Here is a 72,089-nt window from a genome sequence, read left to right on the forward strand (position 1 = left end):
TAGTACCTAGGCTGGTGTTGGAGGAAATTTTAAATTTTGAAATTTCAATCAGCAGGGATCATTAAAATCCAAACAAAATAATTGATAAATCAAGGGGGATCATTAATATATATATATATATATATATAAATTGAAATTAAAATTGAAAATCGAGTAATCAATTTATACTCTTAATATAAAAAATATTATTTTGAATTTCAAATAAAATAAAATATAATACATAAGTGACCTCTCATTTACTCTCTCTATATATATATTATAATTTTTTTTCAAACTGGACTTGTCAAAATATAAACAAAATATAATTTTATTATTGTATGAATATAGAAAATAATTTGATTACTCCTTTTCATATGATTTGACTTGAATTTTGAATAGATAAATATAGTTAAAGAAAAATAAAATATATACCACCAGTAATCACTCATTTATTTTACATATATATTATTTCATATTTAAAATATCTATTTTTTCCTTAACTAAATATCGTTTTGAATTTTGAATATATAGATATATTATTTTATAATATGATCAAAATTTTCGAACATCACACGGATAGATCAATAACGTCTTATTTGAATTTATGATATGATTGACATATAAACTGTAAACTTTGCATAATTAACTATATAATTTTGGAATTTAAATAAATATAAAAAATAATAATCCTTTTTAAATATAGTCTTTTTTTTCTAACCAATCCATTTATGATGCTTAATTTTCGAAACATCTTTTCAATAGGTTGAAATTTTCAGAAATAATGAGAATTCTTTACTATATATATAAAAAGAACCTAGATTCAAAAAGTTTTGGGAGATTTATATGTGTGTATACACTCAAACATATGAATCCAGATTTTTGCATATCCTTATGGTGGATGAAAACTTTAAATAGATATATATTAATTTAAATTCAAATATGATCAGATTTGATCAATTTCAAATAGTAAAAAAATAATTTTTATATACATTTAAAAATTAATAATTCAACCCGCATCTAACTCCGAATTTAAATAATATATTTTATATACATTAAAAAATAATAAATAATTTTGAACCTAATCTCAAACTTAACTCTGAAGCATAGAATTATAGGGAATACATTCCAAAGCACATAATTACAGCAAACCTAAAAATGAATACGTGTCATTCTCTCGTAGCCTTTAACCTTACTTTTATATATATAATGATAGCAGCAAACAAGCACGCAAACTCAATTTTAAAGACAAAGTTGAGAAGCAGTGAAGTGAATGAAGTGTTGATGGTGAAGAATTAGAGCCGATAGTTTAGACTAAGCTGATAGACAACCTAAACCCGCCTAAAAAATTTAAAGTCGAGCCTAAAAAAATAATTTTTTAATATACGGGCCTATTCAAGCCAACTCAAATAGGCAGAATATTTGAATAAAAATATTATTTAAAAATACATATAATATATAATAAATATTAATTAATTTTTTAAGTTTTATGTCATTTTATACTAAAATACTATATATTTGAGTACACTACTATAGTTATTTTAAAAAAATAAAAAATATTTATATTTTTATTATTTTTAATCAATAAAATGTCTCAAAATCATATTTAACATATATTTTAATATCAATTTTTTTATTTTAAGACCCAATTTTTTAAACAAAGTTTTGAGTCCAATATATCATTTTAGTATCCAAAAAAATATATTTTATAATTTTTTTAAAATAAGATAATTAATTTTAAAGTAATATTAAAATTAAAAATGATTTTAAAAATAAAATTTTGGCATGTATGAATTTTGGGCTCTACTATTAGATAAATATAAGAAATAAAACAATATTCTTGAATAATTATTTGGTTATCATTTACGTCAGACTTAGTTAAAAATTAAGAATAAATTAGAGTAAATACCTCTTGTATGTAGGGGTCAAAAATATAAAAAGTTAAAGAAAAAATAATTTCAAAAAAATATTATTTTACTCATAATTAAATAATTTTCTTTATATAATATAATGATAGTTATTTTTATTATATTTTTAAAACAAAAAGTACAGTTTAATCAAAAGTTATCAAAAATTTTGAACTAATCAGAGTAATGATTTTAAGTTAGTGGTTTAACTGTAATTGAATTGAGATTAATTTTATCATAATTAAAATAATATAATTTAACAAAAATATATAAAATATTTGTATATGATTATGATAGAGTAATATTTAAATAATTAAGATATTAATTTACAAGTAAAGGAAACATTCATGAATAAATCACACATAATATGATAAAATAGTAATAGAGCTACCTACTTAAGTACAAAATTGATAATTTATTATTTTTATTTTATTCTTTTAAATTTAAAATAATATTTCATACTTAAAAAAATTATTTAAAAATTAAAATTGATTTAAAGAATAAAGAATTTTTTTAAAAAAAGTTTCGAGTATTCGGGTTGGCTCAAATAAGCTTGAAGCCCAAAGGTATTAGGGTCAGGCTTGGCTATATGAGATTTTTAAAAAGGGTAGGATATTTAAGTCTAACTCGAATAAGTTCAACCCTCTTGAATTACTGGCTCTATGAAGAATGAATAGCCACACAAACTTAGTTTTGAAGGTGAAGACAAGAAGGGGTGAAGTAAAGGAGGCACTGAGTCGCCAACATGCTATACTCTACTCTTTTAACTATCGTTTTCAAACCTAGATCGATTTAAATGGTTAGACTAGTTGAACCATCACCTGAAAAAGAGAACTGTCTAATTCAACCATTTGACCCGTTGTGATAGTTGACTTGAGTTGGCCAACTTTAACACAAGGGTTCTTGAGAGCCTGAAGCAAAAGCCTGAGATCCAGAGCGATTGAACCATTTGACTCGTTTCTTGATATATATGTATATAATTTTATTTTTATTTAATTATTATATTACCGATTCAACCACCATTCTAACTGGTCAAATAATGAGACCTATGAGGCCATGACCCACTAATATTTCTGGTTCACTATCCGATCCAATTTTTAAAATATTGCTATTGACCTCTCAATTTTAAAGAGACAAAGATGGGAAGAGTTGAAGCATGAAGGAAGAAGTCAAGGAGGTGTTTGATTAGGGTAAAGAATGTGAATAAAAAGATTGAAAGAAATTAATTAAGGATAGTATAGTAAATGCACAATTTAATTAATAATATACATAGTATAATACAAAATAAATATAATATAGTGTATAGACACACACACAAGAGGCCAAGTTTATAGGTTTATAGGCCAGGCTATAAAAAAACTCTCAACGAAGCCTTAAACTTGTCATGCCACCTCCCAATTAAGCTCGGCTGATCCTTTGAAAAGGATATGAACTATTCTCACTTTTAAATAAACGCACTCCTCAGGTGTTATTTATAAAACACATTTTAAAATATTTATTTGATCATATTAATAAATAATGGTATAATTTTTTAGGTAATATTTAAAAAATATTTTAGATTTGCTATTATTAATTACGCTTCATGAAAGAAAAAAAGTAATACAACATTACTTTTTAGATTTATTATATAAAAACATATTTAAAATTTTATATATTTTTATTCTATATACTGTTTTTATATTGATATTAATAAGATTGATAAAAATAAGAGAAAACATAACTTTTAGTTCCTGCACTTTACTTGTATTTTGTTATAAGTCCCTGCACCTTTTTTCAGTGTTTTGGATTATTATACTTTTATTTTTTGATATTCTAAATCTCTAAATAACCAAAATGAATAAAGTATAGAGACTTAGAATGAACGTAAAATATTAAAATAAAAGTATAGGGATTCAAAATATATAAAAAAGGTATAAAAATTTATAACAAAATATAAATAAAATATAGAGATTAAAAATTATATTTTTTAAAAAAATAATTTATAAAGAGCAACGATGAGTAATGTCTAAAAATATAAAAGGAGATGAGATGAATGTGGATATTTGGTCGACCAACATATGACCGGGTACAATAATTGAATGTCATGTCATCTGTGGAGCTGATGGAGAAATGTTTGGCGTCATGTTATGGAAGGGAATATGAGAAAGCTATTAAGTGTCATATCATATCAACAACTCATTCATAACCCCACAAAAATTGCATAATAGTCCCCACGCAAATATTATATTTATTCGACAACCACTAAGTTCACTTTTTTCCAGCTCAGAGCTACTGGCTTCACAGCTGTTTCACAGTTGGCATCAGATCCATTTTCCACATTATTATTTTCTAATACAACAATGCATGCATATGGTTGATTTATTGTTGACTTTTACACTTCGAGGGCTTTGTTAATTTAACTTGACGATTGCTAAATTATCTCATCAACTTGCTAATTAACATTTTCTTGTTACACTGAAAATTTAATTTTATACATGGTCAGTCCTCATAACTTACTTAACTTGGACAAATTACATGATTGTTGTATATATTATTTATTAGTAAGATCCTTACTATTGGTGAGTTTTTTTTTTTTTTTTTGGGGACAAATACGATTGGTGAGTTTATTTTTCCCTTTTCACAATTATAAGGATGTATATACAAAGGTGGATTATGTAGATTTTAATTTGTTGAATTTTTTTGCTAAATTATATAGATATATACTTTGTGTTTAAATATGCAATTTCTTTTTGGAAATAAAGGATAAATTATATAAGTCTTCTCTAACTTTTTTTTATCAAAATTAAACCGCAAATTTTGTTTCTTTTTATAAATGCCATAATTGTTTTGGTGATTTTATTGAAATTATAAAAATATTTTTTACCTTCAAAAGTTCATTATATTCCAGTAATATATGAAAAAAATCCTGGCTATAAATAGTAATATTAAAATTTCAGTTATTATCCGAATAGCTGAGGAATATCTATTGTAAGTTTTAAAACTAAAAAATTGTTACGTAACTTAAATAAATTTTGGAGAATATTTTTAATAGTTTAAAAACAATTGAAGCACCCATTTAAAACATCTTTATAATGTCAATAAAATTAAGGAGGAGCTTGTATTACTATTCGTTTCAATAATAGAAGGAAATTTGAACATAATTTTTTTTATTAAATTACATGAATTATATTTACTTAAATTTAAAATATAATTGAAATGCATAGGCTTAAGTTATTAGTATTTATTAAAATGTAAGATTAATTTTAAGACGTGCTTGTTTGGCCCGTAAAATTAAAGGAAAACTTATCCATCAAACTAAACATTTGTAATAATTTCAACCGACCATTTCGACCTTAAAAAGTTAAATTCACCAAAATTTCAATAAACTTCTTGTCTGGCTGCTTTTGACTATGCAAACAACCTATGACAAAAGCGATTTACCGACTCCATTAATCTTGCTGTATCTACACCGACAATTCAAGAGGAATTAATGCACATTTAAATTTAATTTATACATGAATCCAAAAACTATTTGGCGGTGTTAGCCTAGTATTCATGCCCATGAACATATCTAATAGAAATTAATTATAGTAATAGAGGTGCTTAGCTTTTATTAATGGTGATTGAAATGATAGGAATGGTGGCTTGATTTTCTTTAAATAAAATTTAAGATCTCAACCTCGTAGATTGATTAAATTGTGATAAAAAATATTTCTCCCATTTAAAAATATAAAATAAATAAAGTAGTTGTTTGTATTCTTATTTAATAGTGTGATTTATTATAAAATAAATATAAAGTAATTTATTTATTAGGGACACTTGAAAAAAGATAATAATTATATATTAAAATATTAAAAATACCTTATATTTTTTAGTATCTTAACTTCTCAAAAAATATTTTATATTTTTAAAAAAAGAAATAGTTATTATCAATTCTGCCAACAATTCTTAAATATAACTCCACAATAATGAATCTCAAATAAGTTTTTGTGTGTGTACATATATAAGAGATATTCCCTCTATTTAAAAATATAAGACATTTTTAATCGAATCTTACCCTAATAAAATAATTATTTACTTTTCAATTAATCTTATTTTTTCATATTTATCCCTATTAAACACCCTACAATAAATATAAACACATTATCAATAGGGGTACTTTAAAAAAAAGGCAATAATTACACTTCAAAAGACTAAAAATGCCTTACATTTTTTAACATCCAACTCCTTAAAAAATGTCTTATATTCTTGAATGGAGAGAGTATTTAACTTCTACTTTCAAGCCATAATATATTTAGGGTAAGAGCCAAAATGAAAATAACAATCTTAAAATAGATGTCATCTTGAATGTATACTCTAAAGTCTAAATAATGTTGAGGAAAAGAAACTCAAAATAGTTTAGAGGAAGATTTTTTTTATATAATAAAACGATATTTACAAAAAAAAAGAAAAAACATCAAATAAAAGTTTAAAAAAATTGGAAATTTTAAATATCTCTCACTTTAAATTTTCAATAAAATATTAGTGTTCTATACTTTATTAATATCTTAATATAATCCGATAACATGCTTAAGAGGGTATTTATGTCAAGGATAATGTAGTGAAATTTATTAAATTTTATTACAATTTAAGTTATCTAATTTGTTTATACGAGTGAAAAATATTAAAGTGACAATTATTTTAATATAAAATAATAATTTATAATTAATATATAAGAGTTTTAATTAACATCATCTTTGGAACATCTAATCTGCCCGATTTAAGGACAATGAAGGTTGGAAAGGCAAATAATTGCTAATGAATAATAATAGAAAATTTTTTTAAGTATATCAGGTGTATTACATTATTTATAATTTATTTAATAAAAATATAACATTTAAATTATATTAAATATAAATTGAGTTTGATATTAATGATAATAAAGAGAAAATATAAGAAATCAAATTATATTCTGTTATAAGAATAAAATTAGTTTAAAAAATATTACACAAAAATTTATTTAAATTATTTAAAAATTTTAATTGAATTATAACTGATGTCTCGTACTTGATTTATTTAAGTACTTCTTTATTAATAGTAGATTATTAAGTTATGAGAATTTATATGAATAAAATTAAATCTAGATATTATCCATAGACCACGGGTAATAAAGATCGCAACATATGTAACCATCACTCCACCTGACACTGTCCACTTTTTTATGAAGACATGTGACAAGCCTCATAACCAATAAGAAAGGGCATGATATTGGCGGCAAAAAAAAAAAAAAAAAGTAAAAGAAAAAAAAAGGTGGAAGAAGAAGGGCTTCCATGAGCTTTTTGACTTTTTCCAAGGAACCCTCTCTGGAAAACTTGTGGAACCCAGATTGAGAGCTAACTGTGAACCACCAGCATGAGTTGAGATATTTTATATTAGGATAATGATACACAAGTATCAAGAGAATTAATTAATTTAAATTAAATTTATTAAATTTTAAAAATTTATAAGTTTAATTTTTAATTTTATAATTTTTTACGATAAATTTATAATTTATTTTTTAATTTTTAAAATTAGAGAATAGATAAATTTATTTTTTTATTAAAATTTGTAACACAAGTTACAAATTCATCATAACAAAGTTACAAAATTAAGAATCAGACTTGTAAATTTTTGAATTTTGATACTTGAGATTTCATTTGAATTAATTGGTCTTCTTGATCTATATGTCATTCTCCCATTTTATATTTATACAATTATATAATGTAATTAAAATAAAGTATTAAAAGTATCATAAATAAAATTTATTTTATGCATTAATTTTTTATAAAAATTATGCATTAAAATTTTAATTGGGAGAATGACAAAGAAGTTTTAAAAGAATTAATTAATTCAAGTTAGGTTCTAAAATGTCAAATTTCATAAATTTATAACTAAATCTCTCAATTTTGTAATTGTATTGTAATGAATTTATAACTTATTTTTTAAATTTTAACATAATTGATGAATGAAATATTTGTTTTTTCTATTAAAATTTAAAATACAAGTTATAAATTTATCACAATGCAGTTATAAAATTGAGAGTTTGAATTATAAATTCTTAAAATTTAACATTTAAAACTTAACTTAAATTAATTAATTTTTTTTGGACTTTTAGTCATTCTCCCATTTTAATTTGATTGATTCCCCTTCAAATTTAATCTGAATTGTCATACAGAGAATGAGAGAGAACAAGCATTTGTCACTTTTTTTTTTTGGTTGCATTTGTCACTCTAATTTTAAAAAGGAAGATTACCAGTTACCGCCATGTTTACAAGAAGAAAGCTTGTAATAATTAGGAGCTTTTTCACCTTCCTCATCAAAGACTAAAATAAACAGTGTTAGTTTGATCTCTCTTTCTCTCTCTAATCACAGCAAAATCACTGATATTCAGAAGCCAGAGGAGTTAGATGCACCAATGATATAATGTACACTTTAATTACTATATTGCATGTGGAATCCTGTGATGTCCATATTTACACTCCAAGGTGAGCAAGGCTGCATCTAAGCATCTTCCTGCTAGCTCTCTCTCTCTCTCTCTCTCTCACCCACCATCCCATGTCCAGCTTAGACCCTATGATGGCCACGTTCCTCAACATCACAGCTTGTACTACCCAACACTCAAACTAAAGCTTTTCTTAATGTTCAAGGACAATAAGTGAGCATTCCTTCTTGCGCAGTGAAGATTATGCTCTGACACTCTGCTCGCCCTCATGGATTCCAAGGTCATTCTGGATTATGCTTTGTTTCAGCTCACCCCAACCAGAACTAGGTGAACCTTCACTCTGTTTTCCTTCTTGGACTCCTGAATTTGTGCTTCCTGTGTCGCCTTGTTCTGCAATTCATTCAATTGTGTGTTTGTTTGTAGATGTGAGCTCGTGGTGTTTTCTGGGGGTGCTCATGAGAAAATAGCTTCTGGGCTGTTCGATCCTTTCGTCTCTCACCTGAAATTCGCAAAAGATGAGATCTCCAAGGGTGGATACTCGATTAAGCTTCTTCCATCCTCACTCCCTGCGCCTTGGTTCTCCAAAGCCACATTTGAGAGGTGATTGTCGCTTGATGTGGAACTTTACTTGGCCAGTTTGACTTTTATTAATGATGGGTTTTGAACATAATTCTTTATTTGTTCTTCAATTTTAGCAAGTTTCCACCATGATACCCCCTAGTGCTGGCAGACATAATAGGTTTTTCGCTCAAATAGTGTGAACTTGCAGTTTCTCCCTGTGTATTGAGATTGAATCTACACATGGGAGGCCTGCAAGCCGCTTGATTAAATGTGTCAATGAGTGTTGTAGCTAATATTTGAGAATTAGTTCCCACGTTAAAAAAATTTTGGTGCTGAAGATTCCATTTCTCTATACTTTCGATACAGCACTCTTGAATCAGTGGGTTTGTTGACTGGAATACAGATCTCCAATAATAATTATTTATGATGTGGATCATGGAATGAGTATATTTGGTTTCGTGGACTTATAGAACATAAGTTCATTGGATCAACTGTTTTTGTAGGCTGGAGGCCTAGAAAATGGTTAAGACTTTAGAGAACTAAGACAAAGTAAGATACACGAAAAGGTGAGGACAAGAATTTAGGATCTCCTGCATTTTCCCCTGCACAAAGCCCTCTGCTCCTCTAAGTAGCATTTGTATAGATCCGACGTACAGTTTTGTTGTTATGATTTTACTTCTTTCATTTTTATTTTTCTTGTTTTTGGCTTCTCTCTTCTCATTTTCTCCCGTGTCTTGGGTTGGGGGCATTTGATTTTCACAGATTCGTGCGCTTTGTCAGCACACCAGCTATTTTGGAGAGGTTTGTCAGCATTGAAAAGGAAATCCTGCAGACTGAAAACTCATATGAGGCTAACAAGTTATCAATGTCTAATGCAACTTTGGACGAAGGTATGGTCAAATATTGTGACTTAGACCTGTTCGTGGGTTTTTCTTTAGTCATTAGGTTATAGGTACTTTGTTGTAATCAATATCAATATCATCGATATAATATAAAATGTGAAATTTATGGCAAGCGACGCTATTCACAAATCATGAACAGTAAGACTTAATTATTCCTCATATTTTGTACAATATATGTGGGCTCACCTGATTAAACTGCACAAACATGTATGTTAAATAGTTAGTGGTAGCATTTATGGTGCTAACAAAAGGGAAAGCAATTCGAAGATTAGATGATCAGTTTATTATTGAGGGTAGACTTCATAAAAGACCTTATACATAGCTGATGAAATTACAAGAAACCCTTCAAGCTCTGTATATTGGATTCCTTTAAAGTAAAATAATTATCAACTTTAAATCTTCTTGTCAATGAAATATTTTCTTTTCTATTTTTTAATAAGAAAATTATGAAAAAAGTGGCGATTAAATACTAATGTTAATTTTGTTATGAAGTGGTTGGTGTACATTGTAAAAACATCCCTCAGTTTTCAATTGTAATTTCCCTTCAAGCCTCTGTTTTGTGCAAACCCCTGCATTTTCTGGAGAATTGAAAACATGAAAAATATTCTGTACAACTTCTTTCACTTAACTAATCACTGCCTGAGTATAGTTTTTTTCCTACTTTTTTCTGTGGTGTGCCAGGAATCGTGTCACAATCCAATGGCAACGTCAGGAGGTTAAGTGATTCTTCAACGGTATTTTATCTATTAAAAATAAATAAATTCACTCAAATTACTTTAAACATCTCCCAACGAATTAATTTATGCTTGTGATTGTATCAGCTAAATGGTGAACTTGAAGGTGTTGAACACAAAGAAGAGGAAAACTCAAAGTACCTTCCTATCTTTATATCTAATTGCTGCCAATTAAATTATCTCAGTTTGTTTGCATGTTCAAAAAAGGTTAGGACTAACATTCAGTTGCCATAATGATAAGGATCTCTCTACAACGTCTGTTAGAGTCTCGATTGGCACTGCTCCGGAAAGAGCAAGCAATGGCTTATGCACGTGGCCTTGTTGCTGGATTTGACATTGATAATATCGATGATCTTATATGCTTTGCAAATGCATTTGGAGCCACTCGTTTAAGGTAAGAACCGGAAATGTTTAAGCTATATTTTACTTGTAATCTATAAAGTGCAATACTGTGGTGGATCTGCATTCTCTCAAGTGAGGAGAGAGATGGATGGGACCTACTCATTCTGTAAATCCAGCATTGATGAAGGACTCATCACTTAAATGAATCTTTATCTGTATCTTCACACGACATTAATGTGCGAGCTCCTCAAAACAGAGGATCCAAATCTTACTATGCTATGCTTAACCTAGATTTTATCCAAACAAGTGATTATGTGAATGATTGAACGATTGTCAAACTCTTTTGTCTTCTTCTTCTTCTTCTTGTTTTTTTTTAGAAAAAATCAAATTCTTATTTTCTTATATACCAAACTATCTGACTTTTTAATTCTTGCCATCATTGGTGTTCAATGCTAGACCTTGAAAATCTGCATTCTTTTTAGCTTTGGAGAATACACTTTTCCTTCTTTTTATTAATTTGCATTCCAGTTTTCAGAAAGGAAAACCAATCCTATATTCACTGATTTCAAATGTCAATTGACCCAACTTTTCAGATCACAAAAATCACATTTCTTTTTCAGATGAGTAGGAATCCCAAACTCTGGCGGTTCAATGCAGGTCCTCTCATTCCTTCAAAGTCTATAAATTATTGGTCTGAGGACCGCTTAATCCAACTTTTTATCCAAAGATTCCTTTGAACTCCCTTCTAATGGCTCACTTTCTTCGTATTAGCTGAATGCCTTCCTGCATATCGAGTTTGATAGAATACATGCATATCAGATGGATTATGCTACATCACCTAAAACTCATACCTAACAATAATGGTGAATCTTTCCCCTAATTGGCATAAACCCTAAGTTCAGTTTCAAAGGTTGGATCTAAGTCTCAGTATATATTATGTATAGGGAAGCATGCAATGGTTTTAAGGAATTATGGAAGAAAAAGCATGGAGATGATCTTTGGATAGAGGAAGTTGCTGCAATGCAGTCATGCCTACCACCTGCACTCTCGTTTTCTGGATCATCAGGAATTATTCTAGCAAATGAAATTTCTACCCCTGATCAGAACAAGATTGATAATTCCAAGGACAGTCTTTCTTCTGGTGATGACATATCAAATTCTTCCGCTTCAAACAGAAAAGAAGGTATTGTTTTATTCTTTTTGAATTTTCCAACATTAGTTATATCAAATATATTGGAAAGTATACAAACTTAAGTAATCTGAGTTGAATCTCACTATTTGCCATCTGATAATTCCCGTTTCCTAATCCTGCCCTTTCTATGATTATTTGTATTCTTTTCTTGTGCATAACCACGTATCTTTATGATTTTTAATTGTATTTGCCTTATTGTCACTCAGCTGTGTACCGGAGGCTGATTGAGTTCCTAAAAACTTGGATCAACTCAAACTGTTAAATGGGCAATTGATTTCTAAAAAGGCACAAATAAGTGTTTGACACCAAAAATAAGTTTGGCAAGAAAAGAGAGTGAATAGAAGTTTGGGCACTTTTTCATTATGTCTTCATGATGCATTCCTTGTTGTCTACTTGCCCTCTTATTCAATCTTTCACGGTGCAGAAAAAGATTGAATGCCCATGATGCTGCTTGGCATTGGATATGCAGCCTAAATCAAAACATCAAAACATTTTTAGAAAGTCAGACATTTGTACAAACCTTAATTTTGTGTAATGGAATGCAACCAACTTGTAGTGAATTATGGAGATCAGTGTTTATTTCCAGCAGCCACACAGTGGTTATTTGTTCTCACAATTTTGAAGAAACCTTAATTTGTCTGATGGATGCAATATGCAGATGACAAGTTGCCTCCTTCAGATCAGATACCATCACATCCTGCAAATGTTCAGATGCCAATGTCGTGGCCACACAATGTGCCTCCATTCATGTACAATTTTCAAAGTCCTATTCAGCAAGTGCCTCCATATCCAGGATACCCTTTGACTAACATGCAGTCTGTTCCTCCATACCTTCTAAGAAATATGCATTGGCCTTCCAACCTGGAAAATTCTAGTGGTAATCTACCTAGGCAGTCTAATTCTCAGAAGAAGAAATCTTCTGCAAGTAGAAAGGAGAAATCTCTTTACAAGCAAGAATCGGAAGATTTAGAAGACCAGCAGACGGAATCCAGTGACCCGGATTCCAGAAGTGAATCAAACTCAGACGAGGAGCTAGACTCAAAGCATTCCGTGAAGGATGATTCAAAGAAGAAAAAGCACAGAAGAAGATCTGGAACTGTTGTAATTCGCAATATCAATTACATCACTCCAAATAAGAAAAATGGAAATGATGGTAAAGCCTCTGATGAATCACCTATAGATGATGATGTCATTGATGGAGAAAATATTAAACAGAAGATCAATTTTGCCCTTGAATCATTGCAAAAGGTTCATAAGGCTGACAAACATGGTAATAAGAAAAAAGGAGTGGCCCAATCAAATGGTGTCTCTGAGCTAGAGCTAGGTGAAAATATCAACGATGCATCTGAGGGAGGGAAGACAAATGAGAACTGGGCTGCTTTCCAGAATCTTTTGAAGATAGATGAGGATACTGGCAATGATGCAGCAGAAAGGCTGCAGCCAATTGATGTTCAGGGCGACCAATTTGTGGTAAGAAATTCTGTAGAGAGAATATCATTTGTTGCTGATCCGTCTCACGACTCGGAATTCAAAAAGGTTCCAATGCAGAAGAATGTCTCAAATGACTCCTTTATTGTAACTCAGAGAGATGGAGGAAATGAAGGTGGAGCTAAGTGTGATGATTATGTAGACTACGGTACTCTGCTTAGAAGAAGTCGGAATAGCATGGGTGAGGAGATGATGCTTTCACATAGGTCTGAAGATTCTGGAAACGACCTTGGTTATTCATTATCTACTTGTGTTTCTAATTCTTCAGTAAACAAGTTCAAAAATGCTGAAGATTGGTTTATTGTTGATCATTCAGAAAACACAAGGAGCCCCAAAACTGCAACTTTTCCTGCAGTGTTTGATGGTGATTGCATTTTATCTTCAGTGGATTCCTATGCTGAAAAAAGAAGTGTAAGCACTCCAGTTGATGATTCATTCATGATACAGGGTCAATTGGTTGATGATGATCTACCTGATTCCCAGTGGAAGACTGACATTAACATACTTGCAGATCTAAATTCAGCTAGCAAGCTGGAAAATGACACACCTGTTTCACAAAATAAACATGAGTTATCGAAGAACCAGGAACCCAGTGACCTTTGTGTAGTTCTCCAACGGGATTCTGGATTAGACCCTGTTGAGGCCTCATGGGCATTGGACTATGAAATCGACTTTTCATACACAGAAACTGATAGAAGATCCTCTGTTGATAATTTACACAGTGAAGCGAGCAAAAATCTTCCCGTCAGTCCTAAGAAAATTGAGAAAAGCAAAGTTCCAGGAACAAGAAATTCAGTAAAAGAAGAAAAAACAAAACCTTTGCGTGGATCCTTTGGAAAGGGCAAGCCTGAAATTATTTCTAGGAACAACAAGCCATCAACCATCAGCAGGCCCATTGTTCACAAGAGCAAACTGGAAAAGGTAGAGTTTAATCTGCAGTTGCATTTTTCTTCTTGATATTTTACTAGCTGACACCATTTTTTGGTTCATATTGATTGGTCTTTATTCTATGGTGGTGATCAGGAAGAAGAAATTCGGAAGAGGATGGAAGAACTGTTGGTTGAACGCCAGAGGAGAATCGCAGAGAGAACTGCAGCCAGTGGTCTTGCTCGAGCAACATCAAAGAAAGACCAAGTTGAAAATAAAATGGCAAGAGTATCCTCCAGAAGTGACAAGAATAAGACTCAGCCCATGAAGGAGATGACCAAGATAAGTTCTGTCAAAGTCAGAGCAGTTTAGCTAAATTATTAGTACTTGATACCATTAAATCTACTGTGTCATCATGTCATCTGTGTCAATATGAACTAGGAGCCTAATTTTGGGGTGCATTTTAGAGAGTAAGATGCCCTTTGTTGGTTGACTATTGATGACAGGCAAAAAATTAGCACAGGCTTCGTTTGTTTTAAAGAGCCAGGACCATCTGGAGGTTTTTATTATAAAACTTTTGCATAGTTTAGAGAGACGAGAGAGAGGAAAGTTTAAAAAGTAAATCTCATATACTTTCACTTCCTCTCTCTCCAAAGTCTACAAAAGTTTTACAGTAAAATAATTGCTGTGATCCTCATACTGTAGAATTTGCCTTTATCATTGATAGTTATTTATATCAGAGGATGTTCTATACTGAAAAGTGCACCTTACACCCGAGAGGCTTAATTTGCTTAGGGTACAAGGACAATTTAAATTATTATAGTTTTATTTATTCTTGTGCATTATCATAGAACAATAAAGGTTATGCTGTGAAATAGATCATGTATACCAACATTGTTAAACCTCAAGCTTCTGCAATTTCATTGTTCTCTGTATCAAACCTTGTATATTTTTATTTTTTCTGTGCAAATACCTGCAAAATGAATGCCCCATGGTATTTTTTTTTTATGCAAATGACAAATAAACCGGGCATATCTATGTATGTATGTATGTATGTAGGTATGTTAAACTAGAGTATAGGTCTTGTACATTTGTCTGGAGTCAGCTTATTATTTACAGCTTATGAGTAGTATTATAGCTCCCGTGTTGTGAACAATATAATGTCAAATACTATAATCCATTGATGGCTTTTGTTCAAGGTACGTAACCAATAACGTGGTCGAATAAGTAAATCAGTAAAATAGAAAATTATACTCTCTCAATTCAAATGTATGAGACATTTTGTGAAGGGTTTGATGTTTAAAAATGTAAAGCTTTTTTGATCTTTTAAATTATGATTATTGCTCTTTCTCTAAAAGTGTTCTCGTTAAATAAATTACTTTATATTTATTTTAAGGTGAGACACCTTATTAAATAAAAGTAAATATAAAAAAATAAGATTAGTTTAAAAATAAATAATTATTTTATTCTTACAAAAAAATAACTATTAATTTGAAGACAAATATCTATTGGGAGGTAAGTTCGATTAAAAACGCTTTATATTTTTGAAGGGATAGAATATTTTTATTATAGTTTGAAGTTGTGAATGGGAAAATAACTAATAGGAGAGAGAAAATGGCGAACATTTTGGATGGTTTGTGAAGCACTTGGATGCGAGCAGCATCCTGTCACCAACATTTGAATCTGTGTTCGATTGCCACGTGGGAATGCTCATTCCTTGCACTTTTGTAGATTGAGAATTGCCAATCGATTTAGTTTTACATTAGGTGTTGAGATGTAATAAAACTCATTCTTTATCTAGACTTATGATCGACTATAACACAGCAGAGTTAAGATTAAGCATTGGCAAAGAGACATTAATCTTGCAACCAAACAGATTTTGCAATCGGCCGATCCCATTCCATTCCCATGGATTTTAGTAGAACTCTTGCAACCAAACAACTTAGGTTTCTTTTAAATATAAGAATAGATTTGACCACTAGTTAATTATAATGATACAAATATTTTGTAGTATCCAATTAAATTTAAGTATTGCTAGGTCTAACAAACGATAACTCTATTTAACATGGTTTTTTCTCAATGCATGATAAAATTTAGATTCTCACTTTAGTTTAAAAGGAATTAGGTTTCTTTTACACTTGATTTAATCACTATTAGTGTTTTTCTAATATTTATATAATTATATATTATATAAAATCTCTAAAAACTAGTATGTTTTTAATGAGCCATGAATAATCTGACTCATCATTTGTGATAAACACTGATTGCATAATTATACTTTTTGACATATGAGCCCACGTTTGTTCCTTTGAAAATGAAGTTCAATACAAATTCTAGTGTCCAACAACTGATTTCCAATAAGAAGTTATGGACATCCAATTATTAGATTTACTTCTTCGGCCGCTTTTAATTAATAGCAGAAGAAGTTGCATCAATTATTATTATTATTATTATTATTATTATTATTATTATTATTGTTATTGTCACACAATTTTATGTGCTGTGATAACAAACAAGTAGTGCTTTCCCAAGTCGCATATTGACTTCGCTATATCAAAAAGAAAATGAAACAAAAAACTAATAAAAAAAAGCGTAGCCGTTGTTAATTAGTCAATTCATTAGCAATTCTGAGAACAATTAATAATTAAGGCATGAAAATTAGGAAACAAAAGTAAAATAGTTAGGTTAGGTAAGAGATCAATCACATACCAAACTGAGAACAATAATTTGTTGAAACTGAAAACACAATTTTTCTTAAATTTAGAACATTCATCACCATATCATAAAAAAAAAAAATCTGTTTAATTAATTAGCACATTAACCTCTTGATGAACACTAAACAGAATTAACGAAACTATAACTAATCTCTCTTAACCCACTAGTTAACCTTATAATCCTCTCCTCTTCCTTTCTTTCTCCTTGGCTTTCTCTCCTTCTGAAAGTTCCCTTCCCAAATATATATATTCTCCACTTTCCAATTCAACCTCACCACCATTAATACGTGGTGTAGCGTCTTGATATATAATATATATATATATATATATACATATTTCAATTCACCAATGTTTCTTGAACTTCCTTGTTCCACACAAGAATCTTTGAAGATGTCTATTGTCAATAATTAATTATTTTACCCATTCATTTTTTTTGTTTTGAAGGGGGTTTCGATCTCTTCAAATTCAACATTCCAGAATGATCACACGCGTTTTGTGAACATAGTGGTCTGCAACTCCAACTTGTTCTTCTTCATAATCTTCTTTATTTTTTATTTTTTATTTTTGGTTTAGTCAAATAAATATAAATCTTTAGGATTCATGGCTACCATGGGTTTTTGTGGCTTGAAGCCATTGTTCCATCGGCGCAGCAAGACATTTGCTTTTGAGGTAAGATTCTGACTTTTCCTCGATCGTTACTTTTCTCTATCCTTATCTCTATGACCCAGTAACAATTCTTTCTCATCAATTTAGACCTGATCAGCCTTTCAAAACGTAACATAACATGACAAATTAATAGAGATATTCATCTTTATTCTTTGAACCCTAATTCAGATCAAATTTTCAGAATTTGGAAAAACTGGAATTATTTCTGATACTTCATTATTGCTCTCACACATGTGTGTCGTTATTGTTATTTTCCATAACATGGTGTCCATCAATTTCAAGCTTTCAGTTTCCTGCAAAACTGGAACTGTTAGTATGTCTTGTCAGAAATTTGTTTCTTACTTTGAGTAATAAAATTAGCTTTATAAAAACCTCTGATAGTAATTTCAATGAAGAAATGAACACAGCACGATATATATATTTACATCAGATTGTGTGTGTGTGTGTGCGTGTGTGTGTAATTTCATGTGCAGGCAATGAAAGGCCAAAGCATGCCCAAGAATATGAAGCCATCGAAAGTTAAGAAAAAGAGAAGAGAAGAGTCAATGAAGAGTTCAGTTGCGAGTACAGACCAATTGGTTTTAATGATGGACCTCCATAAGAAGATCTTGGCCTTCAGGGACATCCTGGACCTCCCTACTTGTGATACCTCTGCTTCATTACGTGTGGTGTGTATATTTTATATATATATATATATATATATATATAGTCTTTTTATGTTTTCCCCCTTGTTCTTGTCTTGTTCACAGAGTTCATTTTACATTTATATGCCACATGATGCAGCTGGTAATTAAAACACTGGAGAATCTGCAAAGGCTTTACCCAGAGGTGATACCAGCTAATGAAGTGTCAGAGATCAAAGACAAGTTTATAGATGAGGTTTCATTTATGTCGTCTAGAATATTTTTCTTCTTTGAATTAAAATCATATCAGAATTATTTATTAGTACCGAAATGGCGACATGATTGTTTTTCCACAGGCTCTAGCCTACTTCTGCAAGGCTTTGAAGTCTCTTGGAGAGTCATGGACGGTGAACAATGAGTCTATAAACAAGTTCAATTTTGAGTTGCCTTCATGTAATGAAGACGGCACCAACATGCAGCAGCTAGGTGTGTGTGTGTGTGTGTAAACTTTTCCAGCCTAACTCTATTCTTTATAAAACTTTTTCTACGTTAACACACGCTTAAATTAATTGCAGGTGAAGCTTTAATGGCCATACTGAATCATTTGATGAAAATGGCGAGTGAGAATTTTGAGATGATGGAGGACGATGAGCAAAAGAAAGAGTTGAGATACAGTTCATCGTTTACTGATAGCATCTATTCTTGCAGCTCTCCTCCGATCACGCCGACTTCGGTTCTTCCACAAGAGATCAAGTATTCTTATTCTAAGTACAGCCGTAATAATAGTCAGAAGATCAATGATGGAGAAAGCCCGCCGAGAACTTCATCGGCTTCATCATCTTCCTCGCCACTTCTCTGGTCTCTCAGACTTCAAGCTGTGGGAAAGTTGAATCCTCTTGACATCAAGCGCTTGTCCTTCCACATGCCACAACGTGAACTCAATGACGAGAATCATAAGAATATGGAGGTGGATGGTAAATCTGAAAAGGACAATTTAGAGGATCTCGTTTTTCCTATGGACTCAGTGGACGAATCATCAGTGTCAGATACTCACAATGACCATACGAAGTCAGATGAACCTCCAGCAGAAACACCATTACTTCCAATTCGCCACTCCCCTTCCTCTCTGCCGCCGCCGCCGACTCCTCCGCCTCCTCCACCATCACCGCCACAGTTGCTGCAGAATGCAGTGGTCGTAGGTCCCCCACCCATGCCGCAGCTGCCGCCTCCTCCTCTTCCTCCATCATCGGCACCTAACTTGCAGCCAAATGCAGCAACAACCAATAATCTTCGGCCACCTCCTCCGCCTCCACTTCCTCGACGGCCAGGTTTAGCTCCGCCGGCGCCACCACCCATGCTTCCACCAGGGGGTGGAGTTCCAGCACCTCCACCGATGGTGACGCCGAGAAATGGAGGTGCTCCTCCGCCGCCACCTCCAGGCGGTGCAGGTAGGTGCCTTCGTCCCAAAACGACTACTAAGTTGAAAAGGTCGTCTCACATTGGCAATCTGTATCGAACTCTCAAGGGAAAAGTGGAAGGCTCGAGCTTGAATGTCAAATCATGTGGTGACAGACGGAGTGGAATTGGACAAAGCGCCGCCGCTGGAGGAAAACAAGGCATGGCCCAAGCTATTGCAGAGATGACCAGAAGGTATACATAATAATATATATATATATATAGTTGATCATCTCTGCTTTTAGACTTTCAGGAGTTAAAATAGCTTTTGACAGACCTTGTCAAGGAAATATCTAACCTGTTTACTCTTCTTATCTTTAGATCATCTTACTTCCAACAAATAGAAGAAGATGTTCAGAAGTACGCAAAACAAATCACAGAGCTGACATCTTCAATATCTAATTTCAAGACAAATGATATGACAAAGTTGGTCAGTTTCCACAAAGTTATTGAATCTGTTCTTGAGAATCTCATCGATGAATCACAGGTCAATATGTAAAAAACTTGATACAATCCAATTTCAATTAATGACTAATTATGAGAATTATATTAAATGAAATTTCAATTGCCGTATACGTGCAGGTATTGTCACGATTTGAAGGTTTCCCAACGAAGAAGTTGGAAACTATAAGAACGGCTGCCGCGCTATACAGTAAGTTAAATTCAATAGTTTCAGAGCTTCAAAGTTGGAACGTAGTGCTTCCCTCGGGTCAGTTTCTGGACAAGGTCGAACGTTATTTCAACAAGGTGATTCATTCAACATAAATATCTACAAATTTACAGCTAAATAATTAACTAAATATAACAATACATAACATTAGTGATGCTATAACATGCAGATAAAGACAGAAGTGGACGCTTTGGAGCGAACCAAAGAAGAAGAGTGCAAGAAATTTAAGAGTCATAACATCGAATTCGACTTCACCATTCTCATAAAAATCAAGGAAGCAATGGTGGATGTTTCCTCCAGCTGCATGGAGCTAGTGCTAAAGGTGTGTGTATTTATAAATATTCACCAAATTTTTATCATAATCTTGCCCTTTAATTAAAACTTGCAATTTGATTGTGTGTGTTTATATATATATATATATATATATGGGATTGATGATGCAGGAGAGGCGCGAGGAATCTGCAGGATCGAAGTGTAAAAATAATGGGAATGCAAAATTGCTATGGAGGGCTTTTCAATTCGTATTTAGGGTTTACACGTTTGCGGGTGGGCAAGATGATCGAGCAGACAAGCTAACCAGAGAACTAGCTCGTGAAATAGAAAGCAGCCCCATCAACGCATGATCGATGTTATTTATATTGCGAGCCTTAATTAATCACTCTAGTATACGGATTACAGACTCGTTGAAAATAAACACTATATCTTTAATATAAAATATATATATATATATATATAATATAACATAAACACTATATATTATATGTAGTAATTAAACTCGAAGTTGGTGAGGTCGTTGCAGCAATATATGCGCACCCATCACGGATAAAATTTCCTTTTTCTCAAGCCATTTTTCATGACGATGGTTGGAGTTGTAGTTTTTGAAAGGAGATTAATTAATTCATAATTATGATTTAGATTAATAAATTGCAATGACTTTCCTGTATCTTAACTTTGTTAATTTAATTTGTTGTTTCTGTCATATAAATAGGTGTAGGATTTATTTATAATTATGATTATGATTTATCCCTTTGCTTGATATCGATTATATTTCCTCGTCTAGTAGGATTATATATATATTTAGAGTTCTTACAAATAAATACTAAAGAGAGGATTATCACATCCGTTATGGATCCAGATCCTCGATCCCTTGCCGTCGGGGGACTGACATGCAAGGGCGACATAATTAATTAATTATGGTTAATAAAATATTAGTAATTAATTAATGACTGTTAAAAAGGATTTAGCGTAATATTGAAATATTTTAATATTAAAAATATCTTTAATTATTTAAAATTTGATTATACAATTCTTCGACCTTACAGAAATTGACATCAGAAAAAGGACATTATAGCTAGGTACGTTTATTTGAGTACAAAAAATGGGTAGTACGTACTCTAGTTTACTCTGTACTGCATATAGTACCCTGGTGTACTACAAATTAAAGTGGTCAAAAAAAATACAGCTTCATTGAACATAAAATTTGGTTGAAAAGTTATCTATAAATGTTGACCAGCCTTGCTCATTTACCATCAATTACTTAGCAAAATTTCTCCGCATGACTCTGATCAGAACATGGAATCTTTCTCCGTCTGTATCAGTTGAAAGCCACAAAGGTTCTCTAATGTTTCCACACGGGGAAGGATGAGAAGATGAGCTACTTCATATTCTGAATTTATCTTCAAGGCCAGGCTGATGCTGATCAAAGAAGATCCACAGAGCAGATTGAAGCTTATTATTAGTGGTATTTCTCTCCCCCCCCTCTCTCTCATGCACTTTCACATGTCCTCTTTCTCTCTCACTGTGGTGTGCCTTACATGACCTCTTTCTCTCTCTCACTGTGGTGGTGCCTCTTAATTGAAGCTTATTATTGATGGTATTGTTACCCTCCCTAGCCTCTCAAACTCTCTCTCACATGCCCACTTCTCTATCAAGCTTATCAAATTATTACGCCGATCCACTTCCTCTATCATCAACTTGTATTGATTTTTTTTTTCTTTACAAGGAAAGGTTAGGTCAATGATATATATAATATAAGTGGCCTAGTGGTTTAGATGCAACTATGCTCTTTTTAAAACTGCACACGTTGATCTTCTCCCCAATTAAATATTTACCAGCTAGCACCTACGTTTTTTATGGAAAATATTGCAAGCAAAAAACTATATTTTATAATCCAAGTACCATGTATATACGTGGCAGTCATATGGAAGGAGAAATAAGAAGAGGAGTAGGTGTTGGTGATTGAAGGGATTGAGTTTGGGAGAGCAAAACAACGCTGAAGCTTTGATGTTAATAGCAATTACGACTAATTAATATAAATAATCATAATTACGAAATACTACTAAATATCCATGAGGAAAGGGTTCAAAAATTAAACTAAAAGTATTTCCTTTAATAACACCCCATATGATTGCCACGTCAATAATGATAGTCACATTTAAGAAATTAATAATGCTAAAATAATGAAAGCAGAAAAATCGACATAAAATATCCCCCACGCTAGTGGTGCTCAATCCTGATACCTCCAATGGTGACATGGCCCTTTCCAAACTGAGGCACGAGAGTGACAACCACGTTCTCGTCTTCATCAGCACCCAAATCCTCTAGCAACTCTGTGATCCCAATCCTTAGATTCGTCTTCATCTTCTTCGTCCCCTTCTTACTGTGCTTGTGCTTATGTGGCACACTCACAAAGCTCCCAGCAAACTCAGTCTTCCTGGGCCCACAGTGCCCGCCACCATCTTCGTCTTCATCGTTCACATACACGTCAAACTTCACTGCCACGTCCCTCTCGAACTCAATCCCTTCAATCACTAACACCTCCTCCTCCTCTTCCTTCTCCTTCCTGCTCCTTCCCTTCTTCTCTCTCTTCACAACTTTGCTCACGCTCGTTTCTAGAACCAGAGGGAACTTCACATCGCCCCCACCATTAGCCGCATGAGCCGCACCCACACCCAATGTTTTCTTCAGTGATCTCAAAACCCTACTTCTGCTAGGTGTAGGCCTGGCTTGTAACCAGGGGATGTTCACGTCCTGGTACACGTAGCCTAGCTTTCTGGTGTCTAAACAGTCCTTGATTTTGACGCGTACGAGGTTCTTGTTCTCGTCGTAGAATAAGAAGCCGGATTCCAACCAATCTGGATCTGTGAGGTCCTGTCTTCTTCCTCCCAGAGTCTTCCAGATCTCCCACATTCGATCCATGTTGGAATGGTGCGAATAGAAGATGGGGTCTCTTCCAGCGGAATAGAAGCTTCCCATGTCCTCGAAGTTCGGTTGGGTGTTATCGCCGGTCCAGACGTGAACCGGGCCGTGAGGGACGCTCTCTACTGAGCCGCCTCCGGGATCGCTCTCATCTCCGGCGCGGTAAGATTGTCCGAAGAACAGGGAAGGAGTCCTCGAACCGGACACCATTTGTCTGTACATTATGTTGAGATTTGCGGCCACTTGTTCGTCCGAACTTGTCTGTGTAAAAATAAAAATATATTGACGTATTTTCTGTACGCAAGAGAATAAAAAGTTCATAGCTTTGTATTTGTTTACACACACACACACACACACACACACACACACACACAAAATCGATGCTTGTTTCAGCACCAAGACAAGAAGGACCTGGGACGATACATATTGTTACCATGTTATATTTGCTGCTTGAGTTAAGCTGGCTTGCTAACGATGCAATACTTTAAATATAAATTTAGTTATCAACGACAATGTAAAAGTGATAAATTATAGTCTAGAATTTAAAATCAAACAGAAGTACAGAACAAAGACTTATAATTAAATTATATATTTTAATAAAAATTAAATAACTATTTAAATATCAACAGATAACAATTAATACCAGTATATATATTGGGCCGTTTGTTTAATTAAATAAGTAATTTTTATTTTATAAAGATTTTTATAAAAAGTAGATATTATTTTATATTTGGTTACAATAATAAAAAAGTAATTATTAGTTAGTTATTTTTAAATTTTATAATATCTATGTTAATTTCTGTTTTAGAAAAATAATTTATCATTATATTATTAATTTCTGTTAATTAATAATATTTCTAAAAGCTTGATAAATAATAGAGTACAATGACGTCTTGCAATACATATAGCCGACCCCACTTAGTGGGATAAAGGCTTGTTGTTATTGTTGTATTATTCTAATATTTTATTAGGTTTTCTGTCATAAATGCAGAGGGGCTTCACAATATACAGAGCAGTAATGAACTACCATTCGACGAAAGCGCTGTGGAATCTATCTTTGCCATTGGAGCTATATATTAAAATTGACTACACTCTTAATTAAGGTCAACTCGTTAATCTTTAAATTAGTAATAATAATAGAAATTCCAGGTTAATAAAATGACATCTCATTTTTTAGATCCATTGGCTAAAAAATCTTATTCCAAATATCAATAATATTAATAATAATCAATGGGTGCAGAGCAAGATGAGAACTGTACACAAGTCGAGCAAGAATAATTTGACTTCATGTAGCTTTTAATAATTCATGTCATTTTATTATCTTTTAAAACTAGAAATAAAAGAACTATTTTACATCTTTAAAAAGTATATTAATAACAGGTCTCAGTATTTCAAGAATAAAATTATTTAAATTTTCTAAAGTTGAGATTTATAAATTTCTGTGAAATGTATCTTTTAAAGAAAAATGGAAGAATTTATATTTGATAAAAAATTATAAAATAAAGAAAAATATTAAAAAAAAAGAACACTTCACAGAAATTTACATATTTCAACTTTAGGAATTTAAACTCAATTTTTTGTTTCTCACAAATTAGCTATAAGACACTCCCAACATGTAATTGATATATGGTACAATTTTCATATTTTTGTCATATTTTAAATAATAAATTGACAAACATATAGTTTTAATAGTAATATATGCATATTTTTTTACAACTCAGTACCTGTCTTTTAAAAATGATAAAACACACACATTCACGTTAAAGTTTATTTAAAATAGATAACTGGATTTCGTGTCTGTCCAAGTTGGACCAAGTAACAATTACTATATTTTAAAATCACCGTAAGACAAACACTCATACCTGGTCTTCGACGCCGTTGAAATTAAGATCCACAGGTTTAGGCGTCTGATGATTAGCGTTTCTGAGAGCGTCATAAAGTGGCGACTTAGAATCCGAATATATGTTCGGAATCGGCATGCCCTCCGGTACGTCCCAGTTCCAAAAGGGCATAGCAAAATTTGGGTCACGATCTTTGATCAAGCTGGCCAATATTCTCTCGTAGAAATAAAGGTACCAGCGATGGAAGGGAAAGAAGAGCCAAGAATTATGGACTTGCAGGTCCAGATCAGGAAACCCTACTTGGTGATAAGAACCGTCACAGTAAGCGCAATGAATGTTGGCTTGCTGAGTGAAGCTCCGAGGATCGTCCGGTGGAAGAGCTTTCATGCGACGGACAGCTTCTTTGTAGTTTTCTACGTACGTAGAATCTACTAAATGAGCAGCTGGTCGGGTTCTCAAGGTAGTGTTTGGTGGAGGAGTGAAGTCTATGATGTTTGAGGAGAGTGGAGGGCAGCAATTGGTCGGTTTAGCACCGGACGGGAGGTCCGGCGGGCCGCATGCTGTAAGGTCTGGTGGCGAGATCGGGGCGGCAAGGGAAAATGGGTCCTTATGGTGAAGTGTAGCACCATAAAGACCTCCTACCCCTATGAGGAGGTTTCTTCTTGCAAGGTTAGGATTCAGGGTTTTAGGGTCAAATTTGTTCTCATCCTTCATGGCTTTGCATGTCACTCTAGATGCATAGTTTGGAAATCTTGTTGATTTGATGGCTTTGGGATCGTTGTATCTGAAGAAGGGACGATTAGAGAGGAGCAAAGGGGATAGAGAAGCCATGATCTTGAGCTTTTCTTGCTTGCAATTGTATTCTTGAAGGTTAAAGACTTTTTATATTAGCAATTTTAATTTATCCTACGGATATCGTAGTGAAGACCACCACTAATACTGATCGATCTCTTGGGAAATTAAATAATTGTTTCGGTATCAACTCGTTAATTTTTTGGAGGCAAAGATTGACATTGGCATTAATAATCACGTGGTCGAAGATTAATTTTGTATAATTAATACTAATTAAATATTCAAATACAGATCATCAGGCCATTTCGAAGGTGATCTCATGCCCTATGCCACTCTGGTTTTCGACACAATTTGACATTACTTTTTCTTGATTACATGTGTATAAGAGTTAAATTACAATAAAATAATGATTAGCTCTACCAAATTTTATTGACCGACATTGTATTGTGGGAGTTCCTCTGAATATGTTAAATTAAAATAACTAATTAATAATTATTAGTAAGATTATATTTGAGAGCAGATTTGTTAACAAGTGTCTGCAAAATGATCAATGTGTTAGCAGAAGGTTTTAAAAATAGATTGAACCAGCCAGTTGAACTAGATGAACTGGGAACCAACTAGTGGTCCAGTCTAGTTGACACCACTGAACCGCGAGTTGTGTGAACGGATCAAAAACAAGTCAACTAGTTAAAAACCAGGAAAACCAACTGGTTGGACAAGTTAAGAGGGTCAAAAAAACTAGCGAAAGGGGGACAATTGAAAGATACGAGAGAGAAGATGGGAAGAATGGAAGAGATTTGAGAAAAAGAAGAAAAGAATATATTTAATTTGCAGCAATCGACCATGATCTTAAACATGCTTTTTGGATCACAAAACTACTTGATTCAACTTGAAGCTTTCAGATGAGATGAAAATCCATATATGCTACGCCAGCTACACTAACAGCGATGGTAGAAGAGGAGGAAAGAGGAGAACAAGACGAAGGACGGAAGAAATGTAGGGTTTACGCTTAAAATAAAGCATTTCTCACTCATTAGTTTTAACAGGGAGAATCACCACTCAAGCAACTTAATCACAAATAAGGATTAATAATAAATTTTATTTTAGAAAAAATAAGTTCACATGCTTATTTTAATAACGATCCATATTGATCCTTAATTGTTTGTGATTAATTTGTTTGAGGGGTTGTTGGATATGATTCTCCCATTTTAATATTATTATACTATTATAATATACACGTGGCAAGAGTCTGAACTGGAAAGAGATTAAAATATATTTATTTCTTCAGAAATGCAAAAGATTTTAATATTAAATTCATATCAATATTATATATTAAATGCCATTTAATTGCAAAGAAAATCTTATAAAATGTTAATTATGTATATGTAAAATGAAGTAGTTCCAAATAAATCTCAAATATTATTCTTATAATTATAAGATAATTAAAAAATAAATTTATAGATAATTTACATATAGATTTTATTTTCCTTTAGATAAATATTTTTATTTAGATATTATATTTTTATGCAATCATGATTCGACCCAATCAAACCCTTAAGGCGTGTTTGGTTTGAGGGGAGGGAAGGAGAAGAGAGGGGAGGGAAGGGAGGGGGAGGAGAGGGGAGGGAGGTCCCCCAATTTAAAGGGGAGGCTTTGGAGGGAAGTGGAGAGAAATTTTAAAATTTTTTCCTCCCCTCCTCCTAACCAAGGGACGGGAGAGGAGGGGAGGGGAGAGGCTCTCCTCCTCCTAACCAAATGAGGGGAGGGAAGAGGAGCTCCTCCCCTCCTCCCAAACAAACAGGGCCTTAATTTATGAATTGATAACTCAGTCCAATTTAATGATCAGTCAAAACATATAATTAAATACAGATTAAGTTCAAAATTTTATACTTTAGAACGTGATTGCCTCAACATATATATTAAAATCCCTCACACCACTAGCTAGCGAGCATGTGCGCACACACGTCGATTGCTCACAAACTACGGAGAGGATAAATTCAACGTATATCCAATAAATGTTCTTGCTTCTTATTTTTAAAACATATACTAGTTTGAAGCTTACGCATACTTACGTTTTAATTTATTCTTCCAAGCGATTAAACTATCTGAATATTTTATTTGATCCGTAAAAGAATGACGTGCCAAAATGGTTCTATATAACTAGTCAGTCAAAGTTTCAAAATTACACGGTTTCATAGGAGTTTGATTTGATTTCCGCTGTCTCATCATTTTAATACCTTATAAGTCCTATTCATACTATACATTACTCACAACCAAGGCTGTCAAACTCATGAGATCAGATTAATCAAATTCATAATAAAAATGTATATTTGAATTGTAAATTTAAATCATAAATTTATAAGAGTTTTGCTCTGTTCATAAATAACCATTAAAATTGATTATAATTTAATTTAAATATATTTTAAATATAAATTATTATACTCAATGTGAAAATTTTAAAATAGGATAACTTATTTTTAGTTTTTGCTTTTAGACTTTTATTTTTCTTTTAAGCAGGTCCTATCATTTTTATGACCAAATTCTTTATACTATATTCTTAACACACTTGACAAAAAATCAATAAGTTTAGCAAGGTTAATCAATTTTGCATATATTTTGAGTTTACAAGTGAACTAACATAATTTTATAAGTTAGAAATATCAAAATGATAAACTTGTAAGTTAATTGAGTTTATATTTAATTCGAGTTTATGAGTAAATTAACATAATTTTATAGGTTAAAAATATAAAATTGATAAATTTGGAGAGTCAATTCAAGAGTTTAACAACAATATACACAACACCTCATTTTCAATTTTTTCCCCTTTCCATCAAACTAAGTCCCACGCATGATAATGAGGAGTAATAGACATTACGTCCATAATGTATATATAACGATTTTTAACTTTTTTCAAGACAAATTCTGTAATATAATTTTAAGTTAATTACAGTTGAGTTGAATCTTATGTTATATTTTAGGCACATATGGATAATCCATCTCTCTAAATACGAATTTTATTATCATATTTAATTTTTTACACTACAATAACCAAACATTTTCAAAAAATTTCAGTATATAAATATTATTTATTGTGGGTTTAATATGCCTTGTTTTCGTGGTATATGAATTTCTTATTAGTTCAAGTGTGGACAGATCGGCCAAAAAAAAGTCTGGCCAAACGTTATTTTATTCTTCATCAATAAATAAATAAATAAATATATATATATATATATAGCGTCAACTTAACTATTTTTATTCTATCGCCAACTATAAATATATATATATATATATATATATCATATAAAGTAGTGGTAGATACAACCACAACGCAACCTTCCTTTCTTTGAAGCTTAATTACATAATACTTGGTTGACCAGTTTTATTAAATTGAAAATCACATGTTTTAAGTCAAACCGTTGTATTAAATTGCATTTGTGATTTTTCATCTAACAACTAACTTAAAATGTTAATTGTTAGAAAAGGGCAATAATATAATATACCGGTTTAATTTGAAAGTTTATATGTTTTATTTCTGCTCCACAATTTTCTTTAAGGTGCTTATAATTCCCCCGGAAATACTTCTAAGAAAGAACCAACCGTAAACAATTTATATGCATAGCATTATAAGGAGATAAACAGAACTAAAATGTGCATAAGTAAATGAAATGACCTTCATATGCTTCTATTTATTTGTATCAGTCTCTTATATAAAAACAGCGTTGAGTTGTAAAGAAAGAAAGAGTTAAAGAAATATGAAGCAAGAAAGAGTCGTCTCTTTATTCGATATACAGTATATATATAATACGACGAATATGAATTACGATTGTTGGAACTTGCTTCTTTTTGATATCCGATCCCTTCACGCTATGTACGTATGTACCCAATATTGTCTCATTATAATAATCTGATTTCGGACATGTGAGCCTCTGCTTCACTGACAAGCAATCATATCATACATTATCATTAGCTAGCGTGGCATGATCCTTCGTCCTAGCCGTTGTTGAACCTCTCCTTTATTATTTAATACTATATATATAGAGTTTAATTATTTAAAAAGATAAAGGGCGAATGATAGTTAAGTTTTAAAAAATTAAATTAATAATAATTAGGGTCATAAAAAATAATTTATAAGTATTAATTTAAATAGTTATAAAATAGAAATTCTTCTTAAAATTTAATACCTATATTTAATATAAAAATATTTATTTATAATTTAAACTCTCATATTTGTAACTACTTGAATTAATATTTTTTAATTTATTTTGAAATTTTTTTTATCAAAAATCAATTGTAAGTTAATGGTCTGAAATTCAACTGTGATTGATTCTCTCAAGAATAAAACTTGCATAGTTTCAACGTAGGATATGTTTTTTGAAATATGAAGCAACATTAAGACTTAGAGCCAATAATTCAGGAGGATTGGGCTTATTTGAGTCGGGCTCAATTCAGGCTGATTTATTCAAATCAAATTTAACGTATTCTATCATTTTTAAAAAGCCTATATAGTTAAGCCTAACCCCTACAGCTTCAAGCTTCGGTTTTGCCTGAATACCCAAAACTTTTTAAAAATATTTTTCTTTATTTTAGGAATCAATTTTTATTTTAAAATAATTATGTTAAGCATAACTATTATTTTAAATTTAAAATAATAAAATAAAAAATAATAACTTATCAACTTTGCACTTAAATAACTCTATTACCATTTTGCTGTATTATGTGTAATTTATTTATGAATATTTTATTTACTTATAAATAATGTCTTACTCCCTCTATTAAAAAATGTAAGGTATTTTTTAAGGAGTTAAATATTTAAAAATATAAGATATTTTTAATCTTTCGAGGTATAATCATTGCCTTTTTTTTAAAAGTGCCCCTATTGATAATGATTTCATATTTATTGTATGTTATTTAATAGGGATAAATATAAAAAGATAAGATTAGTTTAAAAGTAAGTAATTACTTTGTTGGGGGATGCGATTTGATTAAAAATGCCTTACATTTTTAAACGGAGAGAGTAGTTGTTTAAATAATGTTTTTATTATGGTCATATATAAATATTTTATATATTTAAATTATGATCAAATTGATCTTAATTTAATTATGGTTAGATTACTAACTTAAAATCATTAGCCTGAATTGTTCAAAATTTTTAAAAACTTTTGGGTAAACCTGTACTTTTTATTTTTAAGAATATGAGAAAAATAATCATCATTATGTTACATAAAACACAATTATTTAATTATGAGTAAAATATTATTTTTTTAAAATTATTTTTTTAACTTTTTATATTGTTTTACCCCTACGTACAAGTGATATTTACTCTAGTTTACTTTTAATTTTTAATTAAATTTGACATGGATGATAACTAAATAATTATTTAAGAATATTATTCTATTTATTATGTTTATCTAATAATAGAGTCAGGAATTTATACATACCTAAATTTTATTTTTAAAATTATTTTTAATTAAATATTTATTTTAAAATTAATTATTTTATTTTTTAAAAAATAAAATATATTTTTTGAATACTCAAATGATATATAGGACTCAAAAATTAAAAAAAAATAATTGGGTCCTAAAATATAAAATTTAATATTAAAATATATTTTAAATATTACTTTGAGATATTTTATTGATTCAAAATAATAAAAATATGAAAGGCCTGAACATTAAAAAATATTATTTTTTAAGGCTCGACACTATATATGTTGACCAACAATATATTATTTCATTGACCAAGCTAATTATGAAATATTTCTTTGAAATATATATATAGGTATGTATGTATGTATGTTAATTATTACACGTATAATTAAATTGAATTTAGATTCGTACAATACTCTTTCTTTTCCAAAAGGGTAAACAAACAGTCTAAACTTTAAACTATTACATAAATAGTATTTTAAATTTTAAACTTTTAAAATGTGCAAGAATTCTCGTTAAGTTAGAAAAAATAACTGTTACTTTTGTAGTTGCAGGACCTAGTTGTGTGCTGATTAGCATTCATCTTAACCTTTAAAAATAATAATAGTTTTTTTCTCAATTTAATGACAAGATTTTAGGCACTCAAAATTAGAAGTTAAGGAAATTTTTTACACATTTTAGAAGTTCAGAGTCCATAATATTATTAAGGTAATAGTTTAGTATCTTGGATGCTCATTAACTTTTTTAAAAATGTAAAATATTTTTTAAAAGATTGGATGTTAAAAAATATAAAATGTTTTTAGTGCTTCAATGTGTACTTAATATGCTTTTTTCAAAAATCCTCATAACAAATAAATCATTTTATATTAATTTTAAAATGAAATATCTTATTAAATAGAGGTAAATATGAAAATATAATGTTAGTTTGAAAACAGTTAACTATTTTATTAGAGAGCGAGGTTCAGTTAAAATGTCTTATATTTTTAACTGGAAGATGTAACATATTGATTCTAGATAACAAATAAATTATGAATTTTGGGTCTTATTAAGTGTTTAAAATTAGGAATCTATTTCTTCTTTTAGTCTTTGTTTTATTTCTTTATCCTTTTTCTTTGAATAGTTTATTCCATTTTCTCTATCAAATATCTGTAATTTTAATTTTTCTATTTTTGCATGTATAAACCATAGATTATTATTCATTATCTCTTGTCCTTTTTTTATTTTTTCTGTTTCTATTCTTGTTTGTCTTATATTTTCATGCATATCTTGTTTTCTTATTTTTTTTTTCATTTATAATTTCCTCATCTTCAACTATTCTCATCATATTTATTTGTGACCATTCATCTTCTAATTTATTATGAGGGTTTATTCCTAAATATTTCATTATTCTACAATGTAAAATAATCCTAGGAATAGATTTCTTAGAACAAGTAAAACCATGGAGAATACAAAATAAAATAATTATGATAAGTATTAATCATCAAATAATAGTAATCCAAAAGATAAAATTGATATGAAAAAATTATATTACATATTGATAAAATTTAATTATCAAAAATATAGATCTAAAAAATATCATGCTTTAGTTGATACAGGAGTAAATATTTCAGTAGCAAAAGAAAATGTATTACCAAATGAATTATGGAAAAAGAAAAATAAAGTATTAAGAATGCAAGGGGTAGGATAAGAAATTAATTGTATTGAATTAGAAGCAAGAGAAATTATGGTACAAATAGGAGAATATGAATTAAAAATAAGAAAATTAAATCAATATAATGATAATTCATGTGATGTGATATTAGGAATAGATTTTATTGAATAATATTATCCTTTACATATGTTTGAAAAAGCAATAATATTAACAACACCTTGTAAACACCAAGCATGGAGGGTAAGAGTAACTAAATCTATAGTAGAAGAGATAAAAAATTTCAAAAGAAAACAGAAGAATATGAAGTGCAATTTCTACAAAATAAAAAACTTTTATATAGTAATGAAGTTATAAATTCAATAAAAATGTTAAATACTACAAAAGAAATTAAAACAATTGAACAAAGATTATTAAAAAATTATAGTGATAATCCTTTCGTTCATTGAAAAAAATCTAAACTTTTAGCAAAAATAGAATTAAAAGATTATAGTAAAGAAATAAACTGTAAACCTTACCCATGAATAGAAAATAATAAAAAATAATTCATAATGCATATTAATAAAATGAAATAATATGATTTAATAAGAGAAAGTAAATTTGAATATTCATCACCTGTTACGATTGTAGTAAAACATAGTGAAAAAAAAGAGAAAAATCAAGATTAGTGATAAATTATAAAAAATTGAATGAATTAGCAATAAGAAATAGATATCTAATACCAAAAATAAATTTGTTATTTAATCTAATAAGAGGAAAAAATATATTCAGTAAGTTTGATTGTAAATCTAGATTTTTTCAAATAAAATTAGAAGAAGAAAGTAAAAAATATATTACTTTTAGTACATCTGAAGGATTGTATGAATGGAATGTATTACCTATGGGATTTTATAATAGCCCTAGTATATTTCAAGAATATTTAACAAAATTATTATTACCAATAAAAGATTTTGCTGTGATATATATAGATGATATTTTGATATTCTCAAAGGATAAAGAAGAACATGAAAAACATTTAGAATAATTTATAGATCTTATAGAAGAAAAAAGATTAAATATATCACCTAAGAAAGCTGAATTAAGAAAAGAAAGAATAAAATTTTTAGGACAATACATCACCAATAATGAAATAGAATTACAAGAACATATTAGTAAGAAAATGTTAGAATTTGAGGAGATTAAAAATAAAAAAAACTTCAATCATTTTTAGGATTAGTAAATCAGGCTAGAAACTATATTCCAAACTTATCAAAATTAACAGCAAAAGTAAGTAAATTAGCTGGAGAAAAGACAATATGAATATGGGATAAAGAAAAAGAAAAAATAGTGAACCAGATAAAAAATTTATGTCAAAATCTACCAAAATTAACTATTCTAATAAATAATAATGTAATATGGATAATATATACAGATGCTAATAAAAATTATTGGGGAGCAGCTTTATATCACATTAATGAAAAGGAAGAAGAAGTAATAACTAGATATGCAAGTGAAAAATTTAATAATTCTCAAACTAGATATCATTCTAATTGGAAAGAGTTTTTAGTAATAGTAAAAGCTGTACAAAAGTTTGAATTATTTATTGTTAATACTAGATTCATTATAAGAACTGATAATACTCAAGTAAAACATTAGTTAAATAAAGGAATAAAGACAACTCAGTTATGTAATAAGATGTTAATTAAATGGCAATCTGATATATCTTATTATGATTATGAAATTGAATATATTAAAGGAAAAAAATAATCTTGTCGTTGATTATTTACCTAGATGGAGTCAAATAGAAGAGAGACCAATATGATGACAAGTAGTGGTGGTGGTTTACTTAGAAGACCAATAATGACCCCACTAGATCAAGTAATCATGAAGGCAAATATTCTGGAGATGAATATGACCCTTCTTGTTAGACAACTAAACAACAGTATGCAATCATTATCTGAATCAGTAGCTCATCTCAGAAATGAGGTGAATATTTTGACAAGTAAAGTGAAGGACTTAGAGAAATCTATCCCAATCCCCTGAAAGACAAGTAAAACAAGTAATTGAGTCATCTACTCAAACTCCTGAATCATTATTCCAGCCTCATGTCCAGAAAAAATCGGTCCAATAATTCCTTTCACTAAAATAGTAAAGGAAGCCCAAAAGTCTAAAGCCCAAATAGTGACAAGAACACCTTAAAATAGTGTATCCAATTCTACCTCATCTAGGACAAGAAGTCCAAGCCCAATAATTTCACCATCCTTTAAGACCTTAGACCAATAAAATTATTTAAAACTTCTCATTAATAAGACAAACCATTTTGCCCTTCCTAATACTAGTAACATTAAATATGTTTTCATTATTCCTTCAGCAAAGTCATTGTTTATCCAAACACTAACCCTGATCTTGTAAAAAACTTATATAGTTATGGCCTTATTCACTCTATATATCCATCTAATGATATGTTTGAAATATCTAAACTTCTTGAATCCATCAAGGAAGTCGCTAAACATTATTTTGGAATAGTAACCCAATACCGAGTCTTTATTCGGTGTTACTCAATTATAACAAAAATAACTCCTGACAAATTCTATCCTTCAATTAGTCTAATTAAGTTCAGGACAACAAGAAGACCATTTAAGTATGAGCAAGAAGAAAAAGAAGATATTATTAATAATGAAAATCTCAGATACAAGATCTCCATTATCAGAGCCCAAGAAGTACATATAATTTTCCAGGAGCTCAATAGGACCACTATAGCAGAAGAAGAATAGTGGACATACTTCACTGGCCCACCGACATGTATCTTCTTAGTAAGAAGAAATAGTAGAAATTCAAGAAGCTTCAATAATTGGTACTAAAGATTAAGAAATAATTTGATAGATAATGATGAAGAGACAAAGAAGAAAATATGCCAAGTATTGTCAGAGTATGCTATCCATAAATGCAAATATTGTGATGAAAAAAGAGAAACTGATAAAGATTATGAAGACCCTTCTATCAACATGAGTATTATGGATTAGTCTGCTGATAAGTCGACAAGTAAAACAAGACTGAAGAAGATGGAAGAAGAGAAAGTCAAAAAGACTAAGAGCTAAAAAGAAGCCTAAACCTATATTGTCTCTTGTAATAATTACTTTAACTTTTCATTTTATCAAAAAGATTAAGAAATCTAAGTCTAGCTTTTTCATTTTGTCAAAAATAGTTTTGTTTTCTTGTAATTATTAGAGTTAAAATTAACCAAGGTAATGTAATCAGGGTTGAAATACTAACTCTATATAAAGCCATATAATCTCTGAAGCAACACACAGCTGAGAACCTTAAAGCTTTCTTGAGCACTTGAGTTCTCTGCCTCCTTGTAACCTTGCCCTCTTACTATCAATAAAAGTATTCTATTTAATTATTTCCTCCTTTGCAAGTATTAAAAATTAAAAGGTATGGTTGAGTAATTTCATTTTTAGGGATTAAGGGGGGATTATTATCTAATGCTTAACAAAAGTTTTGGATTTTCATAATGATCCTATAAAGGAAGGCTGTGCTATGCTGGTATGAAGGAAGTAGTTCTGTGAAAGGTCTATAGCTTGGCTTTTGAGACTGCCAGCTTATTAATCTCAGTATGAAAGAGGATTGAGAACCTTTCATGTTTTGCTATGACCCAGATTCAAAATTAAATTTAAAACCTGAAGAATTAAAAATGAAAGTTTTATAAATAAAGTTAGAAAACTTGTGAAATCTAAAAAACAAAAAAAATATGCATGTGTAGTATTAGAAAAGAAACACCCTATAAAATCAACATTAACTGAAGGAGTATTGAGAATACTTTTAATAAGTAAAGCTTTAATAGATGCTAACATTAATAAATTATCATTTAAAGATGAAGTAATAGAAATATATATTGCTAGAGTATAATTATTAGTAAAAGCTTATTTTCAAGAAGGAAGAAATTCACTAATAGAATTATTAATAACTGATGGAAGAATAATAAGTAGTGTTGAAGATAGTATTTTAAAAAATATTAATTGGTTTTCTAATTCATTTTAACATAAATTTTTAGTTTCTAGTTTGATTTACTAATCCTAAAAGTGATTGAAGTTTTTTTTTATTTTTAATCTCCTCAAAAACCAATATTTTCTTACTAATATGTTCTTGTAATTCTATTCCAAATAATTCTCTTTTACTATGATAACTTTTATTTAGTCTTTTAAATTTTTCTCTATATTCTTCAGGTTTTTTATTCCACCAATTTTTACATTTTCTAAAAGTGTTGCTTCTATTAACATATTTACAGTGTTTACATGTATATTTTTTCCTATTAAAGCTATTAATGTCACTTTTTCCCATTCTTCTATTACTTCAATTTGCTTGATTACCTCCTTCTTCTCCTAATAAGAAATGTACTAAAATACATGATAAATTTTTTACTAGTATGTAAGAAATTTTTGAAATTTTATTTTATTCTACTTCATACATTTTTGGTTTAATTTTTTTATAATATTCATTATGAAAAATTTTCTAATGCTCCTATAATTGCAATGCTTAAATATAGACAATAACAGTACTCTATATGATTTCTATCGACTTCTAGTTTATTTAGAAATTCTATTGTTTCAAACCTAATAGATTCTGCAATTATTTGTTGTAATATAGTTTTATCTATTTGTTGATTATCATATGTTTATTTGTAAATACTAATCCTATTATAGTAGTTATACTTATTGTTTTTTTTATCCTGGTAACAATTTTATTCCTCCTAATTTATGATATATTAACAAGGTTTTATTCATTTTTTTATCAGCTCTTGAAATACAAAAGTTAGTGTTTACTGTAAATTTTAGTTTTTAATATATTAAATTTCCAGTTAATATTCCTAAAATACTATCTTTAACACTGTTTATTATTTTTTCATCAGTTATTAATAATTCTATTGGTGAGTGTTTTCCTTCTTGAAAATAAGCTTTTACTAATAATTGTACTCCAGCAATATATATTAATATAAATCAATCTAATACTAGAAGAAGTTTTAGTTTTGAACTAAGACCTAGTATAAGTAGAGGATTATCTAAACAAGAAATATTATTGTTAAAATCTAAAATTGAAAGACTAATAACTTCAAACTTAGAATCAATAAGACCTGAGACACCAATAGAAAACAATAATTATATAGCTATACAAGTAAAACAAGATGCTAATTGGATAGATGTATTGGCCTTAGTACACCCAAAAGAGCAAAAAAGTATAATACAATTAGGATTAACAAATAATAATCTTGAAGTAATAAATGAAGGAAATAGAACAATATCTTCAATAAGAAATAAATGAAAAAGATGTGTTAACTATAAAATTCTGGGTAATAGATGATAATAATAATCAATATAAAATAATCCTAGAAATAGATTTCTTAGAACAAGTAAAACCATAGAGAATACAAAATGAACGAATTATGATAAATATTAATCATCAAATATATATATATATATATTTGAATATTTTTTGATAAATATTTATATATATATATATTTATATGAAATATAAAATTTAAAATATAATTATATATATATACATATGTGTGTATATATATCATATATCATATATATATGATATATGTATATGATATATAAAATTAAATATATATAATATAATATATATATATTTTCATAATATATATGTATATATATTCGTGTATATATAATATAATATGTATATGTGATATATATTATATAATGTTATGTTATGTTATGTTAGTTTTAAATTTAATTTTATGATAGATTAAATTTAATAACTAACATGATATGAGAGAATATCATATCAGTTTTATAATTTAAATTTATAAAATAAATTTGAATTAGATATGATATCATAAATTAAATTTATGAGATAAATTTAATTATATTTTCGTGTGCTTTTTAAGTGAAAGATAAAAATTCTTATCTATATACTATATACAAATGGAGACGTCCTTTATGAAGGAAGAGAGTTAGAAAGTTTTGATGGTAAAATACTTTGAGAGCCACAAAATAACCTATAGAAAGGAAAAATAACGTTCAAAGAAGAACGGACGTTGAGAGCGCTAGCATGCTGTTTGAATTAGAAAGCTGTTCATGTGGATATCGGTAGAAGGAGCAGATCTATATTGTCAGCTCCTGAGATCCAAACTCTTGAAGAGAATGCACGAAGTTCAAAGAGTTAAAAGGTAACTCTTATATCCACCTTAACTTAAACGAGTTTGTTCGGTCTTTATCAAGATAGGGACTTTAAAAATTTAATCTTCCGCTGCACCTCCCTATCCAATAGTTTCTAACACCGATGTTACCCTTGGTGTTTGTTTAAATTGATCTTATCTTGTCTGATTATCCTTGCTTAGCACTTGTACCTTTTATATAACATCAATATTGCACCTATCTTGTGTCTTAGTCCTTTTTCTCTGAGATAAGTTAACACCTGTGCTATCAAGTAGCAATGGTGTTGGATTGCTTATAACTTCGTGAACACCTATACTAGTAGCATAGCTTCGGTACTACTTCTCAACTATCTCTCTCTCTCTCTCATAGGGATTAAGTGTTAAATATCTATCTCCAGTGTTACATTCTCTAACACCTGTGCTAAGATGGTTCTTAAATGATGATATTTATTTATTCAAAATTGTTAAAAATCTTCATCATTTATGAAGAAGCTTAACATTGGTACTATTAGAGCAACATCTATGCAAAACTTCTCTCTATGAGCTTTTTCATCTCTATAGCACCTGTGCTATCATTAGTAACATCGGTACTACCTTGCTCTTTTGTGCTCTATTTTACGTTTTTTATTTTAATCTTTTTGAAACTCATTCCTTAGCTATTCTTTTCATCTGCAATCAATTGTGTTCTTACTATACCATACTAAAGTATATTTAAACACAATTATTGCCTTGATTAGATTCATTTTGTCTTGTTTCTAGTTCTTAACACCAATGTTATTCTACTACACCAGCATATAAACTTCACCTACTTTTGTTAGAGCATTTAATGTTTTTAGCTAGCACATTGCATAAAGGAAGTCTCCATTGTAAAGCACTATTCCATTACCTCACTATTGGAAAACTCAAACAAGCTAGGATATTTAGGAATACACAAAGAAAACACAGACAAAAATGCAAGCAATCTTCAAAATAGAGAAACTTAAGCTTGGGGAGTTTACGAGGAATTGTAATTACCTTTATAAGGGGGAGAGATTTAGACTTATTAAGAAGTTTATTGATATATTAAGGCAACTAAGAGCCCAAATTAATCTTGATAATATAGTTAGAAATCTATGAAGGTTCCTAAGGATTGGATATAGACTCAAGTGGTAGGAGTTGAACTAGGATAAATCATCTGTGCCAAGCTCATCTTTCCTATCCCTCATGATTGGTGATTTCATTCCTACTTCATTCTAATTATTTTTGTAAAGTTTATTTAAATTTTTAATTAGCCTAATTCACCCCTCTTGGGATCATTTACAATTGTTATTAGAGCTTGGTTGCTCGTTCTTAACTTAATCATCTGAGTAAAAAGATCATACTAATGGCTAATTTTGCAGATAATAACTCAGGAGAAGTAATGTTAACAATAAGACCTTCAACATTTAATGGAGAAAATTATCGTTACTAGAGGTCTATATGTTCCCATAATTCTTAAAGATGATAGTCTAATGAGACAAAAAATAAAGGAAGAATGGGATGACAAAGATAAGAGAAGATTGAATCTCAATGTTAAGGCAAAACTCACGATTGCCTGTGCTCTCAATAGAATGGAGTATTATTGTGTCACTCACTATACCTTTGCCAAAGAAATGTGGGATGCCTTGAGGAAAGCCTATGAAGGTACTGACAGTGTTAAGGAAAATAGGAAAAGTAGTCTCGTTTATGAATATGAGACATTTAAGAAAAAGGATGGTGAAGTGATCAAAGATATGTATGTTTGATTTACTCACATTATCAATCATCTAATAAACTTGGGTAAGACTTATACTCAAGTTAAGCAAGTAAAAAAAAAAATCTCAAGAGTCTCCTAATGGAATGGCAACCCAAGATTACTACTATTATTGAGGCACAAGGTGTCTCTATGAGTTTAGTAGCAGCACTTTTCAAAAGTCTTGAAGAGCATGAATGAACTCTAATACAATACAAAAAAGATATGGACAAGAAGAAGAAAGGTATTGCCCTAAAAATTGAAGAAGATGAATCAGAAGCAGAGTCTGATGAGGATGAAGAATTTAAGATGATAATTAGATGATTCAAAAAGTTCTATCGAGGAAGGAAGAACTTTAGAAAAAATCCTCAAGCAACAAGAAGATCAAAAAGAGCTGCTGACATGTTATGAATGCAAGAAGCCAAGACATATCAAATAGGATTATCCGTAATGGAAAAAGAAATAAGAAAAAGGAGAAGTCCCAAAAGAAAAAGAAAGCCTTTGTTACGTAGGGAGATAATTCTTCACATGATGAAGAAGAGGAAGAGATAACAAGTCTATGCTTGGTAGTACAAGAAGTAGATCTAATTGAACCACAATCAGATGAGGTAAACTTTAATCTTTTACAAGATAAATATAATGAGTTGTTCTACTTATTTAGGGAACAATATAAACAACTTTTACATGTTAAAAAGAAAATTTATACATTAGAAGATAAGTTGTAAACCTCTTTTGAAAAGGAAAACTATATTCAAGATGAGTCTGAGTTGTGTGCTAATTGCATATCTTTACAATCTCATAATGACATTCTAAAAAAGGATTTAGCTAAGTTCACTTAGAGTATTGAGATGCTCTGAGTGAACTTAGCTACTCACAAAGGTGTATCTCTGATAGATTAGAAATTAGATATAATCCTACTATTAACACTTTTTAGAAAAAGCCAAAAAAGTTAACTAGATACTATCATAGTTATTTAAAATATTTTGTAAATTCTTCTAGTCCATTTATTACTTATTCATATTGTGATAAGAAAGGACATCATATCAAGTCTTGCCTTCATAGGAAGAATGACATTAGAAGTGCCTTGAAATAGGTTCTTAAAAATTACAATGTTCATAAGAAGCTAACTAACAAGAAAGGACCCATTAAGAAGTGGGCACCCAAAGTGAAATAATTTTTACTTATAGGTATACCTCACTGTCTCTAAGAAAAAGAAATGGTACATAGACAATGTGTGCTTCAGGCACATGACTGGAGATTTAAACCAATTTATTGAACTGCTTGAGAGAGATGGCGGTAACTTTGGATGTGATCAAAAAGGTCATATTGATAGGATTGAAAAAATAGAAAGAGGAAAAGAAGTAAGCATTGAAGATGTGTTGTATGTCAAAGGTCTCTTGCACAATCTCATCAACATAATTCAGAGCTAAGCAAAGGAAACAAAGTCATTTTTTACTCAAAAAAATACATTGTCCAATCCAAAGTTGATAGAAAGATACTTCTTCATGCTGATAAGGATAGTAACTATTATATTGTTGATTTAGAATGTCAACCTTTTTCACAAAAAATGTTTTCTAAGTAAATGTGAGGAAAGTTATTTATGGCATAGACACTTGACTCATGTGAATAAGAGGTAAATTAAAAAACTCTTGCAAAAAGATTTGGTCACTAGTCCACCACCCTTAAGTTTTGATAAAGAAAAAGTATGCCAAGCTTGTCAATTTGAAAAACAAACTAAATCATCTTTTAAGTCAAAAGATTTTATCTCTTCTAAAAAAACCCTTTCAGCTCTTGCATATGGATTTGGTGGGTCCTTCAAGAGTAAAAAGTTTTGGTAGAAATTTATACACTTTAATTATTGTTGATCATTACTCCAAATTTACTTGGGACTTATTTTCTTAGTCCTAAAGAAGAAGCTTTTTATGCTTTTAGTACATTTGCCAAAAAAAGGTCTAAAATGAGAAAGGTATTTCTATAATGTCCATCAAGTCTGATCATGGAGGAAAATTTTAAAATAGTAACTTCATGGACTTTTGTGATGGAAATGGAATCAATCACAATTTCTCTACACCAATAACTCCTTAATAAAATGGAATGGTGAAAAGGAAGAATAGAGTGCTCACTGAAATGGCTAGAGCCAGGCTTAGTGACAATGGCATGTCATAGGTGTTCTAGATTGATGCTATGAGCATTTCCTACTACATCATCAAAAAAGTTTACAGAAGGCTTAAAATCAACAAGAAACCATATAAACTCTACAATGGAAGAAAGCTAAACATATCTCATCTCCATGTGTTTGGTAGCAAAGTTTTCATTCACAACAACAAGGAGAATCTAGGAAAATTTGATCTTAAATTAAATGCGGGCATTTTTCTTGGACACTCAAGATTAAGTAAACAAGTAATTATGCACATATTCAATCTAATAGTCTAATTTAGATTTTTCTTTTCTAAGGCAAAACCCAAACCTCTAAATTCCTACTTAATCATAGCCAAGCATTAAGTAGACAAATAATTAAGCTTAAGATTAAGTAAACAAAACTAATATTTGTTGAACACTGGTTTTGATGATTATAAAATAAAGAGAATATTATGTTTTATAGGTTATCTAATTTTAACTAAAAAATCAAATTGGCTAAACATTAAAATAAACTGACTTAAGTAATAGCTTATCCATGTAGCATAAATTCTATTCTTTAAAAGTAATTCTACCTTAGTTAAGTATTTGATTTAATTATGATCCTTATGCTAGAGATTTCTAGCTACACCTAATGTTGAAAATCTTTTTTTGGAACTTATTTTAACTAAGTATCTTTAGCATCGGTACTATTCCTGAGCACCGATGCTGCTTATTATGTTCCATCATCTCTTTTCTTCATTCTTATTTTGAGCTCTAAACAACACTAGTACTAGATGTTTCCAACACCGATGTTACCCTTGGTGTTTGTTCAAATTGATCTTATCTCAGCTGATTATTAGCATTTATACTTTTTATGTAACATCGGTACTGCACTTATCATGTGTCTTGGTCCTTTTTCTTTGAGATAAGTTAACATTTGTGCTATCAACAGTGTTAGATAGCTTATGACTTCATGAACACCTATGCTAGTAGTATAGCATCAGTATTACTTCTCAACTTCTCTCACAGGGACTAAGTGTTGAATATCTATCTCTAGTGTTACATTTTCTAACACCTTTGTTAAGTTGGTTCTTAAATAGTGATCTTTATTCATTCAAAATTGTTAAAAATATTCATCATTTATGAAGAAGCTTAACATCAGTACTATTAGAGTAACACCCGTGCCAAACTTCTCTATAAGAGCTTCTTTATCTCTCTAGCACTGGTGCTATTATTAGTAACACCGGTACTACCACTAGCATTTCTTCAACATGTACAATATTGCATGAATAAAGGACTTGCAAAATTAAAGTTTTTCGACCATCCTCAATTTGTAGTGACAACAACAGAAGAGTAGGAGCTGAGAGAAAATAAACATTGCGGTTTAAATAAGAAAGAAGATGGCTTGCAATGCAAAGCAGAGGGAAAACAAAGATTAATGACAGCAACCAATATAGCAGCTCACCAGAGAAGAAATAGGGGAAGAAGAATGATGGAGAGAATGATTCTGACTATTGCAACCTTCGATAAAGGTACTAAGAAGTAGAAAAATAGATTAGAGGTAGGGTTCAAATGCTTTTAGCACAAAATCCTTAAACTCTCTCCACTATCCGAAACATGCACATAAATCGAAAGAAGAGAGAAGAAAAGAAGGAAAAAAAATAGTTGATAGGAAGAGGGTATTCTAGTATTTAAAAATTAATAAAAATGTATAAAAATTACATTATAATAAGTTCTTGCTTTTACTTAAAACTTTGGGTTATTACAATCACATATCTTATAATTTCACAAATATCTCAAGTCTTTTCATGTAAATCATTATAATATCTTCTTTTCACAATTCAAATCATAAGGCATATTGCTACAATACTAACAACCATGTGACAATAGCCAAATCAAATATACAATGCACATTGCCACAATAATAACAACCATATAACAATGGCCAACTTAAATACCATGACTTGCCACAAACTTAACAACCATATGACATGTTGGATAATATGCATGATCAAATCAACTTTATATCTTCCTTATACCTCCCAACTGAAACCATGGGCTATAAATTAAATAAAGCATTGTCTGTGTAAATAGACTACCTAAGCTCACGAATTATGAGAAAGAACCTAGCCAAGTTTACTACTTTCACTCTTGGACCATGCCTTGTCCTAATACTCTCTAATCTCTAAGATGTTGTAAACCCTAAGCTAATCTCTTGAATAAACAGGTGGAGATAGCTAGGTTTGAGTCTCTCGACAAATAATGGGATAATCCCTCGACAAGCAATAGGATAGTGGCTACTTCTTAATTTTAACAGTAGGTAGCTAGGCTAGCTTTCGATTCTAACTAAGAAACCAATGCCACTACTCCTCTCTCTAAGTGAACTCTAGCCAATATGATCATACAATCACTCATGTTCACATATTCACATGTTCGCAATTCATAATAGCAAGCTCATTTATGGATGTTCATCAGGCTATAACATATGAGCATAGTATACAGATCCATACCATTTTATCAACATAATCAACATATACTTTCACATATCAGTATTCCTCCATACACACATACCATTACACATTTTCTCATTTTTATATCACAATCATCATCATTATCATGATACAACATGTGATTTTGTTCATTTTACCATCATATCATAATTTATAAGATCATCATAGCCTTAATTGTATTATATAAAACATGTTACATAGCACTTTAAATCAATTAACACACAATTACATGAAGTAGATTTCCTCGATTATCTCAAACCTTTGAGTGATCAAATATTTACCCCTCAATAGATACTTCTAAAGTTTGATACAAGTCTAAAATGGTGCGCAAAATGAGTTCTTTACAATCAATCATGCCAACCGTAGTTAATCATGTCATAGGTGTACTTCCATACTCAAAATCAATACTTGACCAACCCTAATTTCTCCATTATTCATTAATACTCATAACCATTAGGTATATTGACTCTCTACAACTCTAACCAAACCCATTGAACCCTTTTAGGACAATTAATAGTTGTCATCATCCTCCAATAAACACATTTATGACTCTCCAAATTCACATTTTGGTCCACCATTATGAGCCCAAGCTCAAGGATGCTTATAATCATAAATGTTAGGTATAAATAACCTAAATAACTCTTATTAACTCTATTTAAGTCAACAAGTTTGGACCTATAGCCTTAAAAGTTTAAAAATCACTTTTACATTAAGTCCTAACTCTTAAATCTGTTAAAAAGAGGAATAGGAAGGAAGATGAGGCTTGAGAAACTTACCTTAAGTGATTGAAAGCTCTAAAATGTTCCTAAAGCTTTAAATCTTTAAGCTCTAGTAAAGTCCTTGGAATTCTTCTTTCCCTTCTTGTTTAAACTTCTGTTCTCTCTCTATTTTTTGTCTAATTCGTGACTTATTACTAAAGAATTTTGCTCATGCGCTATAGTGTCCCTACACGCCACGGTATGTGGCACAAAGAGTGCCTTCTCATTTCTGTAACTCATGCATTATGGCATCTTGTGCATGCATTGTGGCATATGGGATGGAGCCACTCTCCTTATTTTTATCTTACTTTAAGGTTCGAGTGACTTGACTTAGCTCCAGACCCACATCTAGGGTTAAAAACACTAACTAGTCCTCTTTGTCTACACACCACACTAATCTTACTTAATTATCTTTAATTAATTTGATTAACACACTACTACAAAATACCCCCTTACTTGACGGTTATTTTAAAAATTATTTGACGGTTTTTAACTGTCAAGTAATAGGGCGTCATATATTTATTTGACGGTTAAAAATCATCAAATATTTTAGAGATTACTTGACGGTTATTTCAAAATAACCGTCAAGTAATCACTTAAACGTTTGCATATACTGCAGCGATATACTTGATGATTATTTAAAATAACCATCAAATATTTAGTAATATTTAATGGTTATTTTATAACAAGTATCAAATATGTTTTTGCAAATTCTGTGTGCCAAATACTTGATGGTTATTTCATAATAACCGTCAAGTATGCGTACATATTTGATGGTTATTTCAAAATAACTATCAAGTAAATTTATACTTGACGTTTCTTTCTAAATAACCGTCAAGTATTTATGATGTGTTTTTTTAAAAGTTAGAAGCTGCTTTTTAAGGAGCCCTTTGCAAATATAAAGCAATCAAATATATATACCAGCCAGCCAATAATAAAAAATAATTGAATCATTATTTATATTGAAATTACAATCCAAATATCTTTAATTTATCTTATATCTACCTATACTCTAAACCCGATGCCATAAAAAAAATCTATAACTTTACCTACTTTACAAGTTTAAATTTTAAAATTAATTGGCCTCAGACATAAAATTGACCAAAAAAATAAATGTGTATACCAAAACTAATTGGGCCTAACCACTGCTGCTATCCACATGTTAAACACAGCCTGAGCTACCTCTTCAAGGGTTTCCTCTATATGTGTAGCTACATACCGAATACAGTAGGCATCCTCAAAGTATTGTATTCAAAGAGTTACAACAAATTCAAGTTAATAGCTATCTAATAAAAGTTGTTAAAATTTATAATTTAAGTATCATTAAATTTAATATATACCTTATTAGGTAATGTGGTAGGGGCATGGGTGATAATGTCCTTCAAGAATCTTATCAAGCAATAGCCACAGTCATTGCTCTAATCTGGCTAGAGTGGACACTGTGAAAAAAAATTACATATTAATAAAATAATAGTTAAAAGGCCACAGTTTGTTAATTAAAAACTCAGTCCATTAGGTTTACCTTAACTGTGACTCATCTGTCACAAGAGTCCAATACCCTTAAGCTAGGGGGCAAGGTCTTGTTGGTCGCAGTACGATACAAGACCACAGCTCTAAGAAGGAAATAAAGAATAAATGTCAAAAATTCAATATATATGGATATTAAAATAAAAATTGATAAAAATTCAACTTACTTATTAAAAAGTTCTACCATATCTGGCCTATTGCTTGGTTCTCCATTAAGAAGATTGGGATACCAAATTTTTAAAGCAACAAGGTTAACCACAATAAGCATCCAGTGCCCCCTAATAAGAAATAACAAGTGTTATCAAATAAGTAAATATAAAAAATATTTACTTGTACAAAAGTAGTTAGAAAGTGGCTTACCCTTGACAGTAAGGAGCAAGAAAAAAAGTATCATTGCTTGCTCCCCTATCTTTAAATTGATTTGAAAGTTGCCTTGCTTGATCTTCAAAAGCTTCCTTTGTAATTCCATTATAGGCAGAGACATCGTGGGGATTAACCAACTTAAATCTCGACTCAAGGCCGCTAGGAACCATAAATAAGGTATAAAGGTGGCTTAGGTGAAAAAATAACCAAGTTAATACACGCACGTGCACACATACATATATATAATTTAAGTAATTAACTGAAAATTATCAAAGAAATACCTCATGTAGAAGCTTATCAGACTAGTACTGGCCATTTCGTGCTTGAGAATTTCATTTAAAATTTTATCCCAGACAACTTCAAACAAGCCCAATCTTCCATACAGCCCATCATCAAAACTAATGATATCCTTAATCGCAACTTGACAAGCCATCCTTGTAGCCATCGCATATGTCTCAAGAGAGGCACGGTATTTGTATTCTACAGCTGGCACCGATGCTGCTAGATATTGCAAAACTATGGCTAACTCTTTGGTATGGCTCGACTTACCTTTTAACTTGCTCTTCTCTCTCAGCTGCACAACAAAAAAGTTAGATATTTATAATTATATTATAAAATTATAAATAACTATTTAAACCGTACCTTTTTCTACGGAGGCAATGGGTCCTTTACTGGCTTTGGTATTACCACTATTAAAAGGTGGCTAGGCAATGCAATGAAGCTCCCTACTGCTTCCCCCATCGTCTGTGCCTCATCAATAGGAACAGGTAATGGATAGTTGGAATTGATGGCAACAAGTAGGGAAACTATAACATAGTCAGGCGGGAGGGGATGATTATGGATTGTGTCCTCGGGAATGTTGTACACATACCCTATTGCAACCACTTTACGTTCAAGAGTGTCTGCCAAACAATTGCAATCATTCTCACCCTAATTAAACAAACAATGACAATCAGTTTCTAAAATAAAAATAATTAGACAAATTCATAAGGTAAAACATATTACCTCAGGTAGTTTTTCTGAGGAGACTATGCAGCTATCTTTCTAACTAGGGCTAATCCCACTCAAAGTCCTCCCAAGGACTTGCCCTTTCAACAACATGTCAATTAATGTTGCCTGGGCTAGAAGTTGCTGCTTCATAATAGCTTGCTCTTCTCTCAGTTCTTGGACCTTAGATGAAGAAGTTGATGTTTACTTTTTTATCTTACCAAAATATTACTTCTTTGTGACTCTGAAGCCGACACCCCTGACACGACTAGGGTGGTCAACAGTTCCCTATGCCCTAGCCAAGATATCCTCATTCTCAGGAAGGTTGCCTTGTGAGACTTCCTGAGAGATGAAATCCTGTGTAGAGTAAATATGATTAGTTTGGATATTCATAATTAATTATTAAGTAGTAGATAAATATAATACTTACAATCTTTTCAATAACCTCGTTCACGCGGGGGTTATCAATAATTCCTTCTTTATTAGTGCATGCCAATGCCCAGAGCTTATGGCGGGATATGGTAACCTCTGATCCCTCCTCCTCTAATTGTTTCTGCTCAATACCTGCATACCCCAACCTTCCTACTTTATAAGGATATTCATTCTTCGCTATTCTCTCCTTATTCTGTGTACTTAATTCCTTGACAAGTTAATAACAAAAATTTTTGTTAGTACATATACATATAATTAATAAATAACACCAAACTTGAAATTTAAGAAACATTAATACCTTGAATTCTTTCTTTCGTCGTGAGGTAACAAAAGCATCTCAATCCTCTTATTTTACCAAAGGCTGTAATAAGGGAGGAACTCGAGCTATAAATTTAGCATCAGGTTCTTTCAAATATTTTTGTGTGATGAAATATCTAAAAGACCGTAGTGCCCTCCCAGCCTTTTGTAAGATAAAATCTTATCGACTCTTATCAATGTCAAATCCTGACTGTAAAATAAAATAAACAACATATCAGATGTGTTAATTTTAAAAATAGTTTATACCAAAATATACTTAGTAAAATATAACTTACTGCTACAGTATCCCAAATAAGAGCCTTCGTGGCCTCATCTACTTTATGCCATGATTTTACTCTGATGGGCATAGTAATCTTTGCCACCACCCTAATATAACTTATGAATTTTGAGGATTTAATTGCTTGCCCTTTCTTGTTCTATTGCACATCAATTTTTTTTTCTTGCAGCTCCTGTTTTTGTCACCTCTTCCATTATCGTTAGGCCCCGTTGAATGTTATTGTATTCCTGCTCTAGCTTTTTCTGTGTACTCAGAACTTCAGTCGAATTTGTAGCTAGAATTGATAGAGGGATATCAACAAACTTGCTATCAAAAGCCATTTATCTGTAAAGGAAGACAATTAAATCAAACATTAAATAACTTAAACAAAATTTACGTAATTAATTCAAACATTAATCAACTTAAATAAAAAGAACACAATTAATCAACTTAAACAAAATTCACACAATTAATTCAAACATTAATCAACTTAAATGAAAGGAACACAATTAATCAACTTAAACAAAGAGTTTCATCATTTAAGTTCTCATATAACTTAATTATACTCAATCAAGTTACCCAATAACAATTGATATAAAAATTTTATCCCAACAATCTATTTTGTCTTATAAATTCAATATAACTCAATCATATCTAATTAAGTTATTCAACAACAAAATTAATCACCATCACCACAATAAGGAAAGCAAATTTTTAACAAATTCATATAATGCCCAGCAGTAAATTAATTTTTATATAATCTTAAATTTAATTTCAGAACTAATAAAGAACTGAAAAGAAAAGCCTATATACATTCAATCACAAATCGTAGTTCTAATGAACAAAAAATTTGTATTTCAATTGTTAATTCCAATCAACTCCCTAATTACTATCAATTGACAACAATATCACAAGGAAGAAGGATAGGCCAACTTACTTAAGAGAGGCAGAGCACGAAGACGAAGAAGAAGAATAGGGGAAGGAGGAAAGAAGACAACTTGTATTTTGCACTGTTGAAAAACAAGTAGGGGAATTTAAAGTCAGATTTACCATAAATACTAAACCCAAAAATGAATTAAACAGATGAAAAAGAAATTAAACTTACATATGAAAGATGGAGAACGAACCTAAAATGCTCAAAATGAAGACTTGGATGAACGAACAACCCACGAACCCTAAAAAATAGAACCCATGAGCAAAACCCAAGAAGAATGGAGTCTAAGTCTGTGTTTTTGGGCAATTTAGTGGCGAAAAATGATTTTCGCGCACTCTGGGTGTATTTTCGAAAATGTTTGAGTTGCAAAAATATAAAAATAAAAAGTTCTGAAGCGTAAATTTAAAAGATAATACTTGACGATTATTTCATAATAACCGTCAAGTATTCCTTACTTGACGCTTGTTATTAAATAACCATCAAATAAAATGTAGACTTACTTAACGGTTATCAATAAACAAGCGTCAAATAATTAATTTTTTTATTTTTCCTTTTAAACCATATATTTGATGCTTTTTTTACAAATAACCATCAAGTACTCCATAATATACTAGATGGTTATTAGAAAACAAGCATCAAATATATTTATAAAAAAATCAAATCTAAGATGCAGATATATTTGACGGTTATGCCAATATAACCATCAAATATATACTAAAACTTGACGATTGTTTTGAAACAACCATCAAGTATTTAGTACCTTTTTTATTTGTCATTTTGCACTTATAATCGTCAAATATAAGCTGTCATATTTAGCTTATTTTGTTGTAGTAACAGGAGGTTTAAATTTTTAAGATGTTACAAATATTATGCCATGAGGATTCTATTTGTCTCTCATGGCCTTGGTATTTGTGAAGTAATATTGTGATCAAGTGTACACCTATGTAGTAGTTTTGTTTAAGTGGTAACCAGTGTTTAGAAAAGTGTTTTTGGGCCTAAATTAGGCATTGATAGTAAAGTATATTTTGTAAAGAGTTGGTTACCTAACCATGGCTTTGAAATTGTAATAAGGGTGTATATTTGAAGTACTTAGTGACTATTTTTTTAATTACCATAGTAGTGTAAATTTATTATGTTTAAATCTTTTTAATATAATAGATTCCTTTTTACTATAGTAGACTATTTGTGAAAAGTTTTTATTATAGGAAAAATTCTTTTTTTACCATGGTAAGAGTTCAAAGTTATTAAAATATTTTAATTAATTTGAAAAAAATAAGTTTAAAAATTTAGGGTGTTACATTTTGATATTAAAGCATTGCATATAGTTGGTTGGCAACATACATTGTTGTGGTGCTTCTCATTCGCATGGCAATGTTGTTATTAGACTAATTTTATTTTTGTATATCCTACATCTTTAAGGAGGGGAGATAGGACGCAAATTAACACACAAGTAAACATTGGGGTTCAAAATGGGCAACTTAACCCATAACTTGAACAAGTGTATGGTGATCTAATCCTAACTTAGCTCAAGAGAATGCTAGAAAATTTGACTGAGAAAATGGAGACGTAAGGGAAAGAGCTACAAGAACTTAAGAAGCAGAGAGTACAGGAGAATGAAGTTATGGGGCCAGAGAATAATACCAGTGCTCATACTGAGAGTCAGACTAGGGATGGCATTTTCTCACACCCTAAGACACCTAATGACCATGCTTGTAGAGGAGATATTTTGAGACCATGAACAAGAGAGAGCCCTACCATCCATTACCGACATATGATAGAGCTTTAGGAAGTTCAACCCTCCCACGTTTGATGGTGACCTAATACCATCTGTGGTGGAAGAATAGGTGAAGAGGATGAAGATAATTTTCAATGTGGTGAAGTGGACCACAAATAAGAAGGTTCAGTTGGCAACTATGCTCCTAGTGAAAGGAGCAAGAGTCTACCTTTACTTGGGAGCATTTTAAGGAGAGACTATTTGGGCATTATTTTCCCTCCATGTTGAGGGTAGAGAAAGAGGCTTAATTCCATGCTTTCAAGTAAGGGAATCTTAAAAAGGATGCCTTTATCATATGATTTTAAGAGTTATCTAGGTACTCTGCTTATTTATAGCACAATGATGACACCAAATGGAAGGCAATTCTAGGCAAGGCCTAAGCTGAGAGAGCAGCTGACTTGGGAATTTAGGACTATGATGAGATGTGCGTGAAGCTGTAGATCATGGTCCACAGTAAGAGGGAGTCCCTAAGAGAGAAGTATAGTAAGCCCTCATCCTACCCATGACCCTTTTGAGGTATTGTCAAGGAACCATCAGGGTTCTAGTTGCTCATGGAGCTAAAGAAAAAAGAAGGGTCCATTTTAGAGGGCCAAGGTCAAAAGAGCTAGTAGAGTGGCTACCAAGGGTCACAAAAAGGCCCAGCTATATCTGGCCCTGCCTCAAGTACAATGAGCTTACAATAGTGCACCAAGTGTGGGTACTATCATTCTAGATTGTGCTATGTGTGCTACATCTGTGTGGAGCTCGGTTATCATAATTACACTTGAAAAGAAATCAAGATTCAATAATGGCGCAAACAACTCTTATAGGTTAGTGAATAATTTCATGTAAGGAAATGAACAACTTTTTTTACCATGATTACAACACTAAGAATAAAATCAACATTCAGTGGCATAAGCAACTTTTGTAGGTCAATAAACAATTTCACGTAAGGAGATAAACAACTTTAGTATGGGTAATGAACAACTTATTTTACTAGGATTACAACGATTGAAATAAACTCAAGATTCAGTAATGGAACAAACAACTCTTATAGGTCAATGAATAATTTCATATAGGTAAATGAACAACTTGTTTTACCATGATTACAACACTAGGAATAAAATCAACATTCAGTGGCATAAGCAACTTTTGTAAGTCAATAAACAATTTCATGTAAGGAGATGAACAACTTTAATATAGGCAATGAACAACTCATTTTACTATGATTACAATGATTGAAATAAACTCAAGATTTAGTAATGGCACAAACAATTCCTATAGATTAATGAACAACTTTAGTATGGACTAGAAGAGAGATGGATATTTGGCCAGAAGAGAATCAGAGGGGATGAGGGACAATAAGATAAGTTTACTTTGCATTTTAATTTTATTTCAATACCCCTGGCCCGAAGTGAATTTTCAAAGTTTAAAGGGCTTTCTTTTTATTAAGTGTAGTTAAGGGATCTTAAATGAAAATTTTCCTACCTCTTTCCATTTTGCTTTCCCTTTCCTCTTTTTTCCCTTCCTAGTTCTTTTCACTTTTATCTTACTTTTTCTATTACTTTATTATTTTTCATTATTTGACACTTTCTCCAATGCCATCTACATTGATATTTTTGATATATATAGTTGATATATGATAATTAATATATTTAAAAATGAAATTTTCTTTCATTTACAACCAGTCAAAAATAAAATGAAAAAAAGAGTGAATGAGTAATTATCCTATGAATTTTAAGTCTAATAGCACCATAAAACCTGAGATAGTTTATTGTGTAAATTATTCCTTTAATTTTTAAAAATAATACAATATAACATTTACTATTAACAGTTAATTTTGACTATCAATTGATCAGAAAATGATAATAAATGACAAAAATTATAAAAAATGATAAAAATTATAATAAAGAATCCAAAAAAAATACAAAAAGGACTTTTTTGTCTTTTTCTATAATTTTTAGTTTTCTTTTTGTAATTTTCTAGTCAATTAAAGATTAAAGTTGATTTTTGTTAAAAACAAGTTATATTATACTGTTTTTAAAAGTTAGAAGAACAATTTGTATGATAAACAATTCTTAGGTCTATGGTGATGCTTGACTTAATTTTCAAGAGATAATTTTCTCATTTAACCTAAAAAATAAAACACATTTCAAATATATATAATTTAAATTAGGCATATGGATCTTGTTGGTGGAGCAATTTACGTTAGAGTTGTGCAGGTAACCCGACAACCCAGGTAGCCTAATCCTGCCCAACATATTCGCGCCCGCTCTATCCAGCGTGGACAAATCTCACTCTTTCTTTTAAAGCAGTATGAACTGTTGGACGAAGAGAAATTTCAACTTCGCAATTTTTCTTTTTTCTTTTTTTTTTCTTTTTTTAAAACACCCGCTTCACTCTGTTTCCGTTCATTCCTTCCTCAAGGGTTGATCCAAGATCCATTTAACGTCGTCCTTTTCAAGCTTTTCAATCTTAGAACTGCGAATACTAGAAATTGACTCAAAATTATACATGAAAATCACACTTAAATCCCACAAAATAAATTTAATTACCAAAAAATCTCATAAAATAAATAAAATACTTTCAAGTTTCAAACTCTAAGTATTAATAATTTGGCAAAGGGTATTTACAGCTTAGGTATAAGTTTAATATCAACTTGTCATTTTCTTTTATCAAATTATACATATTTTTTGCCAAGTTATAAATATTTATGATTTGAGACTTAAGGTATTTTATTCATTTTATGAGACCTATTGATAATTAAATTTATTTTGTAAAACTTAGGCATGATTTTTGCAAATTATAACCTATGAAAGAGAATACAAACAATGTCAATCCTAATCACTTCTTAACCCTTGGATCTATCTTGGGTGCTCATCACCGTGATGTTCATCAAGGTGAAACAATTCAAACTCTAAATGATTTAGATTTAAAGAATTAATTTAATATTTTTATTTTATATTTTTAAAATAAAAATTTATAAAAATTTTTAATAAATCTTTTTATGACTAATCTAATTTATATGTAATCTTTAGAGTCTAATTTGATATTAAAATTTTTATATTTTTATATATTGATTATCTAGATATATTCTATATAGTCCAAGTTTAAAATTTTTAACTTGTAATTTTTTTAATTTTTTTAAAAGCTATAGTCAAAATATTATATATTTTATTTTTAATATTATATTCATCAAAATAAAAAATAAAAATTTAAATTTAAACTTTGCAGATAAAAATTTAATATTGAATCTGGACTGTCTAGAATACATGTATATATTCAATTTAAAAAATTAAAATATTAAATTAAACTATTTAAATTAGATTAGTATTATCTAGATTGATGATAAACATATTAATAAAAAAATTATAAATTTTTATTTAATAAATATAAAATTAAAATTAAAAAAATCTGAGAATCTGGATGACCCAGATTTCTATGGATTGATGAGCATGTCGGTTCTGAGAACCGAAGACGGACCCCTTAACCCTCTCATCAGTCTTGCCACTTGCCCATCTCAATGTCAAACCCTTTTCTCGTTCTCACATCGTCTTGGAACTCATTGTTCCCCAAAGATGGGGCTTCATCATCGCTCGTTCTCCCTCATCATTTCAGGAAGACAAGATTTGTTGACTTAATCGGACGGAAGGGGCAAAAAAAAAAAAAATGCCACGTAGGGACAGGCATGGTGTGCGGATAAAAAGAACAATTTTTTTTAATAAACGTAAAATGAACTTTTAATATATACACACATATATAATGAAAAAAATAAAAAAATCATATAAAATTATCTCTAAAGTGAAAAAAAATACATTAGGAGTTGAAGAAAATATTTTCATAAGTCTTTATATTATTTCCTTTATATTTTTTATTTAAAATTATATTTTGTCAAATAAATATAAATATAATTGCTAAATACCATAATAAATAAATACTATATTTAAATTAAATAATTATTAGAGCCGTTGAAAAGAATTAAGTCCTGTGAGCTAGCTCCTCTAACTCATCAATATGGCTAGTCTGCTTTCTAAGAAAATAAAATTTGTTAGGATCAGATGAACTTGATTCATTTAACTTGCGAGTTGAATGAGCAAGCTAACGTGATTGCAAGTTAGCTGAGTCAAGCCTGTTGGTTCATTTAATTCGTCTGGCCAGTGAATTCCATTTTCGTACAAAATTAAATGAACTAATATGTTTTGCTCGCAACTCGCAGAAAGTTGACCTGTTTGAGTCGTCATTTATCTCGTTCTGACGGCTTTAATAATTATATACTCTACCTTAAATTATAAAATATTTTTAAATAAAATTATATATATATATATATATATATAGATATCAATAAAGTTTTTTAAATATACCTTATAACTTTTTTTTTAAATAAATAAAATTAAAAAAAATTTTATTTAATACTTTATTTATAAAAGAATATTAAAGAGAAAGAATACAATGAAAAAAATAATATTAAAAAAATGTCATTAAGAAAATTTTATTTTTATCTAAATCTCTTATATTTTAAGACATGAAATCTCTCCCAAAAACGTCTTCGAATTTATAATGGAAGTAATATGATGGATATTGTTTTTTATTCCATGGTCCTGTATCTTCTTGTGTATTACCCCTTGTCTAAATTAATCCAAACCCCTATGCAATAGGATCGTTATTATTAATGACGGCATTATCGGTGATAGATATGATGGATATAAAAACTCCTATACATTAAAATTCATTGGCTCCAATATCGGTCAGATTACGGATAAGATAAGGCCAACTCCTATTCGTTCTTTCCCTTCCCCACATGCTGACAAATCTCACGTGCCGTCTTTTGTGGACAAAATATTACACATCGTGAAGTTGAATGATGAATGATTTTAGCTCGGGCAAAAAAACAAAAAACAAAAAACAAAAGAAAGTGTCGAAAATAAACTGATGAAAGAACCAATCGGAGCGAACCACCATGAATATTCATCACCAAGCTTCTGAGAAGTCTCAGTCTGCAAGAAATTCAATCTTTACACCTCCAATCGTGACACGTCCTTTCCTGGGAACCAAGGTCACACGAACACTATCATCGTCATCGGCTTCCAGATCCTCCAACAAATCAGTCAGCCCCAACCTCAAACATGTTATAGTTTTCTTGTTCTTGTTCTTGTGCGAATGAGGCACACTAACAAAACTTCCTGCGAACTCTGTGTCTTCTGGCCTAATAATCTTATCGTCTTCGTCATTAACAAACACGTCGAACTTCACTGCGTCATTTCTGTCAAACTCAATCCTGTCAATCACCAACACCTCCTCTTCCTCTTCCTTCTCCTTCTTGCTCCTACCCTTCTTCGGCCTCTTAACAATTGTACTCACTATAGAATCCAGAACCACAGGGAACTCGACATTAGATTTTGAAGAAGTCTCAGCAGCTTGTGCAGCTCCAACACCGAAAAGTTGAGGAACTAATGCTACCTTTTGAGCTTTTAAATTACGACGTGGGGCGGGCTTAGACTTCAGCTATGGAACGCTGACCTCTTGATAGACGTACCCTAGCTTTCTTGTGTCGAGGCAATCCTTGACTTTGACCCGTACGAGGTTCTTTTTCTCGTCATAGAAGAGGAAGCCGGCGTTTAACCAGTCTGGGTCGGTGATGTCTCTTCTCCGGCCTCCTAGGGTTTTCCATATGCTCCACATTCTGTCGACGTTGGAATGATGACAGAAGAAAATGGGATCTCTGGCAGCTGAATAAAAGATTCCCATGTTCTCCCCGTTAGGCTGGGTGTCGTCGCCGGTCCACCTATGGACCGGAACATGAGGGATGTTCTCGATCGAGCCAGGACCGGGTTCTGGCTGGTCTCCGGCTCGGTATGCACTTCCAAAGAATTGTCTGTATATAAAAATAAAAATAAGTAGGACGGATCTGAAAAGAATAGATGAGATAATTTTAAATGTTTTCACAAAATATCCTTTATGAAACATTTCAGTTTCGTCAAAAGAATATGTTTAGAATGAGGGATTTTTATTTAAAAAATTAAAATGGGAATAAAGCCAACAAGTGAGATCTTAGCTTTCGCGTATATTTTCAAACATTTGAAAAACTAAATTTAATAAGAAAACTTACGTCCGTTTTTTAGCGTTGGAGACCATTTGCTTGTACATGGTACAGAGATTGCTGATGATAAGGCTGCGATCATTATTAGTATCTTTAGAAGTGGAATTATCATCATCGTCACCAAAGTTAAGGTCCATAATTGTGGGAGGTTGGTGCTTAGCACTACGAAGAGCGTCATAAAGAGATGAATCAGAATCTGTGTAAATGGCCGGAATCTGCATTCCTGCAGGAGAATCCCAGTTCCAGAACGGCAACGAAAAACTGGGATCTCCGATCAGAGCCCCCAAGATTCTCTCATAGAAATAAAGGTACCAGCGGTGAAAGGGAAAGAAGAGCCAAGAATTATGGACTTGGAGCTCTAGGTCAGGGAACCCTACTTGGTCATAAGCACCGTCACAATAAGCACAGTGAATCTTGGCTTGTTGAGTGAAGTTACGTGGGTCGTCGGGAGGTAGGGTTTTCATGAGATCGGTGGCTTTTTTGTACTTTGCTAGGTGGTCGGCGGTGACCAAATGAGCAGCCGGTCTAACCCTCATTCGGTTAGGGGGAGGGAATTTGAAGTCTATGATTTTTGAGACTGGCGGGCAACAATTGGTTGGTTTCACGCCTGTTGGTAGATCCGGCGGGCCACAGGTGGTTAGGTCTGGTGGCAACACCGGGGCGGCGAAGGCGAAAGGGTTGGCGGCGGCTGTGGCACCACAAAGCCCTCCAAGTCCAAGGACAACATTCCTCCGGTTAGCTAGAACATGTGGTGGTGTCACTGCTTGTTCTTCTTTTTGAGAGATGTTTTTAGGGTTTTCTGGTTCACTAGGCATGGCATTGCATGAGATTTTGGAACTATGATAGCGTTCTGGATTGGTGCTTCTGGAGGGTCGACGTGGGTGATAAGAAGGAAGCACGGAAGAAGTAGATGAAGAGGCATTAATGGAGGACAAGAAGGAAAGGGATGATGATGATGATGATGAGGTCATCATATTGGCCATGGTGATTTAAGAAGTTGAAGAAAAAGTAGCACATTGAAGGCTTTTATAATGAGATTGTGAAGATTTTTTGTTCAGATCGTTTTCGTTGGGTTGATGATATTTCGAAGATGACAGATAAGAAGGAATTGTTTGCGATCCTTCCAAAAGGACATTTTAAACGTTCTAATAAATGATCCATACTCCATTCTATTTATGAAAGTTTCTAGGTACAGAGAATATATACATATATTGACTAACTCAGTTATATTCCTTTCATTTCATTTATAAGTATTTTTTTAAGCATATTTTACTAAATAAAAAATCTTAAATATTATTAATTATATCTTAAAATTTAATAAGTTTCTACCTTCATTCTTTAAAAAGGACAAAAAAATTATTTTTAATAATAATTTTTTTAACATTTGATAAAAGCAGAAATATAAAGATAAATATAAAAAATAGCACATTTTTTATAGAAATAAAACTAAAATTAATTTTTTCTCTTTATCCTTTTTATGAATAGAAGTAATAAACAATAGGGAGAATGACACTTAAATCCCACAATGGTGTGTATTAATGACACTTAAGTATTGACAAAATTTTCTGCAAATTAAATTATAAATGTCAATTCAAATAGTTATAAACAAAATTTTTTATTACAATCTAAGAGTTATATTTAATATTTAAAAATTTATTTGTAATTAAAATTCATATATTTGTGATTATTTAGATGCATATTTTCAACTTATTTTTCAAAAATAATTATCAGCCAGAGCTCGTCAAATATCCCCAGCGCGGGTCAGTCTTGTCAGAATTTGAGCCTAAGTTTGCTTGTCAATCTTTACAACGCTTCTTTTTCAACGATTAATCTCTTTTGACAGAAACGACATTTTATGATTTTATTATCTCATTAGGACTTTCGACTTTGGAGTTCCTCATCTTGAATTGCTTCACACCACTTGCGTTTGAATTTAACACTACTTTCTTTTTTTTTTTTGTAAAAAAAAAAAAACGTATGTGATATCACGAACCCACTGGTTTAAATTTAAACATCATTCAAAAGTTCAAGTACTGTCAAGTTTTACGTAAATATTAGGTGAACTATTTTTTTTTTTTTTCATGAAAGTATGCATTACCATTCTTAAACTAGCCACTATTGGTTTATTATCCTCTAATTTCACTTAGATATTGTTTAGAGAGAATGATAATTAAGTCTCAAAACACTGAATTAATAAAAGTTAAACCCTTGACAAATTTTTTTTTAAAAAAGCTAAAATATCGTTCCAAATAATGATAAATATAAGAGTTTTAATTAAAAATAGATATTTAAGTGTCAAATGTAACTCTTAAATTATAACATGAAATTTTGTTTATAACTATTTGAACTTATATTTATAATTCATTTTGTAGAAAATTTTGTCGAGGACCTAATTGTCATTCATTCATTTTTTTGGGGCTTAACTGTCATTCTCCCAATACAATATCAAGTTGAATGGTGCCTATAGAATTACGTGTAACCTCAAACTTTTGTTTGCTTGTCAAGTTCTACGTTTCAAACGTGCTGAGCTGATGGCCAAGTGTGAGATCTCGGGGTGCATTTTTGTTTTATTAAAACCCATTTCAAGTCAGCCTTAGCTAGCATATCTTATATCAGCGCAAACAAAACTCGCATGACCTATAAACCTTGATATTCATATTTGAAGGTAAATACTGAAATCTGGACTATCATTGAATTGGTCGAAGAACTAATTCAAAGATTGGTGGTTAAAATTATAATCGAACCTTGTTTAAACCAAGTCATCGTGAACAAAATATTTTATCAAATCAGTCAAAATATTGATTTAATACATGGAGGTTAATGAACATGGCTGAGTTTGTTTTGAAAAAAGTAATTTCTCCAATCCTGTCGAGACTTAGGACCAATTAATAGTCGGGAATGGTCTATTTTGTCAACTAAATAATTTATAATTTATACCAATAAAAAAATTAAAATACAAATATTAATCCTATAAATTATAGATGAGCCATTTTCTTTTATTCTCATGAAAAAGTCTCACGTGCGATCTTATGTGGACATTAAAATGTACGTCGTGAAGTTTAATGATTTTAGCTTCAAAAGAAAACAACAACAACAACAACAACAAGCCTTTATCCCACTAGGTGGGGTCGGCTACATGGATTGCAAGACGCCATTGTGTTCTATCATTTATTAAGCTTTTAGAAATATTATTAATTAAGAGATCACGTTCAACAACTTCCAAGAGTGTTCTCTTAGGCCTTCCTCTACCTCTCTTAATCGGACTCAAAGTTATATGTTCCACTCTTCTCACTGGTGCCTCCCTTGGTCTTCTTTGTACATGCCCAAACCATCTCAACCGATTTTCTACCATTTTTTCCTCAATAGGTGCCACCCTCACTTTTTCACGTATGTGCTCATTTCGAATTTTATCTTTACGTGTATGTCCGCACATCCATCGTAACATTCTCATCTCTGCTACTCCAACTTTATGCTCTTGCTGTCCCGTTAGAGCTCAGCATTCACTACTATATAACATTGCCGGTCTGATAGCAGTACGATAAAACTTTCCTTTAAGTTTATTAGGCACCTTACGGTCACAAATAACTCCTTTAGCTTTTCTCCAATTAAACCACCCAGCTTGAATTCTATGTGAAATATCTCCACTGATTTCGCCATCATTTTGAATAATGGCTCCCAAATATCTAAACTTTTCCATTTGAGGTATGATTTGATCTCCCAATTTCACTTCCAAATTATTTTCGAATAGTCCTTTACCAAATTTACAATATAAATATTCCGTCTTACTTCTACTCAGACGAAAACCTTTCGACTCCAATGTCCTCCTCCATAACTCAAGTTTGCAATTAACCTCTTCTCTTGTCTCTGCTATAAGAACTATATCATCCGCGAAGAGCATACATTTCGGGATTTCCTCTTGAATATGTTCCGTCAAAACATTTAAAATCAAGTTGAACAAATAAGGACTCAGAGATGATCCCTGATGTAGTCCAATCTTTACAGGAAAATCCTTTGTTTGACCACTAGGCGTTCTTATACTAGTTTTTACCCCCTCATACATATCTTGTATGGCTTTAATATAAGCAATCCGTACTCCCTTTTTTTCCAACGCTTTCCAAAGCACTTCTCTTGGTATACGGTCATAAACTTTTTCTAAATCAATAAAAACCATGTGTAGATTTTTATCTTTACAACGATACTTTTCCATTAATCCCCTTAGTAGATAAATTGCCTCTGTAGTTGATCTACCTGGCATAAAACCAAATTGATTCTCAGAAATACTTGTCTCCAATCTCAACCTGTGCTCAATTACTTTCTCTCACAATTTCATTGTGTGGCTCATGAGTTTAATCCCTCTATAGTTAGTACAATTCTGAATATCTCCTTTATTTTTATAAATAGGAATTAATGTACTTCTCCTCCACTCATCAGGCATTTTCTTGGACCGTAAAATCACATTAAATAACTTAGTTAACCATCTCACCCCTTCTTCACCTAAACATTTCCACGCTTCGATAGATATACAATCAGGTCCGTTAGCTCTACCATTTGCCATTTTCTTAAGAGCTTCCTTTACCTCCTTATCACGTATTTTTCGATAGAATGACAAATTTTGTTCTCCTTCACCAGTTACTAAATCCTCCAAGTTACTAGATGAATCCTCTCCATCATTGAAAAGTTTAGAAAAATAAGTCTCCCATCTATTTTTAATTTCATCATCTGTAACTAAAATTCTTCCCTCTTCATCCTTAATACACCTTACCTGTTCTAGATCTCTTGATTTTCTTTCCCTACTCTTGGCAATCTTATAAATATTTTGCTCTCCTTCCTTCGTCTCAAGGTTCTTATAAAATTCTTCAAAAGCTTTGGAACGAGCTTCACCCACAGCTCTCTTAGTTTCCTTCTTAGCCATACGGTACCTCTCCCAATTTTCCTCATTGTTACACAAATGTATGGCTTTAAAACAGTTCTTCTTATACTTGATTTTGTCCTGTACACTATTATTCCACCACCAAGACTCCTTATCTCTCGGACCAGAACCTTTCGATTCTCCCAAAACTACTTTTACAACCTCCCGTATCTTTTTAGCCATATCCTCCCATATGATGTTAGCACTTCCCTGAGAATCCCAAATTCCTTTATCCAAAAGATTTCGCTTGAAAATATCTTGCTTCTCACCTTTTAATTGCCACCACCTAATCTTTGGTGTTACTACTTGTCGACGTTTTTGGATTTTACTCATAATACACACATCAAGGACTAGGACCCTATGTTGTGTCGTTACAGCATCTCCAGGGATCACCTTACAATTTTTACAAAGTTTTCTATCTGTGTTCCTAACCAAAAGAAAATCAATCTGCGACCTTGAGGCTCCACTTTTGTAAGTGATGAGATGCTCATCTCTCTTCTTGAAACAAGTGTTGGCAATCTTAAAATCATACGCCAATGAGAAATCAAGAAGAGTTTGCCCTTCATTGTTTAGCTCTCCAAAACCAAAACCACCATGCACCCTCGCATACTGACCAGCTTCCCTCCCGACATGCCCATTAAAGTCTCCTCCAATAAAAATCTTTTCACTCTGTGGTATGTGTCGAATCAACCCCTCCAGATCCTCCCAAAATAATTCCTTAAGACTGGCTTCTGTCCCGACTTGCGGCGCATAAGCGCTAACAATATTAACAGTCTCACGTCCAATTATCATTTTTAAAGAAATAATTCTGTCTCCAATTCTGCTAACTTCTACAACGTTCTTCTTCCACTCCTTATCTATAATGATGCCTACTCCATTGCGTGCACTTACTTTTCCTGTATACCAAAGTTTGAAACCTTGAATATCCTTAGCTCCTTCTCCACGCCATTTTGTTTCTTGCAAGCAAAGGATATTGATTTTCCTTTGAATCATAACCCCTACAACCTCTACAGATTTACAATTTAATGTCCCAACATTCCAAGTATCAAATCTAATTTTGCTCTTATGGACTAACTTCTTTAGCCGTGTGCGTCCAGAATGACGCGGTAGCCCTTGCTCATTTAACACTACATCCGGGCGCCGATGCAGCGGCTCTAACTCACTTATCACTGTACTCGAGCCATGCAGCGCGTTACTTACGGGCAACGACCTAGCATTAACATTATAACGTCTATTGTCCATGTTCATAATAGATTCAACAAATTTTTACATTGGCTGTTGATGGCCTAACACAACCCTCCTCCTTTACCAAACGCAACGAAAATAAATTGATGGAAAACCAATCGGAGCGAGCCAGCATGAATATTCACCATCAAGCTAAGCTTATGAGATATCTCAGTCTGCAAGAAGCTCAATTTTCATACCTCTGATTGTGACACGCCCTTTCCCATCCCTCGGAACCAAAGTCACACGAACACTATCATCGTTCTCGGCTTCCAAATCCTCCAACAAATCAGTCAGCCCCAACCTCAAATATGTTATAATTTTCTTGTTCTTGAGCTTGTGCGTGTGAGGCACACTCACAAAACTTCCTGCGAACTCTGTATTATCTGGGCTAATAGCCTTGTCATCTTCATCATTAACAAACACGTTGAACTTCACTGCATCATTTCTCTCAAACTCAATCCCTTCAATCAACAATACTTCCTCCTGATCTTCCTTCTCCTTCTTGCTCCTCCCCTTCTTCGGCCTCTTCACAAAAGTACTCACTCTAGAATCCAGAACCAGAGGGAAGTTGACAGATTTTGAAGAAGTCTCAGCAGCTTGAGCTGCTTCAACACCGAAAAGTTGAGGAACTAGTGATACCTTATGAGATTTTGATGAAGGCCTACGACGTGGTGTGGGCTTAGATTTCAGCCATGGAATATCGACGTCTTGATAGACGTACCCTAGTTTTCTTGTGTCAAGGCAATCCTTGACTTTGACGAGCACGAGGTTCTTTTTCTCGTCGTAGAAGAGGAAGCCGGAGTTTAACCAGTCTGGGTCCGTGATCTCTTTCCTCTTTCCTCCTAGGGTTTTCCATACGCTCCACATTCTGTCAATGTTGGAATGATGGGCGAAGAAAATGGGATCCCTGGCAGCTGAGGAAGGTTTCCCATGTCTTCGAAGTTTGGCTGCTTGTTGTCGCCGGTCCATAAGTGGACCGGCCTGTGAGGGATGTTCTCGATCGAACCAGCACCAGGGTTCGGCTCATCTCCCGCTCGGTGCGCATTCCCGAAGGATAGTCTGTATATAAAAATAAAAATAAAAGTATTAGATGTGGAAAAATAATATGGGGAAGAGAAGAAAGACCTCACACTGAGGGCAAAATATATATTCAAGGTGGTTAGAGGAATGTTCATAATTTTAAATGTTTTCACAAAATACGATTAGGATGATTGAAGGATTTTTATTAAATAAATAAACTGGACTAATTAAAGTCAACTAGGTGACCAGATCTACGCGTATATTATTTTTCAGACATTTAAAAAATAAAATTTTACGTACGTACGTAAGAAAACTTACCTTGGAGTTTTAGCGTTGGAGACCATTTGCCTATACATGATGGTGAGATTACTGGAGACGACGCTTCGATCATTACTAGAATTCTGAGACGTGGAATCAACATCGTCCAGATTAAAGTCAAGGTCAGTGATTGCTGGAGGTTGGTGTTTAGCACTACGAAGAGCATCATAAAGAGATGATTCAGAATCTGTGTAAATAGCCGGAATCTGCATTCCGGCAGGAGAATCCCAGTTCCAGAACGGCAACGAAAAACTGGTATCTCCGATCAAACTCCCCAAGATTCTCTCGTAGAAATAAAGGTACCAACGATGAAAGGGAAAGAAAAGCCAAGAATGATGGACTTGGAAGTCGAGGTCAGGGAACCCTGCTTGGTCATACGCACCGTCACAGTAAGCACAGTGAACGTTAGCTTGTTGAGTGAAGTTACGTGGGTCGTCGGAAGGTAAGGCTTTCATGAGCTCGGTGGCTTTTTTGTACTTTGCTAGGTGATCGGCGGTGACCAAGTGAGCAGCCGGTCTAACTCTAAGGGGTTGTTTAAAGTCCATGGTTTGCTATATTAGTTTGAGAAAAAATGGAAGGCTTTTATACAGAGATTGTCAAGACTTTTTTACAGATAATAATAACAATACTAATAATATTATTAATAATAATTGGTACATATTTTGAAGACTTTCATATTCAGAGCTTTTGTAGGGATGATGATATTGAAGAAGAAATTAATTTTAAAGCCTTCCATAGTGACAATACGGTGCTGCATTCATTGTGAATAGCTTGTTATAGTAAATGAACTAATTCTGCAGAATGTAATAAGTGAAAAATGTCTCTTATTGCCTAAATTTTCTTAAATGATAATCGGCTTTTACTGGAAAACGCACGTGCTTTCCGATTTAAGGAAGATTTGATCTCAATCACTTTTCAAAATAACTTTCGATTTTGTTTACTTCAAGTAGACTGTTCTGTTTGTATTATAACTAATCTCCGGCAGGCAAAATATCCTTCTTGCGTGCAACAATTGATTACCTTTTCTTTCGTTTCTCTCTAACATACTCCCTCCGATTCTTATTATAAGATAATTCCAATTACTTAATCAAAATTAAGAAAATAAAAAAGTCAGAAAGTAAGGTTGAGAATACAGATTGAGCTCCCCAGAGTATCTATTTAAACTCATTTGTTTTTTTCCAGAGTCGGACCTTGAAAATTGATTCTTTTTTTATTATAAAAGAGTTTTTGGGGCTCACACTTATAAGTTCGAAAAAAGGTAAAGGCTCAGGCAACCTGTTTTAGCTCTTCTTTTATTTTCAAACTTTAGATAACATGCAAGCTCTGGTTTATATACATCATATATCTTTAGGAGAATCAAGAGGTTGTAAGTTCAAGTCTCACCTTAATGTCAGTAGAGAAAGAAAGGAGACTGGAAAAGTGTCATGCTCTACTAATAAAAAAGGTTTGCAACATATATATATATATATATATATAAACATAATAATAACAATCATATCATAATAATATCTACTGAATACAAAGTATTTCCTAAATCTCAACAGGATAAATCCCTATCTCAACATAACAGTTTGTATTCCTCGATTTCAAGAATAAATCTCAATATATTATAACAGTTATTAGTAAAGAATATTTTGGTGATTGACCATAAAATCATATCGTCAAACACCTACAGGAAAATTTCGTAACGTTTTGAGCTTTATTTATGAATATGTCCTTTCAAATTGAAACGCGAGTGGTGAAAACTCCAGGGTGGTAATGTGACAAAATCAGAAAATGTCGTTTCTCTAAATAGTTATTAATAGTTGGGAAAAAAAAAACAAGGAACATTGGAAAGGATGACGAGACAAACAAAGCTAATTAATAAATAGATTAAAGAATGGAGTGAATCAAGGCTGTTAAACTCATGAGTTTCAAAAAACTCATGACAAGGATATAAACTCAAAATACAAACTCCAATTTTAAACTCATTACATTTTACCTCTATTAATAAATACTTTTAAAGGTATATAATTAAATAATTAAAATATAAAATATGATTATCATAATTTAATTTAAATATATTTTAAATATAAATCATTAAAATTAAATCTATCTACATTTATAGATTATTATGCTTGACATAGAAATTTCAAAATATGACAACTTACTTTTGGTATTTTTTGTTTTCTTTCTTATTACTATTATTTTTTGGTTTTTTAGTTTTATTTTTCATTGAGCCAAATCCCATCGCTTCTATGAATCAAATTTTACATAACATATGCTTATCTTGCTTAACAAATTTATGAGCGTATTGACATGATTGTATAAACTAAAAACATAAAAACAGTAAACTCAAAAAATTAGCTTGCAAATTTAACTGAATTTTTTCTAATCTAAGTTTATGTATAAATTAATATGATTTTGTGATCTAGTAAAAATGATAAACTCGTACAGTCAACGAGATAGTTTAACAATAATAGAGTGAATAGATTTTCTGATAGAACAGGGATAATCTATTTGGTAGCTAGGGGAGGCAAATGGCCCCACAAGAAAAGAAAAAAATTTATATAAAATGACCCAAAATTTTTCTTTGCCCCCAAAAAAACAAAAAATCCATTCCCCCTGTTGAAGGAAAAAATTCATTTGCCCCCTTGAAAGTTTCACTATCTTCCTAAAAATTCATTTAACTCAAACCTAACCTATATGTTTTTATTTCAAATGATGATATAGTTTGAGAATGAAGGAATAGTAACCTTAAAAATAATTTTCATTTGTTTAAATAAAAAATCTATCACAAAAAATCCTCTACTACACAAAAGTGGTTAAATTTTATTTTTATTAGGCAGTTTTATTTAATACACCATTATAATTTTATGCCTTATACTTATTATTTAATAACTATTTAACAAATTTTTGCCTATAATTTAATTTACTAAATATTTAAAATTACATTTTTAAAACATTTAATATTTTATTGAGTAAAATTTTTGCCCCCACTACTTAATTTTTTTAGGTCCATCACGTGCAGATATGTCTAGAATTTAATATCAGGTTAACGAGGATAAGCACAAGCACATACGTCTAGAATACCATAATATGATAGTATCAATCATCAAGTTGAACAGTACCTATGGCATATTGCGTGTTTATCCCGAAATAGGGCTTTGAATAAAAAATAAAAATAATTAATCATCCAATCTTTATAATTTGGATTTAGTTATAACTCATTATAACTTAATTCATATAGTTTTAATTCGATTATAATTCAATTCCTGAATTTTACCTTTTATAATTTAATTTCTATAATTTCAACTACTTAAATATTAATTCCTATATTTAAAAAAATAAAATTTAAAAATTAAAAATATTTTAAACTTATAATATTTATAAAGATTAAAAGAGTTAATTGGTAATTTAAAATATTAGTGATAAATTTTAACATATTTTTAATCTTTATAATTTTATTTTTTAAAATATAGGAACCAACATTTAAGTTGAAATTATAGGAACTAGATTGTAAGAGACAAAATTTAGCAATTAAGTTACAACCAAGTCAAAATATCAGAGATTGAGTTATAATGAATTAAAGTTTAGGAATTTAATTATAACTGGGTCAAAACTATGAGGACCATATGATTAATTTTCTCTTAATAAAAACAAAAAATCTCAATTTTAGACCAAAAAAATATATAATCACTTAAACAAACTAATAATGTATGCTTGAGTAAAGGCAAACTTAATTTTTTTCATATTAATTCAAATTAGTGGACCCAACCCAAGTCACATGTTAGACTAACATCAACCCCACCTTTAACTTGCATGTCTCAAGCCAGCCTAAAAAAAACTGGCATATTTAAAAACCATTAAAGTCAGACATTAAAATTTAAAATTGGGGGACGCAGGGCAAAATAGTGAAAACATGAAGCCTAGCACAAAGGATGGGGGTTGTTTTGAAAATATGTAATTTCTTGATGACTTCTAATATTTTAATGAATTTATTGAAGTTTTTAATGCTATTTGAAATCATCTTGTAAAATTAATTATCAAATTAATGATTAAATGGATGATTATTTGTAAGAATGATTGTGGATAAGTTTGAAAACAATTGTAAAAGTTAGGGATAATTTCAATTAAAAATCAGGGATGTAACTTAGTTACTAGTGGGTTCAAGATAAATTTGAAATTTTAGTTTGGTCTAAGAGGACTAGAGTGAAAATAATTGCTAATAGTAAAAAGATCAAAATACTCTTCACTTATTAATTTATCAATATAAATTATAAATTACATGAATTAATTCTTCAATAATTATACAAGACTTAAACACTAGTTGTTCAATCACAGGTACTAATATCAGTTGTTAGATTGTTAATTTTATTTATTAACATACTAACATCAGTTTTAAATTACCAACAAGCTTTGTAATTTACAACTGATATTGTAAATTAATAAGTAAAATTAGCAAATTAACAACTGATGTTACTACTTATTTGGCAAATTGATGTAATTTACGACTAATATTGGTAAATGATAACATGTTGAAATTGATGCCAATTCAACAAATTTTCCTACACTTTCATACACTATTTGGATCAATTGTGAATATTTTGAGTTAAAATATAAGAAAATGAGCTTTGGTTAAATTTAGCCTTGATGGTAGAATTTATTGGCAATTTTTTGGAAAAAAAAAACTCTTGCCTTAATTTAATCGTTAAAAGATCTCATAGTTATGTCTATTGTTTTAGGTGACTTTTAATGGGTGATCATGATAATAGAGAGCCAAAATGATGCTTGAGGATATATTTGGAAGCATAAAGATAGCTAAAAGCATACCACAAATGAAGATTAAACTCTCTCTGTCATGTTTCATGGTGCATATATAATATGCCATGACATGTAGCATAGAGAAGTAATTTTTAAGAATTGCATGTGGGCCATAGCACATGTACAAAATGCCACAAAGCACATCACACTTTTTTCACGCATGCAGCAACGCAATGACATGTTGTGGCACACAACTTAAATGTTGTTGAATGTTTTGAGATACAGAACAAAAATTAAGTCTATATAGGCTCATTTCCATGCCTCCAACAAGACACACAAGATTCTCAAAGGTTCTTGAAGGCTAGCTCTATTAGGGTTTTGGATTTTTGAAGGAGATTTAGCTAAGAAAATAAGATTTGAAAATATTCAAGTGGATTTTCTTTAGTTTTTATGCTTCTCTTCCCTTTTCTC

At 31.1% G+C, this 72,089-nt stretch overlaps 3 protein-coding genes, 1 long non-coding RNA gene and 2 pseudogenes across 5 annotated transcripts; 3 read left to right on the plus strand and 3 right to left on the minus strand.

Moving 5' to 3' along the window:
- The first annotated feature begins 8,337 nt into the window (after positions 1-8,337).
- Positions 8,338-15,348, plus strand: LOC129306389 (COP1-interacting protein 7). Its single transcript, XM_054946980.1, has 9 exons — positions 8,338-8,649; positions 8,746-8,922; positions 9,646-9,773; positions 10,467-10,519; positions 10,607-10,656; positions 10,761-10,913; positions 11,806-12,044; positions 12,712-14,462; positions 14,565-15,348. Exons 1-9 carry the CDS (start codon positions 8,591-8,593, stop codon positions 14,778-14,780), a joined length of 2,826 nt encoding a protein of 941 aa, XP_054802955.1. The 5' UTR covers positions 8,338-8,590; the 3' UTR covers positions 14,781-15,348.
- A 2,018-nt stretch (positions 15,349-17,366) lies between these two features.
- LOC129305184 (uncharacterized protein At4g04980) lies at positions 17,367-21,557 on the plus strand. Of its 2 annotated transcripts, none has more exons than XM_054945155.1 (9): positions 17,367-17,791; positions 18,262-18,456; positions 18,572-18,667; positions 18,768-18,897; positions 18,987-20,061; positions 20,188-20,353; positions 20,449-20,613; positions 20,706-20,858; positions 20,980-21,557. In XM_054945155.1, the coding sequence occupies exons 1-9, from the start codon at positions 17,723-17,725 to the stop codon at positions 21,157-21,159; spliced, it is 2,229 nt and encodes a 742-aa protein (XP_054801130.1). In that variant the 5' UTR covers positions 17,367-17,722; the 3' UTR covers positions 21,160-21,557. The 2 variants fall into 2 exon arrangements, with proteins under 2 accessions (XP_054801130.1, XP_054801129.1); XM_054945154.1 differs by lacking the exon at positions 17,367-17,791 and adding an exon at positions 17,858-18,097.
- Positions 21,558-21,679: 122 nt separating this feature from the next.
- LOC129305166 (uncharacterized) lies at positions 21,680-26,479 on the plus strand. The gene is made up of 2 exons (XR_008591893.1): positions 21,680-22,277; positions 24,726-26,479. It is a non-coding gene; the product is annotated as an uncharacterized LOC129305166 (long non-coding RNA).
- On the minus strand, positions 22,897-26,438 carry LOC129305165 (polyphenol oxidase, chloroplastic-like). Its single transcript, XM_054945128.1, has 2 exons — positions 25,597-26,438; positions 22,897-23,995 (listed from the first exon to the last, which is right to left on the minus strand). Exons 1-2 carry the CDS (start codon positions 26,404-26,406, stop codon positions 23,033-23,035), a joined length of 1,773 nt encoding a protein of 590 aa, XP_054801103.1. The 5' UTR covers positions 26,407-26,438; the 3' UTR covers positions 22,897-23,032.
- Positions 26,480-58,067: 31,588 nt separating the features above from the next.
- LOC129305074 (polyphenol oxidase, chloroplastic-like) lies at positions 58,068-60,371 on the minus strand (annotated as a pseudogene).
- Positions 60,372-62,274: 1,903 nt separating this feature from the next.
- Positions 62,275-72,089, minus strand: part of LOC129305405 (polyphenol oxidase, chloroplastic-like) — a 16,440-nt pseudogene continuing 6,625 nt past the window's right edge.

Source organism: Prosopis cineraria, unplaced genomic scaffold (assembly GCF_029017545.1).
Source record: "Prosopis cineraria cultivar Desert tree isolate PC_DT_omini unplaced genomic scaffold, ASM2901754v1 PC3, whole genome shotgun sequence".
Classification (NCBI taxonomy): Eukaryota; Viridiplantae; Streptophyta; class Magnoliopsida; order Fabales; family Fabaceae; genus Prosopis; species Prosopis cineraria.

Bases quoted from the DNA above. Each gene is read 5' to 3' on its own strand.
- LOC129305184 (XM_054945154.1), top strand. From the start codon at position 18,020: ATGTGTGTCGTTATTGTTATTTTCCATAACATGGTGTCCATCAATTTC. The intron at 18,668-18,767 runs GTTTCATTTATG...GTTTTTCCACAG, and splicing joins AAGACAAGTTTATAGATGAG to GCTCTAGCCTACTTCTGCAA. The intron at 20,354-20,448 runs GTCAATATGTAA...GTATACGTGCAG, and splicing joins ATCTCATCGATGAATCACAG to GTATTGTCACGATTTGAAGG.
- LOC129305165 (XM_054945128.1), bottom strand. From the start codon at position 26,406: ATGGCTTCTCTATCCCCTTTGCTCCTCTCTAATCGTCCCTTCTTCAGA. The intron at 23,996-25,596 runs GTATGAGTGTTT...ATTTTTACACAG, and splicing joins TCAACGGCGTCGAAGACCAG to ACAAGTTCGGACGAACAAGT.
- LOC129306389 (XM_054946980.1), top strand. From the start codon at position 8,591: ATGGATTCCAAGGTCATTCTGGATTATGCTTTGTTTCAGCTCACCCCA. The intron at 10,657-10,760 runs GTACCTTCCTAT...CATAATGATAAG, and splicing joins AAAGAAGAGGAAAACTCAAA to GATCTCTCTACAACGTCTGT. The intron at 10,914-11,805 runs GTAAGAACCGGA...TATTATGTATAG, and splicing joins TTTGGAGCCACTCGTTTAAG to GGAAGCATGCAATGGTTTTA.